The following is a 72,089-nucleotide window of genomic DNA, read 5'->3' on the forward strand; positions in this document are numbered from 1 at the left end:
TATGACCTGGATTCTTAGATCTTCATCTTCAGGCATAATCTGATACCTCCCCAATTGCCTCAAGACCCTCTGCGGTGCATATGGCTGAATACTCCTTACGCCCATTATCCTCAGGTATCCTTTGGTAGCAGTCATATAGATGACTTCTGTCCTCGGGAGCCATCCTATAGTCCACTCAACCTGACTTTCGTCAAGAGCTTTCAAATGAAAAACCCATGCTTCAAATCCTTCTGGTGTGTTGTAATCTTTTATCCTCTCCTCGTAACTAATGATGAAGTTGTTTGGGCTCGAACCGTAACTCATGAATCTAGGATGATGGCGAAGATGCTCGATCAACCACATTTGCAGAATGATACTGCAACCCTCAAAAAATTGAGCCCCTGCTTTGCATACAGTCAATGCGCGATAGATATCTGCTAGCACCAACGGGGCAAGTGTATGATCTTCCTTAGTAGTGAGGATTTGTGCAATTCTAGCCATACGAATGTCCACCGTTCCTTTCTCATTTGGAAAAACCATGATCCCCAAGAATGCCATAATAAATGCGAACCAACGATGAATTTTCCAAAGGCCCTTGTTTTGTTTATTGCTCAGGCCTTTTTCATGTGTTTCAAAACCAGAGGAATGCCCGAACCTCAAATATAAGAAATGGAAAGCACAGCACCCGTTGCTCACCCGTTCTTTATTTGTCTGTTTACTAATATTCAAGAGGTCAAAGAACTTGTGCACCGATAGAGCCCTTGGAAATATGAGTTGTTGCTTCCTCAAGTCCCGCTCGAATTCAATGTACCCGGCTATTTCCTCCAAAGTAGGGGTGATCTCGAAATCTGAGAAACGAAAGACATTGTGGACAGGATCCCAGAACGTTACCAAAACTTTGACCAGATCTTCCCGTGGTTTGATATCAAAGATGTTTATAAGAGCACCCAAGTGCTTTTTCACCCATTTCTGACCATCTTCGTCTAGATCATTCCACCACATACGCAAGTGTAGCCGAGCCTGTTCCCTGACCACTTTTGGCGGTTCCTGGATAGTACTCATTGTTCCTATGGAGGATTAAGGTTAGGGTTTGACTTGAGTTGACCCTTTTGTAAACAGATTTTCGAAGAAGAAAAAAAAAAGAACAAATAAAAGAAGAAAAGAACCATAATCTCTTCCTCTGTATGCCCGCTTTGGCCAAATGGCTGTTTTCGCAAATGCGGCCCCTTCCCAATTTCACGCGAATTTTGAGGCCGGGGGAATTATTTTATGACCCTTCACAAACTTGTCCATTCTTTTACGAAAATAGCCTTTTGACAACTGAAAAATACTCTGAGGCTACCTTGGCAAGAACGGTTTAAGAGATAGTCGAAGCTGGATCGACTTATTTTGACCAAAATCAAGATTGCATTCATTCGACCACCGACTCTCTTTTTCCTTGTTTTTCTTTTTCTCTTATTTTTAGAAAATAAGGCTGAACCTTATGTAGGTTGCCTACGTATCCCACATCCGGTGAGAATCAGACCTTCGTAGTTCGGTCAGTTTTGACGCATTTGAAAGAACATAGTGTTTGACTCTTTTAAAAATAACCCCCCCCCTCCTTTTTTTTGAAAAAATATATTTTTGGGCAGAGTTTCGGGATGCTTTTCCAATAACCGGGTCTTATTTCCTTCCCTATATCATTCTTGGTTTTCCTCTCTTCTTCTTTTTTCGCTTTATTTTCCCTAGCCGGTCAGCATGCAAGCCGAAACAAATAAATATTCACATAGCACCTAGGATGCATCAGGATGGTCTGTTATTTCGGGCACACCTGTCCTAGACGGACCCAACCCCTGTGTTGAGTCCCCTAAGTCAAATGCACATGATGCAAACAAACGTTCCTACTAGGGATCCAGCATGTGGCTGTGTTTTTCTAGGTTTAAATCCTACGGTTTTGGTCTAGACTTGGGGTACCCGAGCGGACAACTGGGGCCGAGGAGGGGGCAGCGTACCGGGAGCACTGAAGTCTACCCGGCCTTGTCGCTTGCCCAGCCTCGTTCTATTTGGTGTAATTTCTACAGAAAAAGTGGTCTACGCGAACGTATGCACCATTTTCAGAAGACTCAGATAGGTGGCGTAAGAAGACAGTTATATACAATTCCAACAATATCAAAGCGGTAAACAAATAGCAATTAGCATAAAGGTTCACAGAATACAGTATTATGAACAATAAATAAAGCCAAGTAAAAATCATGAAACAAGCTCGAATTCTTGAACCCTGAACCAGAGATTCTTGGTTCGATCCCCAGCAGAATCGCCAGAGCTGTCACACCTCCTTTTTACCAATACCCCGTAAAGGGCATAAATTCAAGGGAATTTTTCCAATTAAAGGACAATCAAAATGGGATCGTTTATTAAAAATCAGAGTCGCCACTTGGGAGGTTTATGGTGTCCCAAGTCACCGGTTAAAATCCCAAATCGAGGAAGTTGACTCTGTTCTATAGCCTGCGAACACAGAAATCCGGGTAAGGAATTTTGTTAACCCGGGAGAAGGTGTTAGGCATTCCCGAGTTCTGGGGTTCTAGCACGGTCGCTTTGATCATACTTGGCTTATTAAAATTGTTTAATTACTGACTTTAGATCATATGCGCATTTACCCTTTAACGCTTTTAAATCACTTGATTACTCGTAGTTAAAGAATTGAGTTACGCGTACGTATACTCTATTTCTTTGGCGCGTCAAAAATCATGTCACACGAACGTATCCACGATTAATGACGCTTTGTTAATAATTAGGAGGATTTGGCCGAAGTTGCACGTGTCTAAAGCAAACTACAAACATTTGTCGCTTTGTATGATCAAATAGTAGATGACGCACCTCGGGATATATGAGCTAATTTAATCAATAACCTACAAAAAACCCATTTTTATTATTAAGAAGGTTTGCTCGGAGTTGCGTGAACGCATACTCCGAATTTAGTTTTTAGAATTGTAATCATGCCACGTGAACGTGTGCACAATCACAATTGTATTTTAAACGGCCCTAAAGGGTTCTCTATGAATATTCAACAATTATTCCTAAAATTGAGTTAGGATTGCTAAGGCCACAAGTTACGGGCCAGCTACACTGTGAAAAGCAAACGTGCTAACTCAAGGCACATGGATTTGCAGCCCAGAAGTGTTAATGTGGAGAAGGGCCTGGCAGCTCATTTGCTAAGCCCATATTCTTTTGCTTGAAATTACATCTTTTAAATTTGGTCACATGACCAGTTCGAAGATCCAGGCGAGCTGGACATAATCCCCAAGAATTAGCACAAACCATTGTCCAAAACCTGATTTCTTAAAGCCCAAAGTTATTTCTCTAATAATTCATTTGAAATGCACTCGCAAAGAATCATACCACCGGGCATGTATTAAAACTAACGATTGAATCATGAAGACTAACAGTTAAGCTACGATCTGAATCCAGCAAACTTTAGCGAAATAAAACAAATTTCGATATAAGAACGAACAAAGACAACAAAACTACAACTTCTAAAAATAAACCTTACGATGAACACATTATAACAAATGCATATTCCCTGAAAAATGCAGGTAGGTCCTGGGCAAATTCTCCTCAGTAACCAAACCTATATCATGAGGAGCATGGACTGAACCACACTTTCACATTTTTGAAAGGTTAAACAAGCGCTAGAAATCAGATCCAATGGAACTAACCAGCTAATCAAACCAATGAGAGCCACAATCAGAATTTGCACCTAGAATAATGAATTGATGCACTACTTGCACAGTGCGAAATAGGGCATATTTTCAGCTAAACAATTAAAGGTGAACATGATACAGGGAAGGTCAAACTACTCTACACATTCTAACAGTTTCCCAAAGACATGAGTGACATTCATGAACAAGACATAGGTGTCGCTGAGCTTAGCACTGACTTACAGCACTGTAATAGTCCAATAGTCTAACATTATTTATAACACATTGGTGCAAATCCCAAGTCTGAAAAGGAAATAGACTACAAACTATATGACTAACTACTCATAATGATTAACAAGAGAAATGTGCAAAAATCACAAGAAAACCAATAGCCTCTGCTTGAAAGAACAAAACAACCATTTCTGCTCGATTTCATAGGCTTCTGGTCAAGATTTACTCAAGGTTCAAATGTCCTTACATACATGAAAATGTGAAGAAAGAAACAACGAGATAATCAGAAAACCCAACAGCATTAACAAGCAAAAAAGTGGACCTCAAATCCAGTGGAACAGTGTACCAAAACAGCTCAAAATTCCAGAAAATGCAATTCAGCAGACCAGATTGCAGTGTCAAACACACTTTCACACAAGCAAACACCCAACAACTATCCCTAATGACCAAGTCACAAGCCATCTTAGCCCTCGATTGTTCATAGATCATTTCAGAAGTGAGAGCCTCAAGAATTACAAAAAAAACTTTCAATGGAACAGTGACTTTTTTTTAGTTGTTCTGATATCTCCTGTAATTTAGCCTTTTCAGTCTTTCTAAGGTGTAAAAATTGACTTAAATGAGAAGAAAGCTTTCTTTTTAAAAGGCTGAGAGTCTGCTGTGTGCCTTCCAAGGCAAGGCAGTCAGAATTTTCCAAAATACCCTCATAGGGCATCTTTTAAAATTGATTTTTGGACAGCTGTCCATTCCCTTCAGGTATTTTCAATTTACAGTCTGTTTTCCCTAACCATTTTGGGCAGCTATCCATTTAGGAAGCTTCCCATCAGTTATTAAGATTCTTTAAGTTCAAACAATTTCCAAATTACCCCCTAAAGTCCCCCATTATTCACTTACCTCCCCCCCCTTAAATTCTAAATGCTCACAATCTCAATAACAGTAAACAAACGGGCTGACACTTTCAAACAAATTGAAATCCAAAACAACTATTGAAATTATGAGAAACTAGCTTGAATACCCTTCACACATAAACATGAATTCAGAAAATGTTCTTGAAACAAGAATTAATGCGAACGATGAACTATACTTGACTCAGTTCCAAAATTAATTCACAAAATGTGAAATGAAATCCAGCGGAAAAAAGAAAATCTCGTGAATTGAAACCAAATTAAACTCAAACCTTACGAAGCCGATTGTCATCAACAACCACGCAAACAAACTAACTAACAAACTTGCAATCAGAACATAATGCAATTAATCAAGATACGAAAATTCTGAAAAGCTGTAAAACAAACAACCAAGCAAACAAACAGAAGAGATCAACAGAAACCAATCGATGCAAAGGGAAATTATCCCAAACCTGCTTCGGCAAGAATAGCATGAACTCGAACAACCTTGGAGGAGACAGTGAACCTTTGACGGTCATTAATCGGTTGTCCTTAACAAAAGACAAACGATTAATAACGGTATTAGGTTCACTTGACCTTGCTAAGCGAGAAAAGAATCCGAAGGAGAGACTTGGCTATCCGGACCTCTGCTCTACCACTAACGGACCATTTTGAGATGAAACCAACATGTATTTGAGGCAGGAAGGAGATGGGGGTTGCATGGTGTGATTTTGGGTGGATCTGGGAATTTTAGGGTTTCCGGTGTTAACCTCAGATCTGAGATTTGAGACGATGGAAGGAGATTTGAGAGGAACTGTGTGGAGATTTGGGATGGGGAGGTAGAAAGGAGCTCAGGGTGTTAATTTGGTGGCGATTGGACGCCGGCGTCACCACCGGACGGTGGGGAATTCTGGGGCGGCTACTAGGGTTTGGGGTAGGGTTCTGAAGTTGGGGATGTTTGGGACGATGAACTGAGGGTGGGTGCGTGTTCGTACATATATATACTCCCCCAACTTTAGTTTCGGGCCGTTCGATCAAGTGAGGATCGACGGCTCAGATTAACACTGGTCGAAACGACGTCATTTCGCTTGAAAGGGGGATCCGGACCGGGTATAGGCGGGTTTGGGCTAGAATTGGGCGGGTACGAGGGGGGCAATTGGGCTGATGGGGGGTTTACATAAATGGCCCAAATCGAATTTCCCTTTGTTTTTTGAGTCTTTCTTCTTTTTCAATTTCCAAATTTCTTTTCTTTCCAAAATTAGAAATAAATCCGAAATTAATTACTAAAACTAATACTATCCTATCAAATTAAACTAATTAACCTCTAAAAATAATTACCATACTAATTAAATACCAACTTAAAGAAAGCTAACAAAATTCGAGAAATTAAAATTAAAATGCAAAAATGAACTATTTTTTGTGATTTTCCAGTTTTATAAACACTAAATTACTAATTATTTCAAACATGCAAAAATTAAATCCTAAATGCAAATGCAATATATTTTGTATTTTTCATTAATTAACAAACGAAATGCACAGACAAAAAATACAAATAATTAACAGCAAATGCCACAAAATCCACAAAATTGCAAATAATGAAACGAAATTACTTTGTTTTGAATTTATGGGAGTATTTCATGTAGGGCAAAAATCACGTGCTCACAATCTTAAACTTATCCAAGGCATCCATTACTAGAACTGTACCCAACAACCGAGCCTCTCCCGGCTCAAACCATCCAACTGACGACCGACACCGCCTACCATATAAAGCCTCATAGGGAGCCATATGGATGCTCGACTGGTAACTGTTGTTGTAGGCAAACTATGCTAATGGCAAGAACTGATCCCACGAACCTCCAAAGTAACACATGCTCGAAGCATATCCTCCAAAATCTGAATAGTATGCTCGGACTGTCCGTCTGTCTGAGGATGTAATGTTGTGCTCAACTCGAACCGTGTGTCCAACTCATGCTGAACTGCTTTCCAGTAATGCGAGGTAAACTGCGTACCTCGATTAGAAATAAAAGACATGGGAACACCATGAAGACGAACAATCTCCCAGATATAAATCTCTGTCAACCGCTTAGAAGAATAGGAAATTACCACAGGAATGAAATCCGCTGACTTAGTCAGCCTATCCACAATAACCCACATTGCGTCGAACTTCCTCTAAGTCCGTGGGAGTCCAATAATGAAGTCCATAGTGATACGCTCCCACTTCCACTCAGGAATCCAATCCTCTGAAACAGACTACCAGGTCTCTAATGCTCGTACTTTACTTGTTGATAATTCAAACACTAGGCCACATATGTAACAATATCCTTCTTCATCCTCATCCACCAGTAATACTGCCGCAAGCCCTGATACATCTTAGCGGCGCCCGGATAAATAGAATACCAGGAACTATGGGCCTCCTCTAGAATTAACTCACGAAGTCCATCCACATTAGGCACACAAATACGACCCTGCATCCTCAAAACTCCATCATCTCCAACTGTAACCTGCTTGGCACATCCGTGTCGCACTGTATCCATGAGGACACACAAATGAGGATCATCATACTGTCGATCTCTTATACGCTCAAATAATGAAAAATGAGCGACTGTACAAGCTAACATATGGCTGGGCTCAAAAACATCCAACCTCACAAACTGATTGGCTAAAGCCTGAACATCTAGAGCAAGCGGTCTCTCATTGACCGGAATATATGCAAGACTGCCCATGCTGACTGACTTTATACTCAAAGCATCGGCCACTACATTGGCCTTCCTCGGATGATATAAGATGGTGATATCATAGTCTTTCAATAGCTCCAACCACCTCCTCTGCTTCAAATTTAGCTCCTTCTGGTTGAACAAGTACTACAGACTCTTGTGATCCGTGAACACCTCACATGACAAGCCATATAATTAGTGCCTCCAAATTTTCAGCGCGTGAACAATGGTTGCTATCTCCAAATCATGAATTGGATAATTCTTCTCATAGATCTTCAACTATCACGAGGCATAAGCAATGACCTTGCCATCCGGCATCAACACCGCACCAAGTCCAATACGATATGCGTCACAATATACTGTATATGGCCCTAAACCTGTAGGAAATACTAACACTGGCGCCATAGTCAAAGCTGTCTTAAGCTTCTGAAAGCTCACCTCACACTCGTCCGACCACCTGAACTGGTCACCCTTCTGGGTTAACCTGGTCATCGGGGCTGCAATAGATGAAAACCTCTCCACAAACACGATGATAATAGCCCGCCAAACCAAAAAAACTCCGAATCTCTATAGCTGATGTGGGTCTAGTCTAGTCCTTGACTGCCTCTATCTTCTTCGGATCCACCTGAATACCCTCTATTGATACAACGTGACCCAAGAATGCAACTGAACTCAACCAGAACTCATATTTCAAAAACTTAGCATATAGCTGACTGTCCCTCAAAGTCTGAAGACCGACTCGAAGATGCTGCTCGTTCTCCTCCCGGATGCGAGAGTAAATCAGAATATCATCAATGAAGACAATCACAAAGGAATCCAAGTAATTCTTGAACACTCGATTCATCAAATCCATTAAAGTTTCTGGGCATTTGTCAACCCGAATGACATCACTAAGAACTCATAATGCCCGTACCGAGTGCGAAAAGTTGTCTTAGGGACATCAGATGCCTAATCCTCAACTGATGGTAGCCAGATCTCAAATCGATCTTGGAAAACACTTGGGCACCCTGATGTTGGTCAAACGAATCATCAATCCTCAGCAATAGATACTTATTCTTGATTGTGACCTTGTTCAACTGCCGATAATCTATACACATCCTTATCGATCCGCTTTTCTTCTTAACAAATAGCATCGGCGCACCCCAAGACGAGACACTAGGTCTAATAAAGCCTTTATCAAGCAGGTCTTGCAATTATTCTTTCAATTCTTTCAACTCTAACGGGGCCATACGATATGGCGGGATAGAAATGGGCTAGGTGCCTAGAGCCAAATCAATGCAAAAGTCAATACCCCTTTCAGGTGGCATCCCCAGCAGGTCTGAAGAAAATACCTCTGAAAACTCATGAACAACAGGCACAGAATCCATAGAAGGAACCTCGGCACTAGAATCACGAACATACGCCAAATAGGCCAAACATCCCTTCTCAACCATACACTGAGCCTTTATATATGAGATAACCCTACGGGTGGAATGATCATGAGTCCCTCTCCACGCTAAATGAGGTAACCCCAGTAAGGCTAAGGTCAAAGTCTTGGCATGATAGTCCAAGATAGCGTGGTAAGGTGATAACTAGTCCATCCCCAATATGACATCAAAATCAACCATATCCAAAAGTCATAGATCTACTCAGGTCTCAAGACCCCCAATCACAACTATACATGCACGATGGACACGATCCACCACAATGGAATCACCCACCGGTGTAGACACATATATAGGAGCACTCAAAGAATCACTAGGCATGACCAAATTTGGGGCAAAATAAGATGACACATAGGAGTATGTAGACCCTAGATCAAATAGAACTGAAGTATACAACAACAACAACAACCCAGTGAAATCCCACTAGTGGGGTCTGGGAAGGGTAGTGTGTACACAAACCTTACCCCTACCCCGAAGGAATAGAGAATCTTTTTTCGAAAGAGCTGAAACATATCTACTACAAACCAGAACAGTACCTGTGATAACTACATCGGAGGCCTCAATCTCTGGCCTGGCTGGAAGAGCATAACATCGGAGTTGGGCCTCACCACTCTGAACTACGTCCCTAAGATGGCCTCCTGCTGGCTGAAGCCAACCTCTAGCAGCCTGACCTCCACCTATAATACCTCTACCTCCACCTCTAGCGCATCTACCCCCACCTCTAGCTGGCTGAGCGGACAATGGAACACCCGGTGCCTGAACCATGGCACGGGAACCCTGATGCTACGACCGAACACCCACTAATCTCGAACAAGCCCTCCGAATATGACCATACTCACCGCACTCAAAGCATCCACCTGAGTGTTGCGCCTAAGAAAATTGAGACTAACCCTGGCAGGCCGGCTGACCATGATGATAGCTCTAAAGAGGAGGTGCTTTTATAGGAGCTGGTCGTCCTGAAGGAGGTACATAAGAATCACGCCCCCCTGAAGCTCCATAGATACCTGTAGTGCTGAATGAAACGACCTGAAAGGATAGCCCCTACCAAAAGAATCCTACCTTCAAACGAGGCACCACTGAACCTGCAAGAATGACGGGGCCTCTTGTCAAACCCCTGACCACTCCCTTGTGATAATACCATCTCTACTCTCCTGGCCACATTGGCCGTATCCTGGAGAGAAATCTCACTCCTCGTATCCTTATCCATCTTCAATCGAATAGGCTGAACGAGTCCCTCAATGAACCTACTCACTCTCTCTATCTATCAGTGGGATGTATAGGAAGAGCATGACAGGCCAAGTCAATAAATCTGGTCTCGTACTGAGTGACAGTTATAGAAACCTACTGGAGATGCTCAAACTGCCTCCGATAGTTCTCCCTCTAAGTGACACGAAGAAACTTCTTCAAAAATAGCTAAGAAAATGGATCCCAAGTCAAAGCAGGTGACCCAGCTGGTCTAGCCAAACAATAAATCCTATACCAAATCTTGGCAGATCCTGACAGACGAAAAGCAGCAAAGTTGACCCCATTGGTCTCCACTATCCCCATGTTCCGTCGAACCTCATAATAGCTGTCCAAATAATCCTGGGGATCCATAAAAGATGTACTGCCAAAAGTGGTAGTAAAAAGCTTGGTGAACCTGTCCAACCTCCACAAGGCATAAGTAGACATAGCTGGCCCCTCACCGGTCTGTGCCACAACACCTAGCTGTACTGCTCCAACTGGCTAAGCTGCTGGAGTCTGATATTGGGGAGCCATCTGCTCCGGAGTGCAAGTAGCAGGAATCTGGGCTCCTCTTCTAGCATGAGAGACATCTGGTGCTACAGGGAATATGCCTACATGAGTGACGCTCTCCATAAATCCTACTAGGCAGACCAGAGCATCCTGAAGTACCGGGGTGGCGATGAACCCCTCTAGGATCGGAGCTGGTCCTGCTGGAACTATTTGGGTTGAAACCTCATCATCAAACTTAACCTGAGGCTCCACCGCTGGTGTTGTTGCTCGAGCTCTGGGCTGATCTCTGCCTCTGCCTCGGGCCCTAGCACAACCTCGGCCTCTGCCCCTCGTAGGAGCTGCTACTGGGGGCTCGAGCTGCTGGAGCTGATGAAGCGGTATGTGTTCTGACCATATACGAAAGAACAAAGTGGAAGTTCAATTAGCATTGAGAAATCAAATTGGATGACATGAAAAAATAGATGTGAAGTTTTCCTAAACTCCGTAGCCTCTGGAGGATAAACACAGATGTCTCCGTACCGATCCCTCGGACTTTACTAAGCTTGTCCATGAATTGTGAGACCTAAGCAACCTAGTTCTCTGATACCAACTTGTCACGACCTAGATTTCTCACCCTCGGGAGTCATGATGGCGCCTACTAGTAAGAGCTAGGCAAGCCGACAATTACAAATTTTATTATCATTTTTCATTATCTTTTAACAATTTTACAAGTTAACATATGATCAACAGCGGAATAAAAAAATGCGGAAGATGAAATTCAACAATTTAACTAAATACTAGTACGAAATCCAAAATACAACTCCACCCAGATTTGGTGTCACAATGACACGGACCATCTATGAATGCTACAATTAGGGTCCGAACAAAGAAAATACAAGTGTGTCTCTGAAATAAATAAGAACATAATGGAAAGGATAGAAGGGGACGTCAAGGCCTGCAGACGTCTACAGGACTACCTCGGGTCTCCGCTGGACTGAAGGCAACAACCTCGCTATGGTCCAAAAGCACCAGTACCGGAATCTGCACACAGTGCAGAGTGTAGTATCAGCACAATCGACCCCATGTGCTGGTAAGTGTCGAGCCTAACCTCGGCAAAATAGTAATGAGGCTAGGACAAGACTACCAAATAAACCTGTGTAGTTAAATCATATACGACAAATAATGATAACATAAACTAGCAGTTAAAGATGGGAAGGGGGAACATGCTGCGGGGAATATCAAGTAATAACAGAATTTCAGTAGAGAAGCACCAAGAACACCATAATTTCATATCAGCAAGAATAAAGAAAACAGTAACAAGTGCACAGCATCACCCTTAGTGTTTTTACTCTCGTTCTTACCATAAGAATCAATATTCACTTTTATTCTTTTTTGTTGCGGCGTGCAACCCGATCCCAATCATTTAATATTGTTGCAATGTGCAACCTAATCCCAATCACATAATAATATTGCGGCGTGCAACCCGACCCCACCTGTCCACCTTTATTAATCCTTGTTGCGGCATGCAACCCGATCCCATATAATATTATTGCATCGTGCAACTCGATCCCATATAATACTATTGCGGCGTGGAATCTGATACCAATATACAAATCAATACCAATCACGAAAGAAACCCGACAAGGGAACAATAGTATAATAACAATATCTCGGCAAGGGAAAAACGATATCATAAGCGATAACATCCCAGCAAGGGAAATAATATCATAAACAATAACATCTCGACAAGGGAATCAACAATATATCTCACCTCGTTTCCACAATCACTTCACAACATAAGTCTCAACTTGAGCCAATACTCAACAATGGTCAATTACCAAGAATACTTTGATAAGCCTTGTTCAACATTTATGATCATCATATTAAGCATGGACAATACATAAAGGAGTCACCACAATCATAGTATAAGACTCACGGGCATGCTTGACACCAACGTATAGATACTCGTCACCATACCTATACGTCGTACTCAACACTTAACACATAGCAAATAAGATTACAACTCATATTCCCTCAAGCTAAGGTTAGACCAAATACTTACCTCAATGCCACGGACACAATCAAGCCTCAACTACCACTTTACCTCTCGAGTCCACTTCCAATTCGCTTGTATCTAGTCACAATTTACTTAATGATATCAATAAATGCTAAATAAAACAATTCTAATGTATGAAAATAGGTTTTTCAATGATTTCCCTAAAAAGTTAAAAATCGATCGCGGGCTCGCTTGGTCAAAACCCAAGGTTCGAACCCGATCACCCATTCACCCGCGAACTCAAATATATAATTTGTTTTGAAATTGGACCTCAAATCGAGGTCCAAATTCCAAAAATTTAAAAATCCTAAGTTCTACCAAAAATCACCCAATTTCCCATGAAAACCCCTTGATTTTGAAATGAAATCATGTGAAAAGATGGATTAGATTGAAAGAAATGAGTTAGAAATGACTTACTAATGATTTGGAGAAGAACTTTTCTTTGCAAAATCGCCCAAGAGAGATTAGGGTTTGAGAGAGTTTGAAAAATGAAGAAAATTTCGTCTAAGTTAGAATTTACACAGGTGCAGTTATCGCATTTACGATGTCAGGTTTGCAAATGCGAACTCGCAAATGCGGCCCAGGCTTCGTAAATGCAAAGGTAGATCTACCATGTTAACTTCGCAAATGCGAACATTTGTTCGCAATTGCGATTACTGCTCTTGTCACATTTGCGACTCTGAACTTCGTAAATGCGAAGGTCCCCATGCAGCCCAGTCTTAGCAAATGTGATGGACGTTCGCAAATGCGAGCTTGCATTTGCGAGCCAGGCTTCGCAATTGCGAAGCCTGCAGACCTACAATACACCAATAATTTTTCCTAAGTTCAAAACACTCGGCGGCCTATCCAAAACTCACCCGAGCCGTCAGGGCTCTAAACAAACCATGGGTGCAAGTCTTAAAACATCATACGAACTTGCTCGTGCGATCAAATCATCAAAATAACATCAACTACTACGAATTCAACCACAAATTCATAAAATTACTCAAGAACATCAAAAATTTATTTTCTCAACTATACGTTTGATTTATACCAAACCAATTCCAATCTTTACCAAATTTCACAAATTCAACTTAATTATTAGCTTAAACCTGTACAGGGCTCCGAAACCAAAATACGGGCCCGATACCATCAAAATCAATCATCTCTAAATTTTCAAAAACTCTTATAATTTCAGTTAAATAATTTCTTTCAAAAATTCATTTCTCGGGCTTGGGACCTCGGAATTCAATTCCGGGCATACGCCCAAGTCCTATATTTTACCACGGACCCTACGGGACCGTCCGATCACAAGTCCGGATCGTTTACCAAGAATATTTACAAAAGTCAACTTTAATCAATTTTAAAGGCCAATTTCCTTATTTTACTTAGATTTCACATAGAAGCTTTTCGGAAATGCGTCCGGACTATGCACACAAATCGAGGTGAGATAAAAAAGAGGTTTTAAGGCCTCAGAACACAGAATTTACTTTCAAAATGAGTGATGACCTTTTGGGTCATCACACATATGTATAACGTCTCGCCTTACACCCACGCCTTTTAAAACACTGGTCATACCCAATGTAAACTCACATGTGAGGTTTGGAAAGGGTAATGTGTATGTAAATTTTACACATATTTTGTGAAAGTAGAGAGGTTGTTTCCGATACTCTTGGCTCAAGAAATGCTAAACAAATACTTTTATGATTAGGATTATTATAATATCTTCATAAAATTTATGCCCGACACTTAAAAAGACAAATAATACGATTCGAAAGTGGTACTTTTTCTAGTATTTTTTCTGTCCCTTTAGCCAAAAATGTCGTTTAACTTATTTAACTTTAGAAAATTAAGAAAATAATAATTGGTTATATGAAATTCCATCTTTCTAATCCAAGAAGGCATATAGTTATTCATTTCTCATTTTAAGAAATAAATAAGCGTAATTTGGTAAAAAACGTCTCTTCATGATTACTGTTTACTCTAAAATTTGAGTAACAATTAAACGTGTATTGTAGTTTTAAGGATACGTGATCTAATACAATGCCAATTGGTAAATAATGAATTAAGTAATTGAATTAGACGATAAAACAAATCAAACCAGTGTTTTGGCAATGTATCGACCTCGATTCGAAAAAATCTCGAGATCAAGCAGCAAGAACAATAAAGAACAATAGAGAATAATGAGTAAACAGAGAGCAACGCGTGTATTATTTATCAGTGAACGTATCAAGATTACAAATGAATGAGGTCCCTCTTTATATAGTAGAGGCATCCTAAATAAGGTACAACTCTAATAACGGAATTAAATCTCGTGATTGGCGCCGATAACCACTTGGTATAATCTATTCCGAGATTTTCGCAGAGACCTTTGGTTGGTTGCTAATATCTCGCCATTCCATTATTATTACCTTACTCGAGGTTGGTCATACTCGGCCTTGGTTTTCAATGAGAACTTCGATCCTCAAGTTCTATACTCTGCCACCGGGCTCGAGCCAGGTCCATTTTGAGCTTATTCTCAAAGCAACTCCTCAAGCCTACAAAATCGGACATGCCCGATTTGACCGTATACAGATAATCCCCGCATTTCTTAGGGCTAAGTGATAAGAAACGGTTTGATCCTCGATTCTCCGATACCTCGATCATCACGTCAGCGATAGAAGTGACTGAAGGGTCACGTCTATATAGCTCCTAAGGCCATTAATTAACGGTGGCTGATGGTCGGCCACTAGTTTCCCCAAACCATTGAAGTAGCCACTATAAATAGATCAATTTCTCAATCTTTACTTCCAAACCTTTTCCTAAATCTCTACAAGCTTCTCAATTTTCTTTAAGTTCATTCTTAACTTTGTGTTTGTCATAACATCAACTTTTTCTCCTTTCTTGAATTCCATAATAGTGATGGCTAAAATATCTAAAATTGTCCCTCAAAAAGTAAAAGCCTCTTCATCGCAGCCGGCCGATGATAAAATGCTGGTGGTGCCTCGCATCGAGGAGTGCATTCCTGGGCCAAGCGAGTTGTCTTCCGATTTCAAAGTCAAAAGACCTTACTCAATTCCAGGACGATGTGAGCCCATGTCCCGATACATCTGCTCGATATCTGAAGACGATCTCAAGCGGGTGAAAAAGGACTGTAATTAGGAAAACAAGGAGGTGGTGATTCCTTTCCCTGAGGAGGACATCACTACCCATGTGAAAGGGTACTTAAGTGTGTATACTTATCCTTTCACACTGGGTCTCGTAGATCCGGTCATACTCAATTTTTGTTGCTAATATCGGGTGACCCTTGGCCAGATCTACCCCTCCTTCTAGCGTATCGTCATTTTGCTCAGATTGTTTTCGAGCAAGGTCGAAGGGATGTCTTTTACCCTCGACCATCTAATCAGGTTATACAGCCCTCACCTTTATTGAGGTGGGTTGATAAAGCTCCAGCGTCGGGCCACAAAGGTAATGTTCTCGAGCATTGAAGAGGACAAGGACCAAGGATGGATGGGCCGGTTCGTCCGAATCAAGACCTCTAACCTGATCCCCGCTGAAAAAATGCCATTCTCCAAAAAATGGAACATGAAATGTAAGTACAACTCTATCGATGATGTTCACTATTTTTCTTTCTTTATTCTTCTTCGATCTAATTTCTTTTTCGTGGTGCATCTTCCCCATGCTTTCCTGGTGTGATTCCAGGCCTCGAAGGTTGGGTTCGACAACTGGCCTCTACTTCTTCACATGCTGAGCGCTGTTGGCGTGATTTGGCTAAGTATCGGTGGGAAGCTAAAAATGACGGAGAGTTCCTTTGTTCACATGTTAATGCTTCTCTATAAAATACAATTTTTTTTGTTTTTTTTACTTAGTTTCTCCTCATGCAGGCCTCAGAGACAATGTTGTTATGAGGCCGCCTCTGTCTGGTGAAGAGGAGATCCCGAGGCCAACCAAAGAGAAGAAGAGGAAAAGGGCCTCGCCTTCAAATACCCCAAAGCCCAAGAAAAGTAGGGTTCGAAAACTGAAGGTCGACTCTGCAGCCCTATCTGCTGACGCAGTTCAACAATTTTGGTAGGAGGACGAAGAAGGAGAGGACGCTGACTGCTTGCTGGTAGCTCGGAAGAGGGGAAGCACTGAAGCTTCAAAGGCTGCCAAGCCGGTGGTGGTTAAGGTGGTTTAATATCAAATCGAAGAAATATCGGAGGGAAATCCGAGCAGATTCCCCGAGTCATCAGGTGGTAAAAATGCACCCCGCCATGAAGAACGACTGGCTGGTGTGCCTAAAGAGTCTAATTCTAAGGCCCCTCAAAGAGAAGAGAATGTCCCAAGTGGCTCGTTTGGGATAATAATATAGATGAATCACCGTCTGGCCTTACATTATCTGAAGGACATTTTCGAGATCATGGAGACTCCCGACGTGGGAATGGCCCACGAAGGGAATGATATATTCTAGGGATGCTTCATAGGGGTTTAATATGGCCCCGACCTGGATGCTTCGTTCATTTTTTATGAGGCTAGCTCAACGACTTTTGAATAAGCAAGTTTCTGCCTCCATAATTATGCTTGTGTTTTATTCTCATTTTTCCAAGTCTGATTTTTTCCTTTGTGTAAAGGCCATGACGCTCCATCGAGAAGTGTTTTCCAAATCTCGGGCCGATCTAACCTGATGCGAGGCTGAACTCAAGAAGCTCGTGGAGGAGAGAGACAACTTCAAACTCCTCTACGTTCAAAAAAGGAAAAGATTAGGGACCTCCGAGCCGAACTGACGAGGGCTCATCGAGAACTAACTAAGCTCATCGAGCAAGTAATATAGATTTTTGGGAATTTGTTATGTATTCATTTGACTTGGCACTTAACATTTTGACTTTGCACGAGCAGAAGGACGAGCTGGTGGAGCAGCTTTGAGAGGAGGCCAAGATAAAGGAGGTCTAGACTCTAGGGGAGAAACAACATATGGATTGTCTTGCCTCGGAGAAACACGCGCTTCGGACCCAATTGACTACGATCGAGTGCCAAATTCATAGGGGTTGAAGATGGCCCCGAGCCGAATGCTTCGTTCATTTTTGATGAGGCTTGCTCAACGACTTTTGAATAAGCAAGTTTCTGCCTCCATAATTATGCTGTTTTATTCTCATTTTTCCAAGTCTGATTTTTTTCCTTTGTGTAAAGGCCATGACACTCCATCGAGAAGCATTTTCCAAATCCCGGGCCGATCTGACCCGATGCGAGGCTGAACTCAAGAAGATCGTGGAGGAGAGAGACAACTTCAAACTCCTCTACATTCAAAAAAGGAAAAGATTAGGGACCTCCGAGCCGAACTGACGAGGGCTCATCGAGAACTAACTAAGATTATCGAGCAAGTAATATAACTTTTTGGGAATTTGTTATCTATTCATTTGACTTGGCACTTAACATTTTGACTTTGCAGGACCAGCAGAAGGGCGAGCTGGTGGAGCAGCTTCGAGAGAAGGCCTAGATAAAGGAGGCCGAGACTCTAGGGCAGAAACAACATATGGATTGTCTTGCCTCGGAGAAACACGCGCTTTGGACCCAATTGACTTCGATCGAGTGCCAACTTCAAAGTTTTAAGGAGGAAAGCTTGGACCAAGCCCAGAAGATTGAGGAGCTCGAGGCTAAGTTGGCCTCCGAGCTTGCAAAAGCTAAATCTTAGGCGGAGGCGCTTGTGGCCTGTTATCGAGTTGACGCCGAGGCTGCCAACATTCAGGCACAAGAGATCTCTGCTGCTACCGAAGTCAAATTGTTATGTGTTGTTAATCATGCTAGGCAACAATCCCGGAAAGAGACTCTCGAGGAAGTGCATGCTCATCGTTTCGACCTTTCAGCCGATATCGTGAGTGCGAGAGCTTTGGAAAATGAGGCCGCAGCTTTACTCTCTGATGATGAAGACTCTGCTAATCGATCCGAGAGCAGAGGAGATGAGAATGAAGCTATAAAAGAAGCGGCTCCCAAATTTGTGGCTCCCAAAGTGGACTAGGCCCTTAGGATTTTTATTTTGTTTTTTTGTGTAAGGACCCTTGTGGCCTTTATAAGTATCTTCTATGTATAAAAAGTTCCTTTTCTTTCCGCTCTATCTATGACTCGTGATAAAGTCTGCTTTGTGTTTGCCTTGTAAAATTTTTTGTTGCTATAACTTCAATAATTGAGTGAGCATTAGCTCGAACTCAGAGTAAAACAAACCCTTAGATTTTTTAAGGTAAACGAGGGCTAGTCCCCGAACTCAGTAATATGTTCGAGATTTTTTTTTTGGATGGCTTGATCGAAGCCATCACCATATTGTTTTCATAACTAAAAGTAAAACAAACCCTTGGGGTTTTTATCAAATATTAGGCAAGTTTCAAACTTATAATAGAATACCTTTTAGGTTTTATGATGAATCCTCAAGCTATATTCAAGTCAATTTTATTCGATCTCGGAATAGTGGAACCCTTAGGTCCAAGTTGAGTGAGAACAAGGTCTCGAACTTTAAATGTTTTGGCCCTTAGTCTCTTTTAGGTTGGGCCGATATGGACTTTAAAAAATGACTATTATTTTCCCATTTTCGGCTTAAAAGACTAAGTAAAAATTTCTTTATGCCTTAGCATGTATTTTTTACCCATTGGGTTTTCTTGGGGTCCGATGTCGATTGAGACCCCTTTGATTTTTGTGCCTTAGCACAATTGTGTTAAGATAATTTGATACCTCTTAAGGTTTTTCAAGGGTTGATTTTGTCGAAGCCCTTTTTTAATCGTTTTGTCGGGGTAGCCTTTTAACCGATTTTTTCAAAGTATTTGAAGGCCTATTGTTTATTGCGAGATTTGGACATCTCCAGGCCACGTTATTTCGGCCGTAGCCTTAGGGTATGCCTCTTGGACTTATTTCCCGATAACATTTTGAACTTGTTCGAAATGTCAGTCCCCGAGTATGATGGCCTTGGCCTATATGTCGAGGGGTGCCTCTTTGAGATCTTGTGACTTCAAATTTAGATAATTATAGCGTGATGTTCCCGAGTGTTCGAAGTATGTTTGCGCTCTGCCCTTCAGCCATTTCTCACAAAATCATAAGTATGGAGCTCGTATAGGAGCAAATTTTTCTTTGAGACACAAAGTGTTTGATATAGAAAGAAGCTTTAAATAATTTATACATGCTTACATGTTATGCCATCGGGGCTCGACTAATCTATACGGACACGGTTTATTCGAACGTTTGGCCCATTACAAAGTTTCCCTATCAAGACCCTTTGACGTGAAGTATTTCTCTCGAAAATATAACCTCCAAGGGTGATGCCCCCCCAGCATTCGAGGTTGATTGAAAATAAGCCTTGGATACTATTGAATTTTTCTCAGGTAGCACATAATTGTTGCCTCGTTAAAAACCTCACCGGAAAAACTCATTTGGGATAAAAACTGATCTAAGGGGAAAAGAGTGCAAAACGTGCTTTAAAACCTAAGGTCTTTGTGCTGAAGAGTTTTCTCAACATCTTCGATCGAACACCTACAATAAGTTAGTATCAAATACAAATGGAAAAGGGAGAAAGTTGTACCTAAGCAATATCATCTGAGTAGTGATATATTCCAATTGTTTGGCAATTGTTCGCCCTCCATTGTGCCAAGTTTGTAAGATCCATTTCCGATGATATTGAGGACACGATATAGTCCTTCCCAATTTGGGGCTAGTTTTCCTTCATTTGGGTCTCGAGTATTGAGGGTGACTTTCCTTCGAACTAAGTCCTCATTTCCAAAGTGCCGAAGGATGGCTCTTCTATTGTGATATCTCTCGATTATTTGCTTCTGTGCAGCCATCCGAACAAGCGCAACTTCTCATTTTCATCCAATAGTTCGAGGCTAGTATTCATAGCCTCGTGATTTGACGCCTCTATTGCATGTCACAATCTGCTGCTAGGTTCCCCAACCTCGAATGGAATTAGCCTCGGAGCCATATACTAAGGAGAACGGTGTTGCCCCCGTGCTGGACTTTGATGTCGTTCGATATGCCCAAAGGACTTCGGGTAGAACCTCTCTCTATTTCCCCTTTGCGTCGTTCAACCTTTTCTTTAAGTTTTGAATGATAGTCTTGTTTGTTGATTCGGCCTGTCCGTTTCTGCTTGGGTGATACGATATCGATAAGATCCTTTTTATTTTGTATTCTTCGAGGAACTCCATTATCTTGATACCGACAATTGCTTTCCGTTGTCACATACTATTTCGGCAGGTATCCCGAATCGACACACGATGTGGTCCAGATGAAGTCTATAAATTCTTTTTCTCTGACCTTCTCGAAGGCTTGTGCTTCTACCCATTTAGAAAAGTAGTCAGTCATAGACAAAATAAATTTAGCTTTACCTGGGGCCGTTGGCAAAGGGCCGACGATATCCATCCCCCATTTCATGAATGACCATGGGGATAGGAATGAATGAAGTTGCTCTCCAGGCTGATGGATCATCGGTGCAAACCTTTGACATTTATCTCATTTTCGAACAAAGTCCTTAGTGTTTTTTTCCATGTTATCCTAGTAGTACTCTTCTCTAATAATTTTGTGAATCAAAGATTCGGCACCAGAGTGGTTCCCATAAGTGCCTTCATGGACCTCTCATAAAACATAATCGGTGTCCCCCGACTCTAAACATACTGTCAATGGTCCATTGAATGTCCTTCTGTATAATGTTCCATCTTCATCTAATGTGAATCGAGCAACTTTTGTTCGAAGGGCCCTCGACTCTTTAGGGTCCAATGGGAGCTTTCCGTTTTTCAAATATTCGATATATTTATTCCTCAAATCCCTGGTCAATCTTGTAGAGTTTATTTTGTAAAGACCTTTCTCGATCACAGATCTTGATAGTTGGATGACAGTCCCCGGGATGATCTCGGCTACCTCGACCGATGATCCTAAATTTGCAAGTGCATCGGCCTCACTATTTTGTTCTCGAGGTACATGGTCTAAAGTCCACTCCTTGAAGCGGTGCAAAGTTACCTGTAGCTTGTCCAAATACCTTTGCATTCTATCTTCTCGAACTTCAAAGCTTTTGTTTACTTGGTTCACCACCAATAAAGAGTCATACTTAGCTTTAATGACTTCTGTCCCCAAGCTTTTAGCTAGATCGAGCCCTACAATCATGGTTTCGTACCCGGCCTTATTGTTAGTCAACCTAAAAGTTTTAATAGACTGCCTAATAGTGCTACATGTGGGTGGCTTCAAAACGATGCCTAGCCCGGACCCCTTTTACATTAGAAGCACCGTCTGTGAAAAAGGTCAATACCCTCGATGATAGGCCCGATTTTAATAAGAGTTCCTTTTCAACTTCAGGTATGAGGGTTGGCGTGAAATCGGCTACGAAGTCCTGTAAAATTTGAGACTTGATGGTCGTTCAGGGTTGATACTCAATATTGTACCCACTGAGTTCGACTGCCCATTTGGCCAATCGACCCGAAAGTTTGGGCTTGTGCAAAATATTACGAAGCAGGTAAGCGGTTAACACACATATGGGGTGACATTGGAAGTATGGTTTTAACTTTCTAGAAGTGCTTATCAGTGCAAGTGTTAATTTCTCTAAGTGTGGATATCTAGTTTCTGCTTCTCCTAAGGTTCGACTTACATAGTAAACGAGAAATTACGTACCTTGGTCTTCTCGAACTAGGACACCACTTACTACGATTTCCAATATCACCAAGTTTAAGTAAAGTTTCTCATCTGCCTTCAGATTGTGAAGCAGTGGTGGGTTCGATAGGTATTGCTTTAATCCCTCTAATGCTTGTTGGCACTCCGGGGTCCAGGTGAAATCGTTCTTCTTTTTGAGTAAAGAGAAAAATTTGTGGCTTCAATCCGATGACCTCGAGATAAATCAGCCTAAAGTAGCTATCCGTCCAGTTAGCCTCTGTACGACTTTTACACTGTCTACGCCAGTTGTACTCGATGGCATTAATTTTATTAGGGTTGATCTTGATCCCCCGATTCGATACCATAAAGCCCAGGAATTTGCCTGAGCCAACCCCGAAAATACATTTCTCAAGGTTGAGTTTCATGTTATATTTCCTACAAATCTCAAACATTTCCTGCAAATGAGCCAAATGGTCCTCTACGCGCAGGGACTTAACTAACATGTCATCAATATAAACTTCCATTGACTTACCTGTTCTTCGAACATCTAATTTACTAGGCGTTGGTAAGTTGCTCCTGCATTTTTTAGCCCGAAGGGTATTACATTATAACAATATGTTCCATACTTGGTGATAAATGAGGTCTTTTCCTGGTCTCCCGGGTTCATCTGAATTTGATTGTACCCCATAGGCATCAAAAAAGGTAAGGATCCCGTGGCCGGCCGTGGCATCGATCCTACGACTGATGTTAGGCAGTGAAAAAGAATCTATAAGGCATGCCTTGTTCAAATCCTTGTAATGTATACACATTCTAAGTTTGTTTACCTTTTTAGGGACTACAACTATGTTGGCTAACCATTTGGGGTATTTCTCCTCCCGGATGGACCCTATTTTGAGAAGTTTAGTTACCTCGTTCTTTAAGCATGTGTGCTTTACTTCGGACTGGGGCCTTCTCTTTTGTTTCACCGGTTTGAACCTGGGGTCAAAGTTTAGCCGATGTGTTATTATCTCCGGTGGTATCCCTGTCATGTCTAAATGGGACCAAGAAAAACAATTCATGTTATAAATAAGAAATTGAATAAGCTTTTTCCTGAGTTTGGGGGTTAACCCCGTTCCCAGATATATACCTTTCGCTCGGGCATGTACTCGATCAATATAACCTGTACCAGCTCTTTGACCATTGATTTGGTGGCGTTGGAGTCTTTGGGAACAATAAACGTTCGAGGGGTTAGAAAATCCTCCCCTTCGTCTTCTATCTCCTGCTTTCCTAATCTAGTCGAGGCTGGTGGCTGTGATTGCTATTTGGTTTCCTGTTTACCTTTAATTCTCAAGTTTTCTATCGATACTAGTACTACCTCGTCAACCGAAAACATTTCCTTTATAGCATGTTGCTCCCCGTACACTATTTTTACACCGTCCGACATTGGGAATTTCATCATTTGTTGGAGAGTCAAAGGGACTGCCCTCATATTGTGAATCCATGGTCTTCCGAGTAGGGGATTGTATCTCATGTCACCCTCGATCACGTGGAACTTGGTATCTTGAATGGTTCCAACCACATTTACCGGTAGAGTAATCTCCCCTTTAGTCATTTCACTGGCCATGTTGAAGTTGTTTAAGACTCGAGCTGTGGGCACAATTTGATCTTGTAGGCCGAGTTGCTCCACGACCCTCGATCGAATGATATTATCCGAGCTACCTGGATCCATAAAATACGCTTAACTTGAACTTTATTTAATAAGATAGAAATTACCAGAACGATGTTGTATGGTTGAGAAATGCCTTCTGCTTCTTCGTCGTTGAATGATAAGGATCCCTCGGGCACATAATCCTGGGTCCGCTTCTCCCTAGTAATTTATACCTTAGTGCGTTTGAACACGGTCCCTTCTGGAATATCGACCCCACCGACGGTCATATGAATGACATGTTGTGGTTCCTCTTGTTCATTTTTCGTGTTGGCGTCTCTGTCTCTGAAATGATTCTTGGCTCGATCGCTAAGGAACTCTCAGAAGGTGGCACTCATTGAAGAGACGGGCTACCTCCTCCCTTAATTGCCTGCAATCCTTGGTCTTGTAACCATGGGTGCCATGATACTTGCACATCAAATTTGGGTTTCTTTGGGAAGGATCGGTTTGTATGGGTCTGGGCCATCTAGTATCTTTGATCCTTCTGATTGCCGATACAATGCCTGATGCATCGATGCTAAAGTTATATTTCGATAACCGAGGTGCCTCTACGGGATCCGCAGGCTTATCAAAACCATTTTTGCTCATAAGTCCCCGCGAGTTTTTTCCTCGATCGTTTCTTCGATCATTCCGGGAAGGGTTGCATCCCGATCTATTTTTCCTTCGATATACGGTATATGGTTGATATCGTTCCCTGTTCGACCTTGGTTCCCTGTCGATGTCCCTCGGGGTTTTAACTACCAACCTATTTGGATGTACTGAACTGGAAGGGGCTCCTAATTGGTCGTCCTCGACCCTGATCTTTGATTGATATCGATTGTGCACATCTGCCCACGTTACAGTTAGATACTCGACCAAATTTTGTTTCAACTGTCGTGATGCTATCGAACTCCGCTCATTCAACCCCTAGGTGAAAGCTTGAATGGCCCAATCATCTGTGACCGGTGGCAACTCCATGCGTTCCATCTGAAATCGGGATACGAACTCCCTCGGCATTTTGTTATCCCTTTGTCTTATCTTGAAAACGTCTGATTTTCTTGTCGCGACCTTTATGTCCCTGGCATGTGCCTTTACAAAAGAATCTTCTAACATGGCAAATGAGTTGATGGAATTCGGTGGCAAGTTGTGATGCTAAATCATTTCTCTCTTTGATAGAGTTTTCCCAAAAAATTTCAACAAAACGGACTCGATCTCATCATTTTCTAAGTCATTTCTCTTTATTCCGCATATATACGAAGTGATATATTCATTAGGATCGGTGGTCCCATTGTATTTAGGTATACCTGGCATACAGAACTTCTTAGGAATGGGCTTCGGAGCCGTACTCCGAGGAAAAGGCTTTTGCTAACGTTTTTGAATCCAATTGAAGGATCAGTCCTTGATTCGTTACCATTCGATCTTTTCAGCACTGGCTCGGTACGGCGAGTGATTTCCGATTCAACTATACTCAGAGTTCTATGTTGACTTTGAAGTTGAGCAATAGCGGCCTGCTGAGCCTGTAGCATTTCAAATATTACTTGGAGACTAACTCCCTCATCTCCTACGCCATGTGTTCCTTGGTCACCAGATCGGCCTTCCCTGCATACACTTCCTTTGGGGTCCGCACCTAAATCTGCATTAAAGCAATGTGCGAACTGATGTCGACTAGATCGATGACCGGTACTCCCCCCAATTAGACAATGGCACCCCGGCTCTTGGAGCAATTAGGTTATCGTTTTCCTCGTGAAATCTAAGACCATCATTACCATGTGCGGGTGCGTTTTGTGCGTTTGACATGTTTTAACCTGAGAGAAAAATTCTTGACAAGAATAAGTGTGAAAATAATGTATGTTATCAGAATCAGCACCAAGACAATCACTATTATCCTTAACTCCACGGTGAGCGTCAAACTATTTACCCTAAAATTTGAGTAACAATTAAACTTGTATTGTGCTTTTAAGGATACGTGATCTAATCCAATGCCAATTGGTAAATAATGAATTTAATAAATGAATTAGACGATAAAACAAATCAAACCAATGTTGTGGTAATGTATCAACCTTGTCGCGCCCCCTTTTTCCTCGCGGAAGTTCGGGTTTCGACATTCATGGGGAAATAATTCATTTCCTTTTATGAATTGAGTATTTGAATTTTAAGAGTCGTCACCTAACGGATTTAAAGTGTGTTAGAGCATCTAGAGAAAATAACTCATGAAACCAATTTGCATTACCAGAGACTTGGGTAAGGGCTCGAAATAACCTTGAGGGGAAGGTGTTAGGTACCCCTCGCGGTCTACAATGGTGGGTCCAGGCCGAATTCAATTTATGTGAATTATTCATTTAACAAATAGATAGTCTAAGCACACATATAAGATAGAGAAAATTTAACAGATAAGCAGTCTAAGCACATATGTACGATAAAAGAATTTTAACAAATAAGCAGTCTAAGCACACATATGTAAATAAGATGAGGGAGGTCCTAGGTTTGTTAGCCTATAGGATCACATCTGTACAATACCCAGTAAGCCTTCCTCAACTAGAGGGGTTACACGTGGCATTGGCGCACAGGTCATCATATCCTTTACTACCCAATTACCCTCCCCTTAGTCATAGCCTAAAGCGTTCTAGCAATCTTAAGATGTATCCTATGCGTGCACTACCCATCCCTTTACTTATATAGTCCTGGAGGTATTTAGGACTTCTAGTTAAGGTGGATCTAGACTCTCCTACAGTTATTAAAAGGAGAAAACTCTAGGAGACAAACAAAACATGTAGGACTGGACCAAAGATAGAATAATTAAAAAGCTCATATTTTACCTCCAAAAATGGAGCAAGTAAGTGCACGTCTCAAACAACAGATTTCAGATATTTAAGAAAGGCCCTAGAACAGGATATTTAAGTGAGCATGACAAGCAGAGACTATGCAGTATTGAGTTAAGGCAAAATGTTAAAAACCTATTCAGTTTGCCTACTGAATTTTTTAGAACCTGTTGAATTTGTGCAGTCACAAGTAAGCAAAGCATAGTTTCACAGTTTATTAGACCTTGATTACCTATAGGGTTTCCTAGGCGTGGATTAACAGTAACATGTTATATAGACATTAATAAAGACCATAATTCTGAATCAGTAATTGGCAGACAGATTTTGTTTATTGAATCTATATGTTGTCTAGGTGTTGAAGAATGATCACATGTGTTACGGAACTGCTTTACATTTCATCTCTATGAGCATGATGTCTAAGTGTTGAGATTGTTTTTATGCTTATTCCTTAGTGAGAGCAAAGTTTGTGTGTGTGTGTGTGTTTCTGAACTATTGTTCGTGTCTTTAGAAGAATCAGAATGAGAGTATATATAGCACTTACTGAGGTAAAAACAAAAAAGATAAAGAGTGAATCATAGTTCATAAAATAAGGGTAATCAAATAAATCAACCGTTTAATGGGGATTTGACCAATCAATTCATACAGAAAATCTGGGAGAAACCCCTTAGAATAGGGAGAGTCAATTAACGGTATAAATTAGGGCTCAAATAAGGTAAGAAATCAATCACGTACCATATAGGAGTCAATTAAACCCCTTAAATCAGACTGATAGTTTAAATAAGGCAGGTATTACTAATTAAAGTCGCAAATAAGGAAGTAGGTAAAAAATCACAGAGAAATACTGATTTTAAAAGGAAAATCTAATTCGAACCCTAAATAAAAATCAATCAGTAAAGATCCCAACGAATACTGATTTTAACAGGAAAGAATTACTCAAGACTTAAAATAGAATCAGTCAATATAACTGGTTTACAGAAATAAACACAATAACGGAAAAAATTAAAGAACTCCGTGTCACAAACAAGAATATCTAGGGTTTGAACATATATACGAAAATTAATCAAACATGTAAAGAGATAGTCAGATTCAACATTTGAAAGTTAAAATCCTTTTGAAGAAACTCAGGACGAACCCTAGTTTTAGAAGAAGGTAAATGAAATCGAAGTAGTTAACCAAAACAAAAGATTTTCGAAGGAAAACATCAAATAATGCTCGAATCATTTCAGATCTACAAAAATCTGAACAGATTCAAGCGTTTGTAGAACTAGGGTTCCAAAACAATAGAGATGAAAAAAACGCGATCAAGAACCATGGATTCAAACTAAAAATATGAGGAAATCAGTACTCACAAATGAAAATGGCCCTAGACAGGCCAGTAAACAAATTTCGGACAAAGAGCCAGGTTGAATCTCCTTGAGATTCTTTTAAGGATTCATGTAATCAAACACCCAGGAGGTATAGAAGGCCGGTAATGGTCGAAGAATGCACAAAAACTCCATGGAAAAGGAGGTCTTCGCCTGTGACAGTGATTATGGTTAGGTTGAGTTGAGAGAGAACTGAAGAGATGTGGGAACAAAGGCGGCAGATAATGAGAAGTGAGGTAGGGTTTTGGGGGGGGTCACTTAATTAAAATGGAAACTAATTCCTGGACCGTTGATCTCTTGAGATCAACGGCCAGGATTAGTCAATGGCTGGGCGGGTCAGGTAAAATTGGGCCTGGGTAGATTTGGGCTAAGTTTTAGGATATTTGGGCTGGTATAATTGGGTTAAAAATGAAATTTAAAAAGGGTTATTTGCTAAATACCCATTTAATTGATAAAAACAACTTTTTTAAAAATAATTAACAGATTATAAAAAATAATTTTCATGCCTAGAAAAGTTTTTTAAAACAATTGCTTAGTATTTTAAAAAAAAATACAAAAGCTATTTTTTTGTAAAATAATATACTAATGCATGCATGGGCTATAATTGCAAAATTATTGTAATTATAACCCCAAAAATGCAAATGTGACTATTTGTGAAATAATTAAAACTTAGTACAAATGTAAATGATAAAATTAAGCCCAAAAATTATTATGAAATTATTTGTGATGCAATTAGTAATTGTTTGCATAAATAAAAAAATACTGGAGTAAATTAATTAAAACCCTTAAAAATGCAGAAATTATGAAAAAATATTAATTGATGCTAATGCATGGAGGTATATATGCATTTTTTAAAAAATATTATAGGGAAAAATTGGGTATCAACAGCTGCCCCTCTTTACCCGGGAAGGATGAAAGAGTTTTCGGGTAAAAAAATGATGACCAATTTTGACCGATTGAGATGTTTTGAAAAATAGAGACCGAACCCTGGTCTTTGAGCTACCTACATATCCCTGGCTTTACAGAAATCAGGCCATTAGTTTTGGACCCACCGGTAAATGAAGCCGATGGAGTTGTTATAGGAATGGTAGCTAGTTTCAGCAAAGGTTATTTTGTGAAAGGTGATGTCAGATTGAGTTATGGTTGCGAATCCGGAATGTAACAAATGTATTATAGGGAAGATAGCTGGATAATACAGAGTAGGATGGGTAACTGATGATAATCGGTTATGAATGACAAAGTGAAAATGGAATGAGTGGAAACCGAAGCGAAGGCTGCTCTTGTTTGAAGAACAGTTACCTCCTGGATTACCTGCAAAACTTAAAACACAATGGGTGTCAGTATATAGATGCTGCAAATTCCCTTTAGACCTTGAAAGATTGTCTTTGGACAGTGCAGATGACGTCCTTAGACTATGATGTCCTGGGCCATGAATTGTGAGATAGGAGATTCGCAGGCCATGAAATGATGTTCTCGGGCCATGAAAATGGTGCCTCTGAACCATGATGTTTTTGAATAATGATGTGCAAGTTTGAGAGATCCTCAGGCCATAACATGGTGTCTTCCGGCTATGAGGATGATGCCTTTAGACAATGACGCCTTTGGACAAGCTGGTGATATTTCAGCCCATGAGATGCAATAATATGATGCTAAAATCAATAATACAAGGCTTAGTCTTGTGAGGTTAAGGGCAAAGCTTAGCCCGAGAGAGGCAAATAGATAGTGTCGGAGAGACAGTGCTTAGTCTCGGCAAATAAAGGCGATGATTGGCCTTATGCAAGTAGGAGGCAGAGCTTAGCCTCATGCAAGATTCGGGACAGGGCTTAGTCTCATGCATATGGAAGGTAGAGCTTAGCCTTATGCAGATATGGAGGCAGAGCTTAGACTCATGCCGATGGAGACAGAGCTCAGTCTCATGCAAAGAGAAGGTGGTGCTTAGCCTTATGCAAATGTGGAGGCAGGGCTTAGCCTCATGCAAAATTTGAGACAAGGCTTAGTCTCATGCAAAGAGAAGGCAGTTCTTAGCCTTATGCAAATATGGAGGCAGGGCTTAGCCTCATGCAAAATTTGAGACAGGGCTTAGTCTTATGCAAAGAGAAGGTAGTGCTTAGCATTATGCAAATATGGAGGCATGGCTTAGCCTCATGCAAGATTGGAGACAGAGCTTAGTCTCATGCAAAGAGAAGACAATGCTTAGCCTTATGCAAATATGGAGGCAGGGCTTAGCCTCATGCAAGATTTGGGACAGGGCTTAGTCCCATGCAAATAGAAGGAAATGCTTAGCCTTATGCAATTACGGAGGCAGGGCTTGGACTCATTCAAGGTTCGGGACATGGCTTAGTTCCATGCAAATAGAAGGCAATGCTTAGCCTTATGCGGTGAACAGTTAGCAAATAGGCGTAGAGTATTTCTTAGCTGGAGATATATTCGGTGTCTGGTGGCCTGATTGATAGTGATTTTGCTGCATGTATATATTTGTGAATGCTACTGTTACGTCATATGTGCCTGCGCTCAAAGAAAAATTGTAAGTTCTGCAAATGGGAGGTTGGTTCGTGCCTTCGTTTGCTGGCTTTGCTTCATTTTGGAGGCCTTGTTTGAGTTTCCCTAGGTAACACCTGGTTGTCACGGAAATAGAGTTTTCGAAAATATGCATTTATTGATGGGACTAGAGTTACTTTAGAAAACATAGTGAAATATTGAGTAATTTTAGATGAACTAATGACTGTAATACATTTTAGAGACATTTCAACTTTCTTGTATTAAAATTTTGAGTGTCTTCTTCAAAATTCTGCCCCAGTTTGGTAAATGATCCTTCGGCCGTTTGTGCGTGACAAAACTTGTTGCACCTTCTTTGGAATTTTGAGAATCCTTCTCAAAATTTTGCCCCGGTTTCTTAACTAATTTTTGACTTTCTGGCATGTGATGGCATCGGCTGGACTTGCTCCAGAATTTTGAGGGTTCTCCTCAAAATTCTGCCCCAGTTTCTGGTTCTGGGGAAAAATGAAAATTTATTATGATATGACCGAACCCACAGGGCTGCTACATATTCCCTCTTAAATGGGAATCAGGTCAAGCGTAGTTCAATTATATCAGATGAAGAAATGTAAACAGTCTAAACATAGTATCTATTTACTTTGTCTGAATTGATTGGTTTTGGCTAGACTTCTCCATCCATTTCTACGAGTATGGGTGCTCCTCCTGTTAACACCCGGTGAACCATGTAGGGACCTTGCCAATTGGGAGAGAATTTCCCTTTGGCTTCATCTTGATGCGGGAAGATCTTTTTCAGCACCAGCTGTCCTGGTGCAAACTGTCTTGGTTTGACCCTTTTGTTGAAAGCTCTAGACATTCTGTTCTGGTAAAGCTGACCGTGACATACTGTGTTCATTCTCTTTCCGTCTATAAGGGCCAATTGCTCATAGTGACTCCTTATCCATTCTGCATCACTGAGTTTGGCTTCCTGTATGATTCTTAAAGAAGGAATCTCTACCTCGACTGGATGACAGCTTCGGTACCATAAGCCAGTAAATAGGGAGTTTCTCCAGTTGACGTGCGGACTGTAGTGTGATACCCCAATAGGGCATAGGGTAACTTCTCGTGCCATTGTTTGTGGTTTTCTACCATCTTCCTTAGTATATTCTTGATGTTCTTGTTGGCGGCTTCTACGGCTCCATTCATCTGAGGTTTGTATGTTGTGGAGCTCTTGTGCTTGATTTTAAAAGTTTCACACATGGCTTTCATCAAATCACTATTGAGATTGGCGGCATTATCAGTGATGATGGACTCGAAAACTCCGAATCAGCAAACAATACGATCCTTGACAAAGTCTGCGATGACTTTCTTGGTTACAGCTTTGTAGGATGCAGCTTCTACCCATTTTGTGAAGTAGTCAATGGATACTAAAATGAACTTGTGCCCGTTTGAAGCAGTAGGCTTGATCAGACCGATGGCATCCATTCCCTAGGCAGCAAAAGGCCAAGGTACACTTGTTGCGTTGAGCTCATTAGGTGGTAACCTTATCATGGTTGCATGTACCTGACATTGGTGGCATTTTTGTATGTACCAGATGCAATCCGTCTCCATGGCCATCCAAAAATATCCGGCTCTGAGTATTTTCTTGGCTAGAACAAAACTATTCATATGTGGTCCACAAGTTCCGACATGTATTTCTTCGAGCAATCTGGAAGCTTTCTTCGTGTCAACACACCTTAACAGCCCCAGATTAGGAGTTCTTCTATACAGGGTTCCTCCGTTTTGGAAGAAGTGATTGGACAACCTCCAAAGTGTGAGTTTCTGAGTATGGTTCGCATGCTCCGGGTATTCTCCTTTTTCCAAGTACTCTCTGATGTCGTGGAACCAAGGTTTTCCATCCGTCTCCTCCTCGGCATGAGCACAGTAAGTCGGTTGATTATGAATTCTCACCGGTACGGGATCAATGAAATTCTTTTCTGGATATTGTATTATTGATGACAAAGTGGTTGGTGCGTCTGCAAACTCATTTTGAATTCTGGGTACATGTTTGAATTCTATCTTTGTGAATCTTTTCATCAATTCTTGTACATGATACAAGTATGGTAGTTCCTTGGTGTTCTTCGTAGCCCACTCTCCTCAGAGCTGATGTACCAGAAGATCTGAATCATCAATTACGAGCAACTCTTGTACATTCATATTGATGGCCAAATTGATCCCCATGATGTAAGCCTCATATTCTTCCATATTATTGGTGCATGGAAATCTAAGCTTCGCAGATATAGGGTAGTGCTGACCAGTTTCTGATACCAAAACCGCTTCAATGCCCACTCCTTTGAAATTTGCAGCTCCATCAAAGAACATCCTCCAACTGTCGTATGCTTTAGTAATGTCCTCTCTTACGAATGACACTTCTTCATCAGGAAAATACGTTTTCAAGGGTCCGTATTCTCCTCCCATAGGATTTTCAGCAAGATGGTCTGTCAATGCTTGTCCTTTGATCGCCTTCTGAGTTACATAGACGATGTCGAACTCACTTAACAGTATCTGCCACTTGGCTAATTTTCCTATCGGCATGGACTTCTGAAAGATGTACTTTAGAGGGTCCATCCTGGATATGAGGTATGTGGTAAAGGCACAGAAGTAATGCCTCAATTTCTGAGCCGTCCAAGTCAAAGCACAACAAGTGCGTTCCGACAGAGAATATCGTGCTTCGTAAGGTGTGAACTTCTTACTCAAGTATAGTATATGGCTTGCTCCTTTCTCCCTATCTCGTCATGTTGTCCCAAAACACATCCAAAAACACCATCTAATACAGATAGATAGAGTAGCAAAGGTCGCCCAGGTTCAGGCGGGACCAGGACTGGTGGTGTAGATAAGTACTTCTTGATTTTATCAAAAGCCTTCTGACAATCTTCGGTCCAACTTGTTTCGGCATCTTTCCTCAACATCTTGAAGATGGGTTCACATATAACTGTGGACTTGTTTGCAGATTCTATTGGAACACCAATATGGGTTTTTGGCAGTTTTTTCTTTGAGTTTTTGTGCTACTTTTGCAGGTGGCTATTTGTATCGGAACCATTTATTAGATAGAACAGGATTTGTGCTTCTATACACAAGTGTGTAAAACCATTTGCAAAAAAACAAAACCAAAAAAATTTAAACTGAAAAATATGATTACGTGGATACAAATTGTTATGTCGGGCTGTAAAAAAAATAAATTGGTGTACAAGATATCTCGCGTTAACACAAGGTCCGGGAAAGGGCCGCTACAAAGGGTATTGATGTAGACAACCTACCTTAATGCAAATATTAGTAGCAAAACTTCCCGCCTGTATATTTACACAAATTTCTCACTTGGTGGTTTTTATTTTGGGGGAGGGGGTTGGGGTGTTGAGAGGTTAAAAGAAAAGGAGGCAAAGCTAACAATATGACAGCAATTAGAAAATCTAGCACTTGGTAATATATGATTCCGTATAAATACTACTGTGTATACACTATTTAACAACTAGCTTGGCGCGAATTCAAGCCATGACTAGACATGTTCTCCTGTGGCAGATCATCATCACTAACCTCTAACATTCTCTTAGTGATGTCAATGTCAACACAGGGTCCATATGCCCATTTACAAACCATAAAATAAATCAGATTAAAAGCTGTCATAATGGCAAGAAGCCAGTAGTAATACTCATAGTGACCTTTATTTATACTGCTTGAAACCCAACTCTCTTTCCCTTCTCCTTTGGTATGCTTATCCACAGCACTCAGGATCACACTTGCTAACAGATTCGCCACTGCCATTCCTAGTCCTAAGAGTGCTGACGCGAGACTTGACATACTCCTCGGCAGCTCAGAATAATAGAACTCTGTTTGGCCGATTGCACTGAATGCCTCTGCTATCCCATTCAAACTATTTTGCAGTATGAGCCACATTGCTGACATTTCCACCAACCCCTCGGGGTTGTTCAAGAGCCCTTGATTTATTGCTCTTCTTCGTCGAACATGTTCCACGATACCAGAGACTAACATAGACATGCAAGAGATGAATATGCCAATTCCCATTCTGACTATAGGTGTTAGACGAACTGGTCTTCCTCTGATTTTCGATGCCAATGGAAGCAACATGCGGTCATAGAGAAAAACCCAAATTGTTAATGCAATCATCAAAAACATACCAAATGAGCCAGCTGGAATTTGAAAATTTTTCGTTAGATGTCTATCCATGGATTGAGCTTGTAGTAAAGGGAATGAACTTTGGCTTAAGTTTATCGATATCATGATCCCAGTAGACCACAATGGCATGATCCTAATGAGGGCTTTTAGCTCCTCAACTTGCTCCACTGTACAAAGGTTCCACGAGTTGGCTGCAACTCCATTTGGCTTAACATCTTCAGGGCTCTTAATGATACAAGCTTTGTTTAAGAATCTCAATTTCTCCGTTGGCACTTGAAGTTCTGAACCATTCTTGTGATGATAACCAGAATTCTGAATAGGGTATGGGAGTTTCCTATTCTTGTACGCAACTACAATTACTTGAATGAAGCTGCTAAACAAGTTTGATTTGACCGTGTGCTTTATATAAAAAGGAGAAGCAAGGAAGAAAAACAGTGCGGATAAGAACATGAGAATTGCAGGAACTCCAAAACCTATTTTCCAGCCCATCTTATCTTGAAGGTAAACGATACCCGTCAAGGCGATGAGAACAGAGACTATGGATGAAGTATAATACCACGCAAAGAAGCTCTCCAACACCCTTTGGTTGTTGGGATTATCTCTCTTGTCAAACTGGTTAGCACCAAAAGCTAAAGAACATGGCCTTATACCACCAGCACCAATTGACATCAGCAGAAATGAAAAGACCAAGAGCATGAATTGCGATGCTGTTGCAGATTTACAGGCCTGCCCTACTTGATTGCAAGGCGGTGGCCTTGCTTTCGGAATCATTGCTGTTAACCACAATACTGTAGTTCCCTGCGACCAAAGGGCATTAAAGTGTTAAAAGTTGGTAAGTTTAACTACAATCATTTGGTCTTATGGGGGCATATTTGTGTGTGTGTGTGTGTTTGCACACGCCTGTGAAAAATAACTAAAATTTCAACAAATATTAAAAATCAACGCCTACAATAACAAAAGCGCATTGGGTCCAGTGGTGGCAACATAAAGGTTTAAAAAGGTTTTGGATCCGCCACTGCTGATGGGCGGCCACATTTTTTCATTTTGCTAACATTAGGGAAACAAAAGTGCAAAAAGGAACACTGCTGCATCATAGCATACAAATTGTGGTTATGACCTTAAGGTACAGCATCAACATTTTTGAAATGCTTTGCGCTTTGAAACAGAAAACCATGTTACAATACAAGCTAGAAAAGCAATATCCCCATCATTAGGATGTACTGTCTGATAAAATAACAACAGAGTTAAGCTGTTCTACTAGTAATTTAGAAAATAACGCAGAGATAACTCCACCTTCCAAGACCACATGAAAAAGATACAGTAAGCAACACATTTTACTTTAACTAATATATAAGGTGGTTAAATTGGCCTTTACAGCAATAGCATTTAACTATTTAAAAGAAGAAGAATTAACCCAAATAGCCGTCCACCCAGTGGCGAAGCTAGGAATTTTCCCAAGGGTATTCAAATTTCAACTGACCACCCTTGTGACCATGTGGCTTCGCCACTGCGTCAACCTAATTGCTTAAACCATAAATAGCCGGCGGATATATAATATATGTATAATTCATGTATCATATATGTCTAACAATGTATAATAAGTGTATAATATATGTATAACGGCTAGAAAAAATAAAAAGTGAATCTGGCTGTGTTAAATTTGGTGGGTAATTGGCTTTTGTTATTAAAAAAATAAAAATTTGTAGCAGCAAATAGGACAGTAATTTTCAAAAGTTTAGACTGCATTGGATCCTCCGACTGCAATAAGAGAAGCTAAAAATTATAATTATTTTGTCAGGATTAAGACGTTCGGCAGTAGTAATAAGGATTAGCACTTTCTTCGGAAATATAATTATTAATTCCATTAACAAAGGAGAAAAGACGCAAAGAAAATGAAGAATGTCAGTGTAACGGACAACAGTTACACATTTTATAAAATTTTAAATTAGAAAAACGGTGGTTCCATAATATAAAAAGGGGAAAAAACACTTATCAAACGTAACATCGCTCCCGTCAATTTCTTTGACCACCGAAAAATAAAGTTTTTCCAGTTAAGGCTAAACCCGAAAAAAGAACAGTGTCTTAAACTGATAGTAATATACATTAAATATAAGCCACATAAAGTTAAAAACTGGGATGTACTCTTTAAGTTCACAAATTTAAAATTAATCATAAATAGTTACTCCCTCCTTCTTAAAAAATTATTAATTAGAAAGAAGATTAGACTATTCTACCCGTATTTATGTTTTATAAGATATAATATCTCTTCATTGAATATTTATTCTATTTATATTATCTCTATCAAAAAAAATCAATTTTATCTTGAACTTTTTAAATGACTAATAATTTTAGACAATTATTTTTAATAACCACACTTCGCAATGAATATTAAGTACATAAATGGCGGGTCGCCATCAGATCAATTAGCTGTCGCTCGACCCAAACGACAACTAAAACACTAATTAACAAAAGATAATAAATAGACTTAGTAGTAATTAATTACCAGGAAACTGAAGATGGAACCAAGGCCAATGGCGAGGAAACGACCCAGATATGAATCAGCAACAAAAGCACCAACTAAAGGCAAGAAATTTGTAGCTGCTGACCAAAAAAACAGTAAATTTTGAGCAGTAGTAACCTCCATCCTATAATCTTTCATTAGATAAAATGTCATATTGGGTAAAAGTCCATAGCTTGCCACTTTCTCCAATGCTTCATTTGCTGTAATCAACAGAATCCAAAAAAGAAAAATTAATTATATATATACCCAGAAACAAAGAAGTAAAAATAAATAGAACCAAAAAGAAAATGGTACCTATAATAAAAGGCATAGTGATGAGGCCACCCTTTGGTCTACTTTTAATAGGAATAGAAGAAGAATGAGGAGAAGTTTGTTTTTGCTGCTGCTCTGAATCCTCCATTTTAATTGATTGATCTAAAGAAAGAAGCTCAGTCATCTCTTGCTCCATTTAACTACTGGAGATTAAGCAGCCGCAGCTGAAGAAGAAGAGAAGCTGAACTATGTTCTGGTTGAAGTGAAATTGTACTCAAAGCAAAAAGGAAAAATTAGAAAAGCTGGATCTATAGTGAGACAAGTATGATGGGAGGTGGATGCAGTTGCTTTTTTGCAGATACAAGAAAAGTCATGACTCATCATCCTTTTTCCTCTCTCTTCCCCTTCTTATATAAAAATAAATAAAATAAAATAAAAAATAAAAAAGAGTAAAATAATTGTGCTCTTTGACATGGTTCAAACTCCAAACTAGGTGGTGCATTTGGATCGGATATTCGAGAATCCGAACCGATTTGCTTTATTCGAATTTTTGGATTTGGAATATTCGGATAAGATATGGGTTAGATAGAATTCGTTCGGATCAGATTCGGCTAGGTATAATTTTAATTCAATCCGATTCGAAATCCAAATTATATAAATATGTATAAATATTAGACTTACATTTTAGGGTTAAGCCTTCTCATTTCATTCGCCTCTCTTTAGAGTTTCTTTTCTTAGTTTATATCGAAATCTCTCTCTTTAACCTCTCTTTATATTGCTCTGTCAGCTTCTCTTTACCTCTATGTCTCTCATTCTCAGAGTCTCCTTCCTATCAACAGACAACAATGCCTCTTCTTTATTAGACGTTTGTTCGAAATTTCAGTTTATTTTATTTTATTATGAAACTTATGTTTTTGTCTATTGCTATGAAATATATTTGTTCCTAGCCTTAAAAAGTGTCGTAGCCGATTAGATCGTTAGTAGTCTTAATAAGGCGTATAATTCGATCCAAAAATTTGAAATATTTACCCGATCCAAACTTTAAAATTCAATTCGATCCAATTTAATTCCGATTGAATTCGGATTGAATTTATATAATCCTAAATCCGAATTTACAATCCAAAATATGCTAAATTCGATCCGATCTGACCGATGTACATCCCTAGTTCAAACAAGAAAGGGAAGTCTGGGATCATAAGTAAAGTTATTTTCGTATGATCTATAGAATACTGGTCCGAACTCAGTAACCAATCATTGATGCTTATATTATGATAGACTATCTACATTACACTCTTATAGCCCGTTTGGCCAAGCTACAAAAATCAGCTTATTTTGAGAAGTGCTTTTTTTCAAAAGTGATTTTCTCAAAAGTACTTTTGGTGAGAAGCAGTTTGTGTTTGGCTAATTAGTTTGAAAAACACTTCTGAGCAGCAATTAGTGTTTGGCCAAACTTTAAAAAACTGCTTCTAAATGTATTTTTCTCAAAAGTGCTTCTCAAAAAAGTATTTTTGAAGATAAGCTAATTTTTTCTGCTTCTCCAAAACTGCTTCTGCTTCTCCTCAAAAACACTTTTTTTCCTTCCAAAAGTTTAGCCAAACACTTCAATTTTTGGCTAAAAATACTTTTGTCAAAAAAAAAAGAACTTTTAGTCAAACAGAATTTGGCCAAACAGGCTATTAGACTATGACCTTTTGCGAAATCATATATGAACACGGAATAATTGGTACCCCGAATTCTCATTATTCAAACAAAGGGACTTGATAGACCGCTAGAGGCTCTGTTTGTGATTCCGTGTGAAAGGCTGCATCCTCTTTTACAGTGGATTATCAGTGTAGTTCACGTTTGGTCCCACTATCTATCTTCCCACACGCTTCCCACTGCAAATCACTTCGCAGTGCCCCCCCCCCCCCCCCCTTCTCATTTGCACAAATATTTTGTGAAAAAATAGAAGAAGAGGAAGAAAACTTTAAATACAAGTAAAATTATATTTGAATTTGAAGCAAAAAAATTGAAAGTAAAATTATATTTGCACATATAGCATACATCTCATGGGTTCATGCGAACCCGATAATCTAAACTCAAATCATATCCATATATAATTAATTCACTAAATAAGTAAAATTTGCAAGTTTTCAAAACTGGTAAATTAAATGTGCTGTGTTAGAATTCCAAACTCAAATTCATAAGTTCAAATTAGGAATTCTCTTTTTTTCACATGAATTTCACATAAAAAAAATAAGTTTTATGAATTAAAATTAATATTTCACGTGAAATACTTCTCAAATTGATGAACAAGAAATGCTCTATTTCAAAATAACGAGCGGAATTCTAAAATCTACAGTGATTTGCATGTAAAATTTATTAAAAATATATCTTTCCAAATAACCTAATTATTCATTTGTTTCGGTTTACCCTTCGGTTAATTTCAGTATAAAATTTCAGTATAAGAGATAATTATTGTGGAGTCAACATAAAAACTGCACTCCCTATCCTGAAAAAACATTAATGGAAGCGGTATTATTGATTTAAAAAGAATTTTGGAGACTGATGTGGTCCAAAAGAATCTTACAATAGTTATAGTCATCATTAATTTGACTGGGTTAATTGGTCACGTGATTGAGGGATTATTAGAATTCAATTAAGTCAACTTAACCTTTCAGTCAAAAGAATAAGAAAAAAAGTTCTACCTTTGTGAAATTATCTTTAAGCATTTACCTTCTGTTTCCATAACTTTCTCCTAAATTTTTTCCTTATCATTTGTTCTAATGAAATGGTTGGAAAAGTTGTGTAAGCCCTCAAAAAATAATAAATTTAGTTTTTCCCTCATAATATAACTAAATTTGTTACAATATTACTCCTAATTTAACATACTAAACGTGACTCAATAATCTTGCTTTTGTAGTATAAAATTAAATTTAACAATATTTGTAATATTATTTGAGGGTCTCAGGAAAGAAGGAAAAATCTTATGCTTGACATTTTGAATATTAACTTATAAGTTACACATACTAAAATTAGCTTTTCTCTCTCTTCGCTCCAGCTTCTCTCTAAGTGCAGGTTAGGCTAACGTGCACCCTGAAGGTCCATGGGAAGGGGACGAGGTCGGGGAAGGGGACAACCTAAGAAGGAGTTACAAATAGCTTTTGGAAGTGTCGTGCATGTTCAAACTAAGTCGATTGCTTCAACATCAAAGCAACTAGTAGCAAAATACCAATGGAACAGTACCCAGATCTGGAACCTTCATCGAGCTCAGCTGTTAAGGGAACTATAGCGGAGATGGTGGATGAAGAAAAAACTCCAGTACTAGTGATTTCACAACTGGAGAATGAAAATCAATTGAAACAAAGTGAAGAGCCAGCCCAAAAAGTAACTACTCCTGCTCAAGTGGAAGAGGTTCAAACAACGGACAAATGTGAAAATCAGGAGGCAAATAAGGAAGCAAATGAATGGAAGGATGAGGATGTGAAGCCAAAGTGGAACACCTTGTTTGCTGGAAACAGAGCTGCAGAGAATGGTATGACCCTAAGCTACTTTCCACCTCAAATTGTTAATGGGGAGACTATAGTCCATCTTGAGAAGAGTGATGTGGAAAAACAAGCGGAGAAGTGGAAAAATGCCCTCATTGTCTATGTGATGGGGGAAACACCAGGATATTCAGTCATGCATAGGTATATTTCTCAAATGTGGAACTCTATAACTATGCCATATCTGTTTTTGCATGAGGAGGGGTATTATGTGGCTCGATTTCATAATACAAAAAGATATGAATGAAATTCTATTTTCTGGGCCTTACTCTATTAGAAATCGACCAATTATCTTGAAGCCATGGACTCCTGCATTTGATTTCAGTCAAGAGTTTATGACAGAGATTCCATTGTGGGTGAAATTTCCCAAATTACCTATGAGTGTTTGGGGTTGTGGATCACTAGGCAGAATAGCAAGTGTATTGGGGAAGCCATTATTTGCTGATGAGTGTACGACTAAACAAACAAGGATCTCCTATGCTAGAATGCTAATTGAAGTTAATGTATCAAAGTCACTCCCTGACACAATTGTGGTTATGGAGCCAAATGGAAAGAAATTTCAGTAGGAGGTGGTATTTGAATGGAAACCTCAATTCTGCACTCAATGTCTAACTATATGGCACATTTGCAATGAGCAACCTGAGCAGCAAGGAAGACCAATAAAGAATAGAAGAAGAGGAGAGCAGAAGAAAGTGGTCTAGGAATGGAAGCCCAAAGATGTTCCATCTATGAGCCAACTGGCAGTTACAAAGAAACTAGTCCATGTTGAAGTCACTCAACCTAAAGCTAATGAAGGTATGAAAATGCTGCAACAATAGGACAATGGAGCACACAGCAAAGTAACAACACTAGTTAAAGTATCAAAGAATACCTCTAAAGGTAAGGAGCAGGTTCCTAGCCCATAGCTGAATTTGATCAATTTCCCACAATTGAGTGTTGTTATGTTGAGTAAAGCAAAGAATGGGAATGTAGGGACAAAACAAAGAGAGATGCTGAGAACAAAACAAGTAGAACCACCAGAACCAGGTGGATTGATCACTGCTCAATGACTTGGCTTATATGGAATATTAGGGGTGTGAATAAAGTATATAAACAAAAAGAGTTAAAGAAATACATAAGGATAAAAAATATCAAACTTCTAGGCCTGCTGGAAACCAGGGTTAAGCAACATAAAAGTTTAAAAATAGCTACAAATATTGCTTCAAACTGGGGGATAGTAAATAACTACTCTGCTGCAGTAAATGGAAGAATCTGGTTGATGTGGGATCAAGGTGAATATACTATAAATGCCCTGAAGGTGGAAGCTCAGTTAATACATTGTGAAGTTAGAGACACCTCTAATAAACTACAATGTGTTCTGACTATTGTTTGTGGCTTTAACACTATGGAAGAAAGGAGAAGTTTGTGGACAAGTTTGCAAGATATATCAAATAGTACTAACTATCCATGGTTAGTCTGTGGAGATTTTAATGCAATCCTAACAACTGCAGATAGAAAGAGCTACCATCCGGTGACTTTCAATGAGGTTAAAGAGTTTACAGATTGTATTAACTACACCTTACTAAGTGAACTGCAATGGAAAGATGACTATTATACCTGGTCAAATAAGCAGTAAAGAGTTGAGAGAGTAAGTAGTAAAATAGACAGGGCTTTTGGTAATTATGACTGGATGATGAACTGGGGTCATATTGTGTTAGAATATGATCTACCTAACATATCTGATCATGCACCTATGCTGTTGACTTTACACACTGTGAACCAAAAAATCAGAGCTCCTTTCAGGTTCTTCAATATATGGGAAGAACATGCACAATTTTTGGAGATAGTGTAGGCATACTGGAAGAAGCAATTGGATAGTGACCCTATGTAGAATGTTTGGAATAAGTTGAAGGCAATGAGATCAGCCTTCAGATAACTGAACCAAAGAGAATTTCAGGCAACTACAGAGAAGATTGACAGGGCAAAAGAGGACCTTCAAAAAATTCAGGCAGCAATGGGAGCAAACTATGATAATACTCTTGTAATAAAGGAGAAAGAAACTCTAATGCAGTTAGAGAAATGGAGTCTGATTGAAGAAAGCATACTAAGGCAGAAATCTAGAGCACAATGGATACAATTAGGTGATTCAAACTCTAAGTACTTTGCTGCAGTCATGAAAGAAAGATGCCACAGGAAACAAATCAAGGAGCTCAAGTCCCTACAAGGTGGTCAGCTGCTATCTGATCCAAATGAACTAAAAGAGGAAATTGTGTCCTTTTATAAAGGACTAATGGGGACCTCTAATAGTACCCTCAAGGCTGTCAACAAGATTACAATGAGTAAGGGACCTAAACTTAATCATGAGCAACAAATTTTGTTGTGTGCTCCAGTTACTGATCAAGAGATAGCTGAAGAATTGGAAGCAATTGGAAATGATAAGTCCCCCGAGTTGGATGGGTATAATGCCTACTTCTACAAAAGGCATGGAAAATTGTTGGTCCTGAGATCATAAAATCAGTAAAGAAATTCTTTGAAAGCAACAAGATAAATAGATCCATCAACTGTACTTCTGTCACTTTAATTCCTAAGAATGACCATCCAGCTACTGTGAAGGAGTACAGGCCAATTGCTTGCTGTACAGTGCTATACAAAATCATCTCTAAAGTTCTTGCATTAAGACTCCAAAAAGTCATTGCATCAGTTGTGTGTGAGGCTCAAACTGGATTCATTCCAGGAAGGAAGATATCTGATAACATATTTCTTGCTCAAGAGCTGGTGAAGTCCTATACAAGGAAAAATGTGTCTCCTAGGTGCATGATAAAAATAGACCTCCAAAAGGCCTATGACTCAGTGGAATTGGTGTATCTGGAGCAAGTCCTAGATGAGCTAGGTTTTCCTAGGAAGTTTACTAAATGGATCATGGAGTGTGTTAAGACAATGAACTATTTTATTATGGTGAATGGAGACCTACAACTCCCTTTAATGCAGCTAAGGGACTCAAGCTGGGAGACCCAATCTCCCCATTTCTCTTTGCAATTGCCATGGAATATTTTAGTAGGAACCTCAATGCTGTGAAAGGAAGCAAAGAATTCAAGTACCACCCAAAGTGTTCTAAACTAGCTCTGACTCACTTGTCTTTTGCAGATGACTTATTACTATTCTCTAAAGGAGATGATGAATCTGTGGCTACTCTACATAGATGTTTCAAAGAATTCTCAGAAGCATCAGGCTTTCAAGCCAACAAAGAAAAGAGCTCCATTTATTTTGGAGGGGTAGCTCAAGGTGTGCAGGATCAAATCCTAAAGTTTTTAGGATTCCTCAAAGGAGAACTCCCCTTCAGATATCTGGGAGTACCTTTAGCTACAAAAAAGATCGCATTAATCCAGTGGCAACCATTAGTTAACAAGATGGTGGCTAGAATCACATCTTGGACTGCCAAGAAGCTGTCATATGCAGGTAGAGCTCAGCTAATTCAAACTGTTCTCTTTGATATCCAAGCCTACTGGTCCCAATTGTTTGTTATCCCCTCAAAAGTGCTAAATACAATTGAGGCCTATTGTCGAAGCTACATGTGGCCGGGCACAAACACAATCACTAGAAAAGCTCTACTAGCTTGGGAGAAGGTTTGCACACCAAAGTCAGTGGGTGGTCTAGGCTTGATAAACATACAATTATGGAATAGAGCTTCAATAACTAAAGCTAGTTGGGATATTGAACATAAGTGTGACAGACTATGGATCAGATGGCTGCATGCATACTATATCAAGAATCAACAATTTTGTCAAATGGCTATTCCTCAACAAGCTGGATGGATGGTAAGGAAATTGTTCGAGGCAAGAGATACATTGCCACTTATTCAATACAACACTGCTGGTAGTTTGATTAAGCAGATATATCTTCAGTTAATGGGGAACAATGAGAAAATTTCATGGAAAACATTGAGGTTTGGAAATAATGCTCGGCTAAAAGCGCAATTTACAGTATGGCTACAGATGCAGGGCAGACTTCTGACTGTGGATAGAATTGCTTCCTGGGGTGTAAATGTGGATCATGAATGCAAGCTGTGCAATAGTCAAAGTGAAACGAGAAATCATATCTTCATGGAGTGTCCTTATTCTGTCAAAGTCTGGGAAGGGGTACTAAAATGGATGAAGGTTCCTAGCTTCAGAACAACACAATGGGAACAACTAGAGAAATAGATCATTCAAAAAGCAAAGGGTAAATCACAGAAAGCTCAGGTATTCAAGATGGCATATACAGAATGGGTGCATACAATATGGATCGAAAGGAATCAACGCAGATTTGAAAAGAGATCAAGGAGTGAAGAACAATTGGTGATGAAAATTGCATATGTGTGTAATATCCGTGCACCTACTAGAATTAAAGAAATGGTTCTGCAGTTTGCAGTTAGTTAGTTCTAGTAGAAAGTTTTTTTTTTGTAGTTGCATAGTTAGATAGCAGACTGTGATGTAGTCGTGCTATGGTTCATTACTTGTAAATATTCTGGTGATTAATAAAAAATTTAATTACCAAAAAAAAAATATTAACTTATAAGTTAAAAATAAATCAATTTACAACAACAACAAACCTATTATATTCCAACAAGTGGGGTCTGGGGAGGGTAGAGAGTAGGCAAACCCTTGCTCTTACCCAGTGGAGGTAGAAAGGCAAATCAATTTAATCTGATATAAATTCGAAAACTTAATTAAATAAATTCTTCATAAACAAAAAAAGGGCATTTTCATTTAATGTCCATAACAAATGTTATCTTAGTAATATGATTTTTTTAATAAGATATTTATTAAAAAAATATAAGAGATCGATAAATAGAACCCATTACTATATAAAAATAAAATAAAAATTATTTATTAATTTTTTCGAATTAAATATTGAAGGATCAAAAGAAATATTTCTTCGTCTTTAATATACTGTATGTATCCACAGCAATACGAGATAAAAAGGAAGCGTGACATAATAATAATATGTTCACATTATTCAGAGGTGACATTTGACTTGACAAGTGAGTTGTGTTGTCTTGGAAGTTGCGAAGTTGGAATGCTTTCTTATCTTTTACTCATGCTTCGACTCGGCCGGGGCTATCATATATCGGAGAAATTTTAATATTTTTCTGTCTGTCACATACTATTTAACAGATTTTTCTTTTAATCTGAAAATGTAGGATGTATTATTCTTTTTACAAATTACATAATTTTAGCAACAACAATAATATACTCAATATGATCTTACAAATGGGTCCGAGGAGGATGAGATGTACACATATCTTATTCCTAGTTTATATTCATAATAATTCAAAAAATCGAACTAAACCGACCAAAAAAAATAAAAATAATACTTTTTGGGTTGGTTTTGATTTTGAATTTTAAAAAATCGAGCAAAGTTAGTTTGGCTTATGTTTTAATATAAAAATAACCGAAAATTCGGAACCAAACCGACTATAGAAGTAGCTATTTAAAATTTATTATTCAATCCGATCCACAATAAGTAACCAATTTGCTTTTTTATTTTGGTCCTAAATAAGTGTCCATTTATATAATCAAGAAAAAATTCAATTTGCTTTTACAAAATTATCCTTATGTACATATCCCTAAAAAGTTTTCTTACTCCTCATATTAAATGTTTAATCAAGGGTAGTTTAGTCATACTAGGTATTTTTGTATAGAATTTAGTATTTTTTAATGGGCGTGCCAAAAGCAAATTGGTCACTTATTGTGGACCGGAGGGAGTATTACACACACACACATATATACAAAATTTCTAAATTTTATGGTACACGTTAATCATTTACACTTTTAGTTTAGTTCTTCGCTATTTTAATAATCTAGTTCTTTGCCTTTACATTCTAGTTGTAGTTTTCTTTTACCAAGGACGAGAATCTATTTCATAATAGAAATAATCTATTGGTAAATGATAGATTTCTTAAGAGCAATTAGTTTTATGGTGTTACGTTAAAAATATAGTCGCCAAAATATGTATTTGCATGTTTGGTGGTGTTTGTCTCATCTTTAAGAAAACATCGATAAAAAACTAAAAAATCGACATAAACCGAATCGATAAAAAATCAACTTAATTGGTTTAGTTCAAATATTTAAAAAGTCGACTTACGTGATTTGGTTTATTTTAGAAAAAAACTAATTCAAACCGAATCATGAACATCCCTACTCCTAGTTTGTGTGAGGTAGAGAGCAAGGGCAGATTTAGGGGGACGCAAGGGTGTTCACCCGAACATTCTTCGCCGAAAAATTACTCTGTATATATAAGGCAAAATCTGTTTTTTATCTCTATATATTAAGTTTTGAACACCCTTAACACAATCCAAAAGTGTAGTTTAGTAGTCAAGGGGGTTCCAAATCTATATGAGGTCATGAGTTCAATTTCCACTAGCTACAAAAATTTTTTTTTGAACCCCCTTCGTGGAGATCTTGTTTCCGCCACTGGTAGAGAGGTTGTATTATATAATTTTAAAATTCTTATTTAGTCTTTATTGTCATTATTTATTGGGACTTACTTTGATATAAAACTTCATTCTTATTTAATTTCCTAATAACACTACTTTTGTCAACCAATACTGTCAATGTCTGACTTCAAAACTAAATTGGGAATGCGTGTTGAACCATTTTAGTCACAGAAGTTTCTTTAATTGCCAAAATGAAAATAAAAATATATTAGACGTATGCATAATTTTTATCATTCAAGATTGCCACGTATAAAATGATTTGTCCAGTTTTATGTGGACGTATTTGCCGTCTTCGATTAGTCAAAAGTGGACATGCAGAAAACGTCGTGTGAAATCTGCTTAATTGTCCAAAGTTGAAAATAAGTGGCTCAACTATCAAATTGACATAATTGCTCATAAAATAATTGTGAAAATCTGTTCCCCCAAATGCCCCATAATATTAGGCCATTTAAATGGCAGAATGACTCAGAAAGTTCTGTAGATTATTTAGCCAAATCATTTGTGCCAAATTAAGACTCGAGTAAATCTGAAAAAAAAAAGAAGAAAAGAATTGTTATACAAATAGCCGGCCAAAATCATGTTTAATTTTTCTAGCCTATATATATTATATATATATATCGATTATTTTTAATTTAAGAGATTAGGTCGGCTACGTGAGTTAATTCTTCAAATCCCCTAAACCAACAGAGCTTAGTTCACACATTCGAGTTTGTCATGATGATGAAACAACTCCGCATAAACTAGTACGTAAACAGGTTGAAACACAAGCCACGTTCACAGGCTAGATAAGACCAATCATTTTTGTATTAAATAATTTAAGTTTGGGACCATGCATACATATTGTTGTTACAACTTTTGGAAACATGTGAGTGTTTTCTTAGTGCAAGAAGAGTCTTTAAGTTGAAAATTGCTGTTCAGCACGGTCACAACCCAAAATTGACCTGATCGTGATGACAAATCCAACCAAACATTTATGATAAGTCATTTAAAACCATTAATTAGCTAAAATCTCATAGATTAAAGTAGAAGAAACCGTACGGAAACAAAACATAGCCCGACATCGGGGTGTCACCAGTCATGAACAACTACAACTCGTCCAAAATAAGAAAAGACAACATAGTATGGAAACAGTGCTAATACAAAGCTAAATAAGATAGGATGGAGAAGCACTGGGCTGCGAACGCCGAGCAACTATCTAGTCAACTCCAGAGGCATGCTCGAAGACTAATCAACACTCGCCATCGTGACCCGAGACTCCTGGATCTACACACAAGGTACATGGAGTAATGTGAGTACGCTAACTCAGTAAGTAATAAAAGTAAAGGCGGATGAGCATTAAGAAAACATGTAAACTACAGCATAACGCTACAACAAAACAATTTAAGTCAAGAACAATGTAGTAAAGCAGTAAAACTCGTAAAAATATCTCATTTCAGTAAAACCTTTTTAAAAAATCTTTCAATAGTTTCAAACGAGTGATGAAAACAGTGAGAAAATGATAGAAACGTAAATAGCCCCTCGGACAAAACATATACCACAACCGTCCCTCGAGCAAAATATCAATAGAACCAGCCTATCGGGCTATCTCACAATCACTCGTAATCAGCCCCTCGACAATAATATGGAACAGCAATAGCCCCTCGGGCAATATCACATCTCACACTGGGTACCCGCTCTCACTGGGGGTGTTCAGACTCCGGAGGGGCTCATACAACCCAAGTGCTATAACAATCCATATCATGGTATAACAAATCAAGCCATCGACTTCTCATATATCACAAATCAGTACACATGTTGCGGCGCGCAGCCTGATCCCATAATAATCCTCACAGCACAGGCCCTCGGTCTCTCTCAGTCAGAAATCTCTCAAGCCCCTCGAGCAACAGTAAAACATGATGCTCAACCCAAAATATCATTTAAAATATCAAAAACGGAGTAAACATGGTTGAGTTATAAAAACAGTAGAATACAACATGACTAAGTATAATTATGAAGTCAAAACAGTGAGGAATAGCAGTAAAAAGCCCCTAAGAGTCTAAAACAGTTGGCACGAGGCCCAAATATGGCATTCAGCCCAAAACATGATAATACTTTCCAAAATACAATGATATCAAACAGTTTTAAATCAAATACTCGACTTAACAGTCATACGTTATGGACTAAGTCACAATCTCTAATGATGCACGACCCCAGGCTCGTCATCTAGCGTGTGCCTCACCTCAAAGTAGCATAACGATGTGAAATCCTAGATTTCATAACCTCAGGACATCATTTACAATCATTACTTATCTCAATCCGGTCGAAACTCTAGCCCGTGATGCCTTTGCCTCTCGACTCGGCGTTCGGATGCTCCAAATCTATCCAAAAACAGATTCATACCATTAAAATATGCTAAGGGAACAAAGCTCACTCGAAAATAACTAATTTACATAAAAAATCTCGAAATTGGCCAAACTCGACCCATGGGCCCACGTCTCGGATTCTGATAAAAATTACAAAACTAGAATCCTTACACTCTCACAAGTTCATACATACCAAACACATCAAAATCCGACCACAAACGACCCCACAAATACCTACATCAAGGTCTCCAATTCCAAGCCCTAGCCCTCCAATTTTAACCCTTGATTTCCATAAATTTCAAGCCTAATCAGTGAAATAACACCATAGAAATGAGTTTTAGTTCCAAGAGTCTTACCTCCACGAAATTCCCTTAAATTCCCTCTTCAAAATCTCCCCAAAAGCTCCAATCTCAAATAAAAATGGTGAAGAACAACTCAAATTTCGCGAAAGCCATTATTTATATGTTCTGCCCTAGTAATACCGCATCTGCGGTCAAAACTCTCGCACCTGCAGACCCGCACCTGCAGAAATCACTTATCCGCCCCAAACTCACACCTGCGGTCAAACACCCGCACTTGTGGTATCGCAGGTGCGCCCAAATCTCCGCATCTGCGGCTCCAGTCCTTTTCCACTTTGGCCGCATCTGCGATGCCTTTTCCGCTTCTGTGAGCCCGCACCTAGGGTGCGGTTATGACAGGAACTTCAGTAGCTGAAACATGCTCAAACTCAAATCCAATCTTTCCGACAACCACCCGAAATCATCCCGAGGCCCCTGGGACCTCAACCAAAAGTACGAACAAGTCACATACCACTATCCAAACTTATACCAACCTTCAAAATGCTCAAAACAACACCGGTACACCAAATCACCCTCGGATTCAAGCCTATGAATTCCAAAACTTCCAAATTCCGCTTTCGATCAAAAAGTCTATCAAACCTTGTCCGAATGACCTGAAATTTTGCACACATCCCAAATGACACAACGAACCTACTCCAACTTTCGAAATTTCATTCCGACCCCTATATCAAAATCTTCGCTACCAACCGGAAAACACCAAAATTCCAATTTCGCCAATTCAAGCCTAACTCCAAAACACATTCTGATCATGCTCCTAAGTCCCAAATCACCTCACGAAGCTATCTAAATCATGAAAACCAAATTTCGAGATCGTTTACTCATACGTCAACTTTCGGTTGACTTTTCCAACTAAAAGGCTAACTTAAGAGACTGAGTGTATCTTTTCTTTTCAAAAAACCTTTTCGAACCCGAACCAACCAACATGATGCGATAAAATACAACTGAACAACATACAAAGAAGCAAAAAAGTAGGAAATGGAGCGGTAACTCATAAGACGACCGACCGGGTCGTTACATCCTCTCCCTCTTAAACAAATGTTCGTACTCGAATGAGTCAAGAAACATACCGGAAGCCTCAAATAGGTGAGGATATCTGCTCCACATCTCCTCTTCGGTCTCCTAGGTGGCCTCTTCCACGGGCCAACCTCTCCACTGCACTTTCACTAAAGTTATATCCTTTGACCTCAGCTTCCGAACCTGATGCTCCAAAATAGCTACTGGCTCCACATCATAAGTCAAATCATCATCTAACTAAACTGTGCTGAAGTCCAAAACATGAGACGGATCGCCAATATACTTCCGGAGCATAGAAACATGAAATACTGAATGCACACTCGATAAGTTGGGTGGCAAAGCAAGCTCATAAGCTAACTCCCCAATCCTCCGAAGCACTTCAAAAAGCCCAATAAATCGAGGACTCAATTTACCCTTCTTCCCAAATCTCATAACACCCTTCATGGGTGAAACTTTCAATATAACCTTCTCCCTAACCATGTAGGACACATCACTAACCTTCCTGTCAGTATAACTCTTTTGTCTCGACTGTGCTGTACGAAGCCGCTCCTGTATTACTTTCACCTTGTCTAAAGCATCCTGCACCAAGTCTGTACCCAAAAGCCTAGCCTCACTGGGGTAAAACCAACCAACTGGAGATCTATATCGTCTCCCATACAAAGCCTCATATGGAGCCATCTGAATACTCGACTAATAACTATTGCTATAAGCAAACTCCGAGAGCGGTAGAAACTGATCCCATGATCCTCCAAAATCAATGACACAAGCACGCAACATGTCCTCCAATATCTAAATAGTGCGCTCGGGCTGTCCGTCCGTCTGAGGGTGAAAAGTTGTGCTCAACTCAACCTGAGTACCCAATTCTCTCTACACGGCCCTCCAAACTACGAAGTAAACTGAGTACCTCTATCTGAAATGATGGAAACTGGGACACCATGCAAACGAACAATCTCTCGGATATAGATCTCTGCCAACCGCTTTGAAGAATAGGTAGTACACACAGGAATGAAGTGCGCGGCCTTGGTCAGCCAATCCACAATCACCCAAATAGCATCGAACTTTTTCAAAGTCCGTGGGAGCCCAACTACAAAGTCCATAGTGATCCGCTCCCACTTCCACTCCGGAATATCTATATGCTGAAGCAAGCCACCTGGTCTCTGATGCTCATATTTCACCTGCTGACAATTGAGACACCGAGCTACAAATCCCACAATGTCCTTCTTCATTCTCCTCCACCAATAATGTTGTCTCAGATCCTGATACATCTTCGCATCACCCGAATGGATGAAATACCGCGAGCTATGGGCCTCTTCCATAATCAACTCCCGAAGACCATCCACATTAGGCACACATATCCGACCCTGCATCCTCAACACCCCATCATCACTAATGGTCACATCTCTGGCATCATCGTGCTGAACTTTGTCCTTAAGGACAAGCAAATGAGTATCATCATACTGACGGTCTCTGATGCGATCAAATAAAGAAGACCGAGAAATCACACAAGCCAATACCCGATTCGGCTTCGAAATATCCAACCTCACGAACCGATTGGCCAAGGCCTGAACATCAACTGCAAGAGGTCTCTCCCCAACACGAATATACGCCAAGCTCCCCATACTCACCGCCTTCCTACTCAAAGCATTGGCCACTACATTAGCCTTTCCCGGATGGTACAAGATAGTAATATCATAGTCCTTTAGCAGCTCCAACCATCTCCGCTGCCTCAAATTGATATCCTTCTGCTTGAACAAATGCCGGAGGCTACGATGATCAGTAAACACCTCACAAGACACACCATACAAATAATGCCTCCAAATCTTCAACGCGTGAACAATGGCAGACAACTCTAGATCATGAACAAGGTAGTTCCTCTCACGGGGCTTCAACTGATGAGAAGCATAGGAAATAACTCTACCCTCCTGCATCAATACACACCCAATACCAACTCTCGAAGCATCATAATACACTGTATATAAACCTGAAGCTGATGGCAAAACTAAAACTGGAGCTATGGTCAAGGCAGTCTTAAGCTTCTGAAAGCTCTCCTCACCCTCATTCGACCACCAGAATGGACCACCCTTTTGAGTCAATTTGGTCAAGAGTGATGCTATAGATGAAAATCCTTGAACGAATCGATGGTAATAACCCGCCAATCTTTTTCGGATCAACCTAAATACCCTCACTGGACACCATGTGCTCCAAGAAAGCCACTAAACTGAGAAAAAACTCACATTTAGAGAACTTTGCATAAAGCTTCTCCTCCCTCAATCTATACAACACAACTCTCAGATGCTCCGCATGCTCCTCCTGACTACGTGAGTATACTAGAATATTATCAATGAAAACAATTACGATCGAGTTGATATAAGGCTGAAACATGTTGTTCATCAAATGCATGAACGCTACTGGGGCATTGTCAGCCCAAAAGACATCACAAGGAACTCATAATAACCATAGCGGGTCTTGAAAGCTTTCTTAAGAATATCTGAGTCCCTGATCTTCAGCTGGTGATAACCTGAACGGAGATCAATCTTGGAGAACACTCTTGCCCCCGAAGCTGGTCAAATAAATCATCGATACGAGGCAAAGGATACTTGTTCTTTATTGTAACTTTGTTCAACTGCCTGTAATCAATGCATATCCTCATCGTGCGATCCTTATTCTTCACAAACAGAATAGGCGCACCCCAAGGCGACACACTAAGACGAATAAACCCCTTATCAAGGATTTCCTTAAGCTGCTCTTTCAATTCCTTTAACCCCGCTGGTGCCATACGATACGGAGGAATAGAAATGGGCTAAGTGTCTTGAACCAGATCAATACCAAAATCAATATCCCTGTCCGGTGGCATGCCTGGCAGGTCTACAAGAAACACATCGGGAAAATCCCTCACTATAGGAATAGAATCAATACTAGGAGTCTCTGCACTGACATCCCTCACAAAGGCTAAATATGAAAGACAACCTTTCCTAACGATCCGCTGGGCCTTCAAGAACGAAATCACCCCACTGGGGACAAAATCAGTTGAACCTCGCCACTCAATCCGTGGCACACCCGGCATAGCCAACATCACTGTCTTAGCATGACAGTCTAATATAGCAAGACACAGAGATAACCAATACCTGCCCAATATCATATCAAAGTCCACCATATAAAGCAATAAAATGTCCACTCGGGTCTCCATACCCTTAATAGTCACCACACATGACCGGTACACATGGTCCACAACAATAGTATTTCCCACCAGAGTAGATACACAAACAGATGAAACAAGAGCTCATGGGGCGTATCCAAATAACGAGCAAAATATGATGACATATATGAAAAAGTGGAACCGAGATCAAATAACACAGAGGCATCTTTGTGGCAAACTGAGACAATACCTGTAATCACAGCATATGAAGCAATAACATCGGGTCTAGTTGGGAGTGCATAGAAATAGGCCTGACCACTACCTGATCGACCTCCCCCTCTAGGGCGACCCCTAGCTGACTGTCCTCCACCCCTAGCTGGCTGGGTGAGTGGTGAAGTAACTAGTGCTGAAGTCGATGGCTAACTCCTCTGCTGAGATGAACCCCCAAGACGACGAGGACACTGCCTCTACATGTGACCCAACTCTCCATACTCATAACAACTCCCTGGTGCTAGAGACGGGGACTGAAGGGAACCCCTAGCACCGGGATGACTAGTAGAATAACCTGGCATAGAAGAGCCCTGAACTGATGGAGCACGGGACGAACTCTGGACTGGAAGGACATTGAGTGATGAATGGCCCTGCTGAGAACTGTAAGAACCATGGTCCGATGATGCCCCATGATAACCTGGGCGAGCTGACTGAGCGTGCCTGAATGGATGACATCTGCCGTGCTGAAACGGACCCCCATGAGGAGTACAACTTAATCTACCCTGACCGCGAGGCCTCTTAGCCTCCCTCTCAATCCTCTTCTGACCACGAACCATCTCAATTTGTCGATCTATGTCAAAAACCTCATCAAAGGTACAACCGGATACTCTATCTAGTCTTGAGTAACCGAATCTAAAGATCAAGGCCATCTATAAACCTCCTGATCCTCTCTCGATCTGTGGGAACCAACCAGACCGCATAACGAGCCAACTCGGATAACCGCATCTCATACTGTGTAACAAATCTGTCGCCCTGATGAAGCTGCTCGAACTACCTACGCAGCTCCTCACGGTGAGACTCAGGTGCAAACTTCTCTAGAAAGAGAACGGAGAACTGCTTCCAAGAATGGGGTGCTGCGTCAACCGGCCTACGCCTCTCGTAAGCCTCCCATCAACTAAGTGCAGTCCCTGAGAACTGGAAAGTAGTGAATGAGACCCAGGGGTGGGTCAAGGGGCAGGCTAGTAAAGCATTTGCTTTAGGCCCCCTAAATTTTGGGGCCCCAAAAATAATTGTAAATTTTCTTTCTTATTTTTGCTTAGACATTATTGAAGTTTATATAAACTCTTTATAAAAGTAGAAATAAAGACTGTCTATTTTTAACAATAGAAATATTTTAGAACTTTGAATTAAGATACTCAAACCTTCATATTGGTAAATAATATTTTTTACAATAAGATCCATGGTAACACATTGTAAATACGTGGCTAACAACTTAGTAACTTGAATTTTCTTACCAATATAAATATTAGATTGCGTATTATATTTTGTAAGATAATTAAATTTTAGACAAAAAGAAAGGAGAAAACCAAAGTAAATATTAGTATTACATTTTGTAAGATAACTACAGTGTAAACAAAAGAAAAAAGAAAAAAAGGCCCTTATTAAAATTTGGCTTTAGTCCACGAATTTTATTGAGACGTCCTTGACTAGACCCCACTGGTCTCTAGAATACTTACAGTCCGAATCATTCTCTGACACTTGAAAACCCTGGGCATCCTCGCCCTCTACACCACTAAAAGTCAGAGGCTGAAGTCTACCGAACCTCTCCAACCTGCGCTGCTCGTCCTCTGGCATAACAGGAGCTACATAGTCCTGAGCAGCTGCAACCGGCTGGGCTGGAGGTGCCCCCGGTGTTTGAAGTCCCTGCACGACCTGCTCAGGTGTGCGAGCGACAGGAGTTTTAGTGCCTCTCCCCGCTTGAGAATTAGCCGCGACTATAGTAACTGAGATCGCCTGAGCTAGGCCAGTGCATACTGGTAGAATTTGGGTTAGGGCCTCCTGAAAGCCTGGAATCACAATAAGCACAGCCGGTACTTAAGCTGGTACTGCTGGAGCGTCCACAACTGGGACTTGATCATGAACTGGGCAGCTAGTGGATCTATATGTGCTGCCCTAGCTGCTGTGCGGGCTACACCCCTACCCCTACCACAGCCTCGACCGCGTTCTCGGCCTCTGGTGGACCCAGCTGGTGGTACTGGTGGTCGTCCATCCTGACCGATAGCACGTATCCTCACCATCTGTGACATAATAGAATAACAGAAGTTTAGTACTAGAATCAACAAATTCGCACGACCGAAATTCAAGAATATGAAGTTTTCCTAAAGGTTCTGCAGCCTCCCGAGGATAAATACAGACGTCTCCGTACCGATCCGCGAGACTCTATTAAACTTGCTCATGACTCGTGAGACTTATGTAACCTAGACTCTAATACCAACTTGTCACGACCAAAAACTTACCCGGTAGTGATGGCGCCTATCGTGAAATTAGGCCAGCAGACACAAACACCAAAACCAACCAAACATTTATAATAAGTCATTTAAAACCATTAATTAGCTAAAATCCCATAGATTAAGGTAAAATAAACAGTGCGGAAACAAAACACAACCCGACATCGGGGTATCACCAGTCATGAGCAACTACAACTCGTCCAAAATAAGAAAAGACAACATAGTCTGGAAACAATGCTAATACAAACCTAAATAAGAGACGATGGAGAAACACTGGGCTGCGAATGCCGAGCAGCTACTTAGTCAACTCCGGAGGCCTGCTGGAAAACTAATCAACACTCGCTATCATGACCCGAGACTCATGGATCTACACACAAGGTGCAGGGAGTAATGTGAGTACGCCAACTCAGTAAGTAATAAAAGTAAAGGCAGATGAGCAGTAAGAAAATACATAAACCACAGCATAACGCTACAGCAAAATAGTATAAGTCCAGAACAATAAAGTAAAGCAGTAAAACTCATAAAAACATCTCAGTTCAGTAAAACCTTTTTAAAACATCTTTCAATAGTTTCAAACGAGTGATGAAAATAGTGAGAAAATGATAGAAATGTAAACAGCCCCTCGAGCAAAACATATACCATAATTGCCCCTTGGGCAAAATATCAATAGAACCAGTCCCTCGAGCTAACTCACAATCACTCGTAATCAGCCCCTCGGGCAATATCACATCTCACACTGGGTATCCGCGCTCACTGGGGGTGTTCAGACTCCGGAGGGGCTCCTACAGCCCAAGCGCTATAACAAGCCATCTCGAGGCATAACAAGTCAGGCCCTCGGACTTTCATATATCACAAATCAATACACATGTTGCGGCGCGTAACCTGATCCTATAATAATCCTCACAGCACATGTCCTCGGCCTCTCTCAGTCAGAAATCTCTCAAGTCCCTCGGGCAATAGTAAAACATGACGCTTAGCGCAAAATATCATTTAAAATATCAAAAATGGAGTAAACATGGCTGATTTATGAAAACAGTAAAATACAACATGCTGAGTACAATTATGAAGTCAAAACAGTAAGGAATAGCAGTAAAAAGCCCCTAAGAGTCCAAAACAGTTGGCACGAGGTCCAAATATAGCATTCAACCAAAATATGGTAATACTTTCCAAAATACAATGATATCAAACAGCTTTAAATCAAATACCCGACTTAAAAGTCATACGGGATGGACTAAGTCACAATCTCCAACGGTGCACGACCCCACGCTCGTCATCTAGCGTGTGCCTCACCTCAAAGTAGTACAACGATGTGAAATCCCGCTCAGGACAATATTCACAATCATTACTTACCTAAATCTGGTCCAAACTCTAGCCCGCGATGCCTTTGCCTCTCGACTCAGCCTCCGGATGCTCCAAATCTTGCCAAAAACTGATTCATACCATCAAAATATGCTAAGGGAACAAACCCCACTCGAAAATAACCAATTTACATCGAAAATCTCGAAATTGGCCAAACCCGACCCAGGGGCCCACATCTCGGATTTCGAGAAAAATTATAAAACTAGAATTCTTACACTCTCACGAGTTCATACATACCAAACACATCAAAATCCGATCACAAACGACCTCTCAAATCCCTACATTAAGGTCTCGAATTCCAAGCCCTAGCCCTCCAATTTTAATCCTTGATTTCCATAAATTTCAAGACTAATAAGTGAAATAACACCATAGAAACAAATTTTAGTTCCAAGAGTCTTACCTCCATGAAGTTCCCTTGAATTCCCTCTTCAAAATCTCCCAACAAGCTCCAATCTCGGATGAAAATGGTGAAGAACAACTCAAAGTTCGCGATGGCCATTATTTATATGTTTTGCCCCAGTAATACCGCATCTACGGTCAAAACGCTCGCACATGCGGACCCGCACTTGCGGTCCCATGTGCGCACATGCGGAAATCACTTATCCGCCCCAAACTCGCACCTGCGCTCAAACACCCGCACCTGCGCTATCGCAGGTGCGCCCAAATCTCCGCATCTGCGACTCTAGTCATTTTCCACTTTGGCCACATCTGCGACACCTTTTCTGCTTCTACGAGCCTGCACCTGGGGTCCCCAATCCGCAGGTGCGGTTATGACAGGAACTTCAGCAGCTGAAACATGCTCAAACTCAACTCCAATCTTTCCGACAACCTCCCGAAATCATCCCGATGCCCCCGGGACCTCAACCAAAAGTACGAACAAGTCAAATATCAATATTCAAACTTGTACCAATCTTTGGAATGCTCAAAACAATACCGGAACACCAAATCACCCTCAGATTCAAGCCTGTGATTTCCGAAACTTCCAAATTCTGCTTTCGATAAAAAAGTCTATCAATCCTCATTCGAATGACCTGAAATTTTGCACACACGTCGCTAATGACAGAACGGACCGACTCCAATTTTTGGAACTCCAATCCGACCCCAATATTAAAATCTCTTCTACCAACCAGAAAATGCTAAAATTTCATTTTCGCCAATTCTATCCTAAATCTATCCCGGACCTTCAAAACAAATTCCGATCATGCTCCTAAGTCCCAAATAACCTTACGAAGCTATCCGAATCATGAAAACCAAATTCCGAGATTGTTTACTCTCAAGTCAATTTTCGGTTGACCTTTCCAACTAAAAGGCCAACTTAAAAGACTAAGCGTCTCATTTCTTTCCAAAAACCTCTTCGAATTCGAACTAACCAACACGATGCGATGATATAAAACGGAACAACATACAAAGAAGCAAAAATGTAGGAAATGGAGCGGTAACTCATAAAACGACCGACCGGGTCGTTACATCCTCTCCCTCTTAAACAAATGTTCGTACTCGAACGAGTCAAGAAACATACCGGAAGCCTCAAATAGTTGAGGATATCTGCTCCGCATCTCCCACTCGGTCTCCCAGGTGGCCTCTTCCACGGGCCAACCTCTCCACTGCACTTTCACTGAAGCTATATCCTTTGACCTCAGCTTCCGAACCTGATGCTCCAAAATAGCTACTGGCTCCACATCATAAGTCAAATCATCATCTAACTGAACTGTGCTGAAGTCCAAAACATGAGACGAATAGCCAATATACTTCCAGAGCATAGAAACATGAAATACCGAATGCACACTCGATAAGTTGGGTGGCAAAGCAAGCTCATAAACCAACTCCCCAATCCTCCGAAGCACTTCAAAAGACCCAATAAAATCGAGGACTCAATTTACCCTTCTTCCCAAATCTCATAACACCCTTCATGGGTGAAACTTTCAATAGAACCTTCTCCCCAATCATGTAGGACACATCACTAACCTTCCTGTCTTTATAACTCTTTTGTCTCGACTGTGCTGTACGAAGCCGCTTTTGAATTGCTTTCACCTTGTCTAAAGCATCCTGTACCAAGTCTGCACCCAAAAGCCTAGCCTCACCGGTCTCAAACCAACCAACTGAAGATCTACATCTCTCCTATACAAAGCCTCATATGGAGCCATCTGAATACTCGACTAATAACTGTTGCTATAAGCAAACTCCGCAAGCGGTAGAAACTAATCTCATGATCCTCCAAAATTAATGACACAAGCGCACACCATGTCCTCCAATATATGAATAGAGCGCTCGGACTGCCCGTACGTCTGAGGGTGAAAAGCTGTGCTCAACTCAACCTGAGTACCCAACTCTTTTTTGCACGGCCCTCCAAAATTGCGAAGTAAACTGAGTACCTCTATCTGAAATGATGGAAACTGGGACACCATGCAAACGAACAATCTCTCGGATATAGATCTCTGCCAACCGCTATGAAGAATAGGTAGTACACACAGGAATAAAGTGCGCGGCATTGGTCAGCCGATCCACAATCACCCAAATAGCATCGAACTTCTTCAAAGTCCGTGGGAGCCCAACTACAAAGTCCATGGTGATCTGCTCCCACATCCACTCCAGAATATCTATCTGCTGAAGTAAGCCACCCGGTCTTTGATACTCATATTTCACCTACTAATAATTGAGATACCGAGCTACAAATCCCACAATGTCCTTCTTCATTCTCATTCGCCAATAATGTTGTCTCAGATCCTGATACATCTTCGCGGCACCCGGATGGATAGAATACCGCGACCTTTGGGCCTCCTCCATAATCAACTCTCGAAGACCATCCACATTGGACACACATATCCGGCCCTGCATCCTCAATACCCCATCATCACCAATGGTCACATCTCTGGCATTGTCGTGCTGAACTTTGTCCTTAAGGACAAGCAAATGAGGATCATCATACTAGCATTTTCTAATGCGATCAAATAAAGAAGACCGAGAAATCATACAAGCCAATACCCGACTGGGATCCGAAATATCCAACCTCACGAACCGATTGACCAAGGCCTGAACATCAACTGCAAGAGGTCTCTCCCCAATAGGAATATATGCCAATCTTCCCATACTCACCACCTTCTTGCTCAAAGCATTGGCCACTACATTTGCCTTCCTCGGATGGTACAATATAGTAATATCATAATCATTTAGCATCTCCAACCATCTCCGCCACGTCAAATTGAGATCCTTCTGGTTGAACAAGTGCTGGTGGCTACGATGATCAATAAACACCTCACAAGACACACCATACAAATAATACCTCTAAATCTTCAAGGCGTGAACAATGGCAGCCAACTATAGATCATGAATATGATAGTTCTTCTCATGGGGCTTCAACTAATGAGAAGCATAGGCAATAACTCTACCCTCCTACATCAACACACACCCAATACCAACTCCCAAAGAATCACAATACACTATATTTGAACCTGAAGCTGATGGCAAAACTAACACTAGAGCTGTGGTCAAAGCAGTCTTGAGCTTCTAAAAGCTCTCCTCACACTCATCCGACCACCTGAATGGAGCACCATTTTGAGTCAATTTGGTCAAGGGTGATGCTATAGATGAAAATCCCTAAACGAATCAACGGGAATAACTTGCCAATCCTAGAAAGCTGCAAATTTCTATGGCTGAAGACGGTCTGGGCCAATTCTGAACTGCCTCTATCTTTTTAATATCAACTTGAATACCCTCACTGGACACCATATGCCCCAAGAAAGCCATTGAACTGAGCCAAAACTCACATTTAGAGAACTTTGCATAAAGTTTATCCTCCCTCAATATCTGCAACACAACTCTCAGATGTTCCGCGTGCTCTTCTTAACTACGCGAGTATACCAGAATATCATCAATGAAAACAATCACGAACGAGTCGAGATAAGGCCTAAACACGTTGTTCATCAAATGCATGAACGCTGCTGGGGCATTGGTCAGCCCAAAAGACATCACAAGGAACTCATAATGACTATAGCAGGTCCTGAAAGTTGTCTTAAGAATATCCGAGTCCCTGATCTTCAGCTGGTGATAACCTGAACGGAGATCAATCTTGGAGAACACTCTTGCCCCCTTAAGCTGGTCAAATAAATCATCGATGCGAGGCAAATGATACTTGTTCTTGATTGTAACTTTGTTCAGCTGCTTGTAATCAATGCACATCCTCATCGTGCCATCCTTATTATTCAAAAATAGAACAGGCGCACTCCAAGGTGACGCACTAGGCCAAATAAACCCCTTATTAAGGAGTTCCTGAAGCTGCTCCTTCAAATCCTTCAACTCCGCTAGTGTCATACGATACGGAGGAATAGAAATGGGCTGAGTGCCCGACAGCAGCTTAATACCAAAATCAATATCCCTGTCCGGTGGCATGCCCGACAGGTCTACAGGAAACACATCGAGAAAATCCCTCACTACAAGAATAGAATCAATACTAAGAGTCTCTGCACTAACATCCCTTACAAAGTCTAAGTATGAAAGACAAACTTTCCCAACCATCCGATGGGCCTTCAAGAACGAAATCACCCTACTGGGGACAAAATCAGTCGAACCTCACCACTCAATCCGTGGCACACCTAGCATAGCTAGCGTTACTATCTTAGCATGACAACCCAATATAGCACGATATGGAGATAGCCAATCCATGCCCAATATCACATCAAAGTCCACCATACAAAGCAACAAAAGGTCCACTCGGGTCTTCAGACCCCCAAGAGTCACCATACATGATCGGTACACATGATCCACAACAATAATATCGCCCACCAGAGTAGATACACGAAAAGATGAAACAAGAGACTCATGGGGCATATCCAAATAACGAGCAAAATATGATGACACATATAAAAAAGTGGAACCGGGATCAAATAACATAGAGGCATCTCTGTGGCAGACCGAGACAATACCTGTAATCACAGCATATGAAGCAATAGCATCGGGTCTAGTTGGGAGTGCATAGAAATGGGCCTGACCACCACCTGATCGACCTCCCCCTCTGGGGCAACCTATAGCTGACTATCCTCTACCCCTATATGGGTGGGTAGGTGGTGAAGTAATTGGTGCTGAAGTCAATGGATGACTCTTTTGCTGAGATGAACCCCCAAGATGACAATGACACTGCCTCTACATGTGACCCAACTCTCCACACTCATAACAACTCCCTGGTGATGGATACGGGGACTAAAGGGAACCCCTAGCACCAGGATGACTAACAGAATAACCTTGCATAGAAAAACCCTGAACTGATGGAGCACGGGACGAACTCTGGGCTGGAAGGGCACTGAGTGATGAATGGCCCTATTGAGAACTGTGAGAACCATTGCCCGATGATTCCCCACGATAACCTGGGCGTGCTGACTGAGCATGCCTGAATGGACGGCCTCTACCGTGCTTAAACTGACCCCCATGAGGAGTACCACTAAATCTACCCTGACAACGTGGCCTCTTTGCCTCCCTCTCAATCCTCTCTTGACTACGAACCATCCCAATTTGTCGAGCTATGTCAACAACCTCATTAAAGGTAGCACCGGATACTCTCTCCGGTCATGAGCAACCGAAGATGAAAATCGAGGCCATATATAAACCTCCTGATCCTCTCTCGATCCGTGGGAACCAACCAGACCGCATGACGAGCCAACTGGGAGAACCGCATCTCATACTATGTAATAGATCTGTCGCCCTGACGAAGCTGCTCAAACTGCCTGCGCAGCTCCTATCGGCGAGACTCAAGTGAAAACTTCTCTAGAAAGAGAACGGACAACTGCTTCCAAGAAAGGGGCGCTGCGTCAACTGGCCTACGCCTCTCGTAAGCCTCCCACCAACTAAGTGCAGCTCCTGAGAACTGGAAAGTAGTGAATGAGACCCAGGGGTGGCTCAAGGGGTAGGCTAGTAAAGCATTTGCTTTAGGCCCCCTAAATTTTGGGGCCCCAAATATAATTGTAAATTTTCTATCTTATTTTTGCTTAGACATTATTGAAATTTATACAAACTCTTTATAAAAGTAGAAATAAAGACTGTCTATTTTTAACAATAAAAATATTTTAGAACTTTGAATTAAGATACTCAATCTTCATATTGGTAAATAATATTTTTTACAATAAGATCCATGGTAACACATTATAAATATGTGGCTAACAGCTTAGTAACTTGAATTTTCTTACCACTATAAATATTAGACTGCATTTTATATTTTGTAAGATAACTAAATTACAGACAAAAAGAAAGGAAAAAACCAAAGTAACTATTAGTATTACATTTTGTAAGATAACTACAGTATAAACAAAAGAAAAAAGAAAAAAAGGCCCCTTATTAAAATTTGGCTTTAGGCCACGAATTTTATTGAGACGTCTTTGACGAGACCCCACGGTCTCTAGAATACCTGCGGTCCGAAGCATCCTCTGACACTTGTCCAAGAAACCCTAGGCATCCTCGCTCTTTGCACCACTGAAAGTCGAAGGCTGAAGTCTATCGAACCTCTCCAACCTGCGCTGCTCGTCCTCTGGCATAATAGGAGCTACAAAGTCCTGAGCAGCTGCAACCGGCTGGGCTGGAGGTGACCTGGGTGTCTGAAGTCCCTGCACGACCTGCTCAGGTGTGCGAGTGGCGGGAGTCTGAGTGCCTCCCCCAGCCTGAGATGTAGCTACGGCTGTAGTAACTGAAACCGCCTGAGCTAGACTAGTGCACATTGGTAGAATCTGGGCTAGGGCCTCCTAAAGGCCTAAAATCACAATAGGCATAACTGGTGTCTGAGCTGGTGCTGCTGGAGCGTCCATAATTGGGACCTGACCATGAACTAGGGCGACTGGTAGATCTGCAGGTGTTGCCCTAGCTACTGTGCGGGTTACACCACTGCCCCTACCACGACCTTGACCGCGTCCTCTACTGCGTCCTCGACCTCTGGTGGCCCCAGCTAGTGGTACTGGTGGTCGTCCATCCTGACCGGTAGCACGTGTAGAATAACAGAAGTTTAGTACTGGAATCAACAGATTCGCATGATAGGATTTCAAGAATATGAAGTTTTCCTAAAGGTTCTGCAGCCTCCCCGAGGATAAATACAAACGTCTCCGTACTGATCCGCAAGACTCTATTAAACTTGCTCATGACTTGTGAGACCTATGTAACCTAGGCTCTAATACCAACTTGTCACGACCAAAAATGACCCGATCGTGAAGGCGCCTATCGTGAACCTAAGCCAGCCGACACAAACCCCAAAACCAACCAAACATTTATAATAAGTCATTTGAAACCATTAATTAGCTAAAATCCCATAGATTAAGGTAAAATAAACAGTGCGGAAACAAAACACAACCCGACATCGGGGTATCACCAGTCATGAGCAACTACAACTCGTCCAAAATAAGAAAAGACAACATAGTCTAGAAACAGTGCTAATACAAAGCTAAATAAGATAGGATGGACAAGCACTAGGCTGCGAAAGACGAGCATAAGGGTGTATTGTGGGCCGGGACTAGCCCGGGCCCAGGCCCGAGTCAGCGTACCAAATGGGCCAGTTCAAACGGGCTGGTTTCTAGTGGTGCAAAAGCCCATAACAGGCCGGTCCTGACCAAATAGCCCGTGAGCCCGGGACCGGCCGGCGGGCTTGGGTCGGTTCAACCGGGTCAAACGGGCCCCAACGACTATTTTTTAAAATAATTTTTTTTAGAAAGGGCCAATGGTCTGATTTTTAAAATCTAGCCGTTGGCCTTCAATTTTCAGGCGTTTGGAACTTTAAAAAAATAGCCATTTGGTCCCCAAACTTTGTTTTAACCCCAAACTTTTTATAATTACACTTTTTCCCTATTCTCAACTATAAATACCCCCTCATTCTTTCATTTTTACTCACAAATTCATCAATCTCTCTCTAATTTTTTTCTATAATTGCTTACTTTATTATTGCAATTTCGTGAAAAATTGTGAAGTTGGTGAATTGAAGTATTCAAGTCTTCAACGATATTTAATTATCAAGAATTTGTTTGTTTTATTTAGTATAATTATAATTAATATGAACTTTTCTTTGAAAAAAATATTTGGTGGTAAGGTTAAGGGAAAATCTAAAATTGGTGAATCTAGTCGCCAAGCTACTACTCTTCCCCCGGCTCCCCGACCCAGACCTGTTACCTGTCCTCCTCCACCTATTATTCTTGATAGTGATAACCCTTGTTTTCAATTTTTCGATAGTCAATTTTGCCATGATGTTGCACCAGGTCAACAATTAAATGAAGAAGTTATGAATGCTCTTTATCCTAATCAAACTATCTTTGAAAATGATGATTTAGATGAAATGCAATCGGATTTAGATGATACACCTACTAGTCTTGTTAATAATCCAACTGATGCCCCGCCTGACCCTCCTGTAGTAACCCCTACTTTTAATAGAAAACCTTCTAAACGGCCCGAAACATCTCTTGTTTGACACTTTTTTACTCAACTAAGAGAACAAAATAAGGCTAAGTATAAAACTTGTGGGTCCTTGATGACTCATAAATATACTGGAGATCGTAGCGGTACAGGTAGTTTGACTAGACACATATTGAAACACCCTAGAGATAAAGCTATATATTTACAAATGAAAGTTGCGCAAGAGGGGACAAGTATAGATATTACGGTTAACCCTAGTACATGTTCAAATTTAGTTCAATCGGAAATTAACACTGTTACCGATGGCATTTTTATATTATGATCCAAATAAAGATCGTGAAGAATTGGCAAAAATGGTTATTGTTATGTGCTTACCCTATAGTTTTCCTTCTAACCCTCATTTTGTGCATTATATTAGAAGAATTTTTAATCCTACTTATAAAGGATGGCCTCGCGCAATCGTAAAGAGTGATATTTATAAATATAAACATGAATATGAACAGTATTTGCGCTATTTATTTACTCATATAGATTGTCGCATTGCTATTACTACTGATATTGGTAGAAGTGGTAATGACTGTGATTATCTAACTGTTACAAGTTATTGGATAAATGAGTACTGGATAATGCAAAAGAGCATTATTTCTTATATAATGATTACTTCACGTCACGTAGGTAAGTTTATTGCTAACACAGTTACAGATATTTGTAGATATTTTTGCATTAGAGATAAAATAATGTCGGTTTCAATGGATAATGCTTCTAGTAATACTAATGCTATAGGCTTGCTTACAACTACACTAAATCCTGCATTTAGTAATAATTTTATGCATTTGTCATATTTACCATTTAATCGTCGGTGATGGTATGAAAGTTTTAAATGTAGAAATTTGAAAAGTTTAAAATGGCTCTTAATTGGCTTTTTTATTCAAACCGTAGAAGTAGACTTAGAGATTATTTTAAAAAATGTGATGAATTTGGCCTTAGAGAAAGAAAGGTTCCTAAACCTTGTCCGACTAGATGGAATTACATGTATGAAAGTTTAGTTGTTGCATATGAATATAGAAACCCAATAAGCGCAACATATAATGCTCGTGTAGGTGATGATGATGATGATGATGATGAGCACCTTACAAATCAAGATTTGACTAATGTTAAAATGCTTGTAGACCTTTTAGAACAATTTCATGTTGCTACAAATGAGTTATCTGGGAAATATTATCCTACTATTGTGACGACCCAAAGGGTCATCACCGGTTTCTAATTGAATTGTGTGTTTCCGAGGCCTTGAAAACCTCATTTAGGGTTGCCTCGATTTGCGTGCACAGTCCGGGCGCGTAGCCGAAAAGCTTAAACATGAAATTCTATGAAAAATGCTAAATTTTAATATTAAAATGAATAAATTTAACTTCGGTCAACATTTTGGGTAAACGGACTCCGGACCCGTGATTTGACGGTCTCGGAAGGTCCGTAGGAAAATATGGGACTTGGGCGTATGCTCGGAATCAGATTACGAGGTCCCAAGCCCGAGAAATGAATTTTTGAGTGAAATTATTTTCTTGAAATAATTAAGGAAATTGGAAATAAAATTTGATTAGAAGACTATGTTATCGGGCCCGTATTTTGGTTCCGGCGCCCGGTACAAGTCTTATATATGTTTTGAATCACTCTTGTAAAGTTTAGTTAAAAACGGACGTCATATGACGTGATCCGAACCCTAATCGAGAAATTGATGTTTAAAAGGAAATCTGAGAAAAATTCATTGATCTTGAGGCTTAATTCGATGTTCGTAATGTTATATTTATGATTTAGTCACACGAATATGTTCATAGAGTGTTTTTGAGGTAGTGTGCATACTTGGGTTAGAGCTTCGAGGGCTCAGATGAGTTTCGAGTAGGTTCCAGGATGCTGTAGGCTTAAAAGACCAGATGTTGTAGGTTCAGGAAAATATTGCAGGCCTTCGAACCCTTTAGCGCGGCCCGCGAGGAATCGCGTGCGACCGCGGAGAGGCCAGCGCGGTCGCGGTCGCCTTTGCGCGGTCCGCGGTGGGTGCTGTGCGGCCGCGGTCAGCTTTGCGTGGTCCGCGTAGGGCAAAGATCCGCAGGTCTACAGGAGGGGCCAGCGCGGCCGCGGTCGGCTTAGCGCGGTCCGCAGTGGGACTTCAGAGGGGTATAAGTTCACGTGAATTTCAGTTATTTTTACACTTTTCAAAACCCCAAAACATAAGAAGCGATTTTCTAAATAACTTTTCTTCTCCAAAACGATTGGTAAGTGATTTCTAACTCATTTTCTTCACTCTTTAACATATTTTATCATGATTTCAACTTAAAATCAAAGATTTTCATGGGGGAAAATGGGTGTTTTGGATAGAACCTAGGTTTTTCTAAAAATTGGGGATTTGGACCTCAATTTGGGGTCCGATTTCAAAACAAATTATACATTTGGATTTGTGGGGGAATGGGTAAACGAGTTTTGGTCCGAGCCTCGGGTTTCGACCACGTGGACCCGAGGGTGATTTTGACTTTTTGAGTAAAACTTTGGGAAAAGTCATTTTCATGCATTGGGGGTGATTCATTTAGCACTTATTGATGTAATTAAGTAACTTGTGACTAGATTCGAGCGGATTTGTGGTGGAATCAAGGGGTAAAGCTATAATTGAGGCTTGAGTGGTGTTCAAAGCTTCGAGGTAAGTGTTTGGTCTAACCTTAGCTTGAGGGATTAGGAGTTGAGTCTTATTTGCTACGTGCTAATTATCGAGTACGACGTATAGGCATGGTGGCGAGTATCTATACGTTGGTGTCTAGCATGACCGTGAGTCTTTATATTGCGGATATTCTGATTTTGTTATATCTTCCATGCCTTAATGATGATTTTCTATATATTGTAACAAGCATGTGAAAGAAATTTTTGACCCCTGCACTTCGAGCAGTGTTGGCTCGAGTTATAATATGAATTGTGAAAGTATACGAGATGATTGAACCCCTATAGAGCGTTGGCTCAGATGATAAAGTGAGATAAGAAGTGAAAGTGAAAGAAAGAGAAAGAATTATTAAATTGCTCCCTTGCCGGGATGTTTGATGCTTTGTTGATTATCTCCCTTGCCGGGATGCTAAGAATATTAATATTGTTCCCTTGCCGGGATTTAGCTGCTTAATTGTATTCCCTTGCCGGGATTCCTACCATTATTTGTCTACTCCCTTGCCCCTTTATTTGTGATCGTTATTTGGGTGAGGAAGAGTGTTAAAGCACGAAGGGTGATGCCGTGCATTGTTTGTTATTGTGAGGAAAGAGTGTAAAGCACGAAGGGTGATGTCGTGCAGCACGATGTACCATTCTGTGCCGATTTTATTGATTATATGGTGAGGAAAGAGAGTAAAAATATGAAGGGTAATGCCGTGCATATTTTTATTACATAATTGTTTTGGTGAGGATGAGAGTAAAAGCATGAAGGGTGATGCCGTGCATTTGTTGATTCCTGATTCCTTGTTGACATCCGAGTTATGTTGTTTCTTTCATTACTTGTTGTTATTTGATTTACTTCGAGGTTATAGATTCCCTTACCCTATTTGCCTTGTGATTGTTGTTTGGGTGAGGAAGAGGGTAAAGCACGAAGGGTAATGCCGTGTATTGTTTTGGTGAGAATGAGAGTAAAAGCATGAAGGGTGATGCCGTACAAATTGTTGACTTTTGATTCTTGTTGATATTCTGGCTTTGCTGTTGTCACACCTCCTTGTTACACTACCCGAAGGTAGTACAAGGGAGTTTTTCCAATTTAAGTGATATTATTCGAAATGATATTATTTATTTAATTCAGAGTCGCCACTTGGAATAGTTTATTTGGTGTCCCAAGTCACCGTTTTTATTTTAAATCCCAAATCGAGGAAGATTTCGACTTTCCTTGTGAAGTCTGCGAACTAGAAATTCTAAGTAAGGAATTCTGTTAACCTGAGGGAAGGTGTTAGGCACCCCCGGATTCCGTGGTTCTAGCACGGTCGCTTAAACTATTATAATTGGCCTATTGTCTGATTTTAATACATGTTTTAACCTATGGTATAATTTTAATTTATTAACCGCTTTTAAATTATTTTTAAAGAGGATTTAACGTCGTTTGAAACATGTCATCGGATCGCGCCACATGAAATGCACCCACAATCCGAAACACCTTTTATTCAACGTTGTAATATTTAGAGATGGGTCACATGAAATGCATACCCGAGTTTAGGAAGGTAATATTATTAAAATACGCGCCTAAAGCAACTACGCGTTGTTAACTTTGCGAGGGCCATGGAATTTACTAAATGGCACGCTTCGAATTCTAAGTATTTTAAAAGAAATAGTTAAATGAGGGCCACACATTTGAGATTCTATTCGGCGCGACGCACCTCAATTCCATTTTAAAGGGTATTCAAACTAAAAGCTCGGAGGGCAATAAACTATGTCTTATCTAGTATAGCTCACCTCCCAATTATTTAATGGACTGAATTAAACACTTAAAAGCATAGGAATGTTTCCCAAATTAAATAAAAGCTTATGGGAAAAGGAACATAATTGGGCGAAAGGGGTTGACCCAGTGTCCAAACAAACGGACGACCCAATAGAAGGGAAATAATTCAAATCCCATTTCGAAGGGACTGTCCCACTTGAGCCCAAGAATGAGCTCAAACTTGTAAACCCCCTGCTTCTGAGTGAGAGACTCAATATCGAGTCTCCACAACACTCAAGTTGAATATTCTGGGGATCCACATCGGACCCATACAGTAGCAGAATCCATCAGATTTGAGAAATAACAACAAAAAGATTTCAGGCGTCATTATCCTTGTGAATTTGACTTTGCAAAGCCCTCAAACTAACCTAACGATTTGCTGTACATCAGAGAACTGACTAAACTAATTGGACCTTCTTAAACCATCTTTGTTTAAAAAAAATTCAGATGCTAAATACATAAACCATAAAATTTACAACTATTGCAAACCACAAAGGCCAAATAATTATGCTAGTTCCTTGATTTCTACACCTGAACATGCTATATAAACCTTTTAAACTTCTACCATTTTCTAGTTAAACTCAACTCACAATATCAGAACCACTTTGTGAAAAAAAGGAATACTAAGCAAAGTAAAAATATCATTCGACACAGTCTTTTTGTTACTAAATTTACATAATGAAAAGTATGATCCAAGTATTGAATCCCTGTACACACTTTAACATAATGTCTAGCATGTTCAGAATCATTCTTACTTCAACAAAATCAACTCAAAATCCTCAACGGAACACATATCACTAAAGAAGAGAAAAATACAGAGAAACAAGAAATAAAACTACTAGAAAGTAAAATTCTAATATTCAGACATCAAGGGTTCCATTTTTCATTTCCAGGTTTCCAATTTAGACCTCACACTGCGAGTTTCAGGAGTGTGTACCTGAATATTGAACAAACAAAAGCCACAAAAGAATGAGATATTAGCAGGTAACAGCAGCAAGCAGAATCAGCAGAATCAGCTTAAACAAGAAGGAATATGAAGCAGTAGATACATCCTCACTCGAGCAAATA

The 72,089-nt window shown here is 40.3% G+C and overlaps 3 protein-coding genes across 3 annotated transcripts; all 3 read right to left on the reverse strand.

The window, feature by feature from the left end:
• Positions 1-21,216: 21,216 nt before the first annotated feature.
• Positions 21,217-21,741, reverse strand: LOC138888549 (uncharacterized). The gene has a single exon (XM_070170429.1). It carries the CDS (start codon positions 21,739-21,741, stop codon positions 21,217-21,219), a length of 525 nt encoding a protein of 174 aa, XP_070026530.1.
• A 10,124-nt stretch (positions 21,742-31,865) lies between these two features.
• Positions 31,866-32,996, reverse strand: LOC138888550 (uncharacterized). Its single transcript, XM_070170430.1, has 2 exons — positions 32,691-32,996; positions 31,866-32,027 (listed from the first exon to the last, which is right to left on the reverse strand). Exons 1-2 carry the CDS (start codon positions 32,994-32,996, stop codon positions 31,866-31,868), a joined length of 468 nt encoding a protein of 155 aa, XP_070026531.1.
• Positions 32,997-33,976: 980 nt separating this feature from the next.
• LOC104232160 (protein NRT1/ PTR FAMILY 1.2-like) lies at positions 33,977-37,801 on the reverse strand. Its single transcript, XM_009785284.2, has 3 exons — positions 37,525-37,801; positions 37,213-37,430; positions 33,977-35,507 (listed from the first exon to the last, which is right to left on the reverse strand). The coding sequence occupies exons 1-3, from the start codon at positions 37,676-37,678 to the stop codon at positions 34,038-34,040; spliced, it is 1,842 nt and encodes a 613-aa protein (XP_009783586.1). The 5' UTR covers positions 37,679-37,801; the 3' UTR covers positions 33,977-34,037.
• Between the last annotated feature and the right edge of the window lie 34,288 nt (positions 37,802-72,089).

The sequence above is a fragment of the Nicotiana sylvestris genome, chromosome 3 (genome assembly GCF_000393655.2).
Source record: "Nicotiana sylvestris chromosome 3, ASM39365v2, whole genome shotgun sequence".
Taxonomy (NCBI): domain Eukaryota; kingdom Viridiplantae; phylum Streptophyta; class Magnoliopsida; order Solanales; family Solanaceae; genus Nicotiana; species Nicotiana sylvestris.

What these genes read in the sequence shown, in the direction of transcription:
- LOC138888549 (XM_070170429.1), bottom strand. Translation starts at nt 21,741, where the DNA reads ATGATTGTAGGGCTCGATCTAGCTAAAAGCTTGGGGACAGAAGTCATT.
- LOC138888550 (XM_070170430.1), bottom strand. Translation starts at nt 32,996, where the DNA reads ATGGGAGGAGAATACGGACCCTTGAAAACGTATTTTCCTGATGAAGAA. An exon ending in TTGATGATTCAGATCTTCTG is followed by an intron (nt 32,028 to 32,690) that starts GTACATCAGCTC and finishes TTTGCTGCCTAG; the next exon opens with GGAATGGATGCCATCGGTCT.
- LOC104232160 (XM_009785284.2), bottom strand. Translation starts at nt 37,678, where the DNA reads ATGGAGCAAGAGATGACTGAGCTTCTTTCTTTAGATCAATCAATTAAA. An exon ending in CACTATGCCTTTTATTATAG is followed by an intron (nt 37,431 to 37,524) that starts GTACCATTTTCT and finishes TGTTGATTACAG; the next exon opens with CAAATGAAGCATTGGAGAAA. An exon ending in GTTCCATCTTCAGTTTCCTG is followed by an intron (nt 35,508 to 37,212) that starts GTAATTAATTAC and finishes CTTTGGTCGCAG; the next exon opens with GGAACTACAGTATTGTGGTT.